The sequence below is a fragment of the Notolepis coatsorum genome (genome assembly GCF_963971535.1).
Source record: "Notolepis coatsorum genome assembly, chromosome: 14".
In the NCBI taxonomy this organism is placed as follows: domain Eukaryota; kingdom Metazoa; phylum Chordata; class Actinopteri; order Aulopiformes; family Paralepididae; genus Notolepis; species Notolepis coatsorum.
Window position 1 is genome coordinate 96,036,207 of NC_140178.1, and position 72,089 is coordinate 96,108,295.

At 42.9% G+C, this 72,089-nt stretch overlaps 1 protein-coding gene across 1 annotated transcript; it reads right to left on the minus strand.

Moving 5' to 3' along the window:
* Nucleotides 1-5,698: 5,698 nt before the first annotated feature.
* LOC311240975 (uncharacterized protein) lies at nucleotides 5,699-42,795 on the minus strand. Its single transcript, XM_084329613.1, has 9 exons — nucleotides 42,744-42,795; nucleotides 23,535-23,743; nucleotides 21,191-21,373; nucleotides 20,928-21,101; nucleotides 20,549-20,701; nucleotides 19,568-19,759; nucleotides 15,451-15,586; nucleotides 12,941-13,086; nucleotides 5,699-7,555 (listed from the first exon to the last, which is right to left on the minus strand). The coding sequence occupies exons 2-9, from the start codon at nucleotides 23,739-23,741 to the stop codon at nucleotides 6,542-6,544; spliced, it is 2,205 nt and encodes a 734-aa protein (XP_084185739.1). The 5' UTR covers nucleotides 23,742-23,743; nucleotides 42,744-42,795; the 3' UTR covers nucleotides 5,699-6,541.
* Between the last annotated feature and the right edge of the window lie 29,294 nt (nucleotides 42,796-72,089).

Consider the following 72,089-nt stretch of genomic DNA (forward strand, 5'->3'; position numbering starts at 1 on the left):
ATTGTTCATGCAAAACCCCAACAACACATTGCCGCATATACTCAAGTTGATAGAAAACTTTGGTGATTTATCGGGATTTAAAATAAATTGGCCTAAGTCGGCGTTTCTTCCTCTTAACACCAGTGCAAAAAAAGACAACCCTCCCAGGTGCGATACCCATGGTCAAACATTTCAGATGCTTGGGTGTGGAAATATTTCCCACCATAAGACAAACTGTGAAGCACAATTACACAAAAATACAGAACAAAATCAAAGACGACCTGGACAGGTGGGCAAAACTTAAAAACTCAGTACAGGCAAGGGTATCAATAGTTAAGATGGATGTATTACCAAGAATCAATTTCTTCAGCTCAATGCTTCCGTTACCTCCTCCAGAGGGCTACTGGAAAAGATTACAAACCTCCACATACAAATTTATTTGGAATAACAAACCACCTCGCATAAAAAGATCCACCGCACAGAGAAATAAAGCAGACGGTGGCATGGCAGTCCCAGATTTTTTACAATATTTTAAGGCCTTCACTTTAAGACCAGTGAAGATATGGTTTGACCCCCAGGCTTTGGTATCTTGGAGAGAATTAGAAGAAAACATGGTAGCCCCACAGAGACTGGAAGACATAGCACACACTAAACTTTCAATCAAGCATTGTGAGCGAGAATTTGGCCCAATAATTACCCATGCAATCAGAACATGGCGGGAAACACAAAAGAAATATCCTAACCCTCAAGAATGGCATAATCACACTCCCATATTCAATAACAATGCACTCTTAATGGGAAAACGACCTATAAGATTCCCTATATGGGAAGAGAAAGGCATACACTCATTAGGGGATATTTTTAATAACAAGGGCCTCTGTAGTTATGTCGAAATATGCATAAAGTTTAACCTCACCGAGTCCACATGGCTTTTTTACATACAGTTACGACTTTGTATGAGATCTCACGGTGTTCCATTACTCGTACCAATTGAACACCACAGATACCACAAATTTTTCTATGAAAGAGATACATTGGGAGGTTTTGTATCAAGTTTTTATTATCAATTACTAACGTCCTCGTATGAAACCCTTCAAATAGACACTGTCTGGAGGAGGGATATACCAGACCTGGAATATGACTTTGATTGGCAAGGAGCCTGGGCAAATGTCCGACTTACATCAAGGAACCCGGATCATCAACAAATCAATCTGAACTATATTCACAGGACATACTTGACTCCTATAAGGCTGTGCAAAATGGGGCTTATACAAGACTCCAAATGCTCCCAATGTACAAATGGGGACGAAGGAACATTTATGCACATGTATTGGGACTGCCCACCAGTTAAGGCATTCTGGAAAGATGTGTCCCAACAATTATCAACACTCGTATTTTGGAATATACCTGTACACCCCGCGGTATTACTATTGAATGATGTTTTTGAGTTTGCAGTGAATCCACAACTAAAAAGATTGGTTTTATCGGGTATCACAGTAGCTAAAAAACTGATCGCATCACGTTGGTTTCAACCGGAAAAAATTTGCCGAAAAGTGTGGTTTCTTACATATCTTGATGTGATATATCAAGAAATATCTACAGCAAGAATTCTGGGGCTCAATGAATCCAAAATGTCAATGTGGTTAGAAGTGGTGGAGAGAATAAAAGCTAGCTTATAATGGTGGTGTCTGGTTAGGAGTGAGGGATAATGGAGGTACTATCCAAGAGGGGGTCTGGGAGGGGGGGGTTTGAGCTGGAGCATATGTGTGTAGGGTTTTAGAAAATAGGTATTAGGGGTATATTATATACTAACATTTATATAATTGTAATTTCGCTGGATATACACTGTATATGGCTAAAATGTTATTATAGACTATTTTTGTTTTATCCTGTTTCTGTACTTGCATATATTATAACCACCTTTACTGAAAGTTTCATTATGCATTGTGTGTTGAGTACTGACTTTTAATAATTTTTTGTTTTGCAATAATAAAAAAAACATAAAAAAAAAAAAAACAAGTGTGTATTGAGCCGTACTGTATTGTACCCATTCTGCAATCTGTTAATAAAATGTTCAATCAATCAACCCTCCCTCTTGAAACCAGCCATTCAGAATTCCAGCCACGATCGCTGTGGTTAATGATGTGCGTGTGCAGATATTTTGATAAAATGCTTATGTACAAGCAGGGGAGGAAACTAACTTTTTGGCTTACCAGCCAACTGGTGAGTAGCTGATTTTTTTTACCAGCCAAACAGATTTTTTACCAGCCAAAAAAAAATCGCTAATTGTGATAATTACTTCTTTGTATGTCTTCGTCTAAATTGATTTTCAATCATAGTAATAATCACACCGTGTCTCTACTCTTTAAAATATTTATTAGCATAAAACATTAATAACAGTGTCTCTACTCTTCACAATATTAGCATAAAACATTAACATGAAAGAGGGATCTATTCTGGACTGGGTTGGGCTGAACTGGGCAGTGAAAGATGCTGGGTTGGACTGGGTTGGGCAGTGAAAAAAAAAAAAAAAGTATGTTGTGAAGTGTATAGATAGATGTGAAATGTATAGATGTAGCAGTACTGTCTAATCTATCTGTATGTTGTGTATGTCATATGTTATGATGAATTGAAAGTGGGGGACCCTGATGTAAACAAGATGAAAGTCTTTCTCTGGTCTGCATCCCCTTAACAATTGTGTGTATTGAGCCATACTGTATTGTACCCATTCTGCAATCTGTTAATAAAGTTTTCAATCAATCAATCAAGTTAACTTTGAACCTCGGTTGTCAAGCCGCGTCAATGTTGTGTATGCATCTGGGTAGGCATCACAACGGTGTTCACTGTGCCTTTAAGACGGCATGGTGGTCTTACGACAGGGCTGTGAAATACTGTCAAGTGTTGTGGTATCGTCAGTTGGGCTGGTGTGCTGTTGTGCACTGGTTGAGCATGCAATAAAACGTCTAACGTTACGTCGTAGTCCTGTGCGTTTTTGGAAATATTAGTCAATATGACAGATACACATAGGATGGGGCTGGCTGCTTTGAGCAAACGCGCACACAGGGCTAAAGTTAGCTAGCAAGCAGCTATAGCTAAAACGCTAATTAGAAGCTAACCACTGTATAAAGTTCCAATAGACTAACATTACAGCAGTTCCCCGTTGGTCAGTCTGTCCGTTTTCCATCTTCTGCTGTGTTTAATGTTATCTGTTTGTGAGTGCTCCCTTGACCGATGGCCAGTATCGCAGGAACTTTTATTAAACATTCTATTATGTCCGCGGGTTGGCCAGTACTGCGGGAACTTTTATTAAACATTTATGTCCGCGGGTCTTGTGCAGTGCTCTCGTGGCACTGTCAACTAAAGTGAGCACTGAGAAGACGTGCACCGTTTCAGTGACCGTGATTGCAGAATGTTTTTTTTTGTTTTGTTTAGTCGCCAGACTGGCGAGTGGTCTTCATGAATCACTCGCCAAACATAAAAAACTCAAATGGCCTAATTTCCTCCCCTGTGTACAAGATACATAAATCTTCTATTTTCATTTAACCTGACAACATTTGTAATGACAGGATTGCTATGCTATTGCTGGATCTGGAGTCATATTTGATCTGCAGTCTAGTCTGAAAGTTGGATCTGAATTCCATTTTGACGGTACAGGGTCACGCACCACTGCTAGATGTATGATCATTTGTACAATAAAAGCAGCTCGCTCGTTACAGGCACAGAAATAGCCCATTGAGAACAGGACTGAAACAGAGGGATATATGCTGCTAGAATGCTTTTTCTTCAGCAAAATACCTCTTTCTTCACCTCAAAGAACTACGTACAGTATATTAACTTGTTGAAAAGGAATAAAATATGTCCCCTTTGAATAAAACAAGTCTCTCATCTTCTAATCATAATCTTTTAATCACTGTAGAAAGGGGCTTTTTGTTAAACCCAGACACAAACAAATAAACACAAACACCGATTGTATTGCATTAGAATACTGAATGTGACGTATCCTTACCTGTCCAATCACATAATAAGTAGGGGTGGGGGAAAAAATCTATACGTAGTAGTATCGCGATACTTTGCGTGGCGATACTGTATCGATACAGGGATGCCAAGTATCGATATTTAATTATTCATAATTATTTTATTTTTTTATAAGGAAGTTGCATTGTTCATTCCAATACCTGTAATAGTACAGTAGTCCAGTGGTTCCCAAAGTCGGGGTCGCGACCCAACGGTGGGCTGCGAGCAGCCACGGGAGGGCCGCGAGATGATTAAAAAAATTAATAAAAATAAAAATAATTTTTCTTTTTTTTTTCAGGCCACTGAACTTAGAAGCAGGCCAGGACAGTGTTTCTAGTTTTATTCTAAAATTCTATTCTATTGTATTCTAAAATGTGACTATATGGTTTTATATTAACTTAATAAATAAACAAAAACGAAAAATCTACTTATTTCAACGAACATTTCAAACTAAATAACAGATTATGCACATAAAACGCTGAAAACAACCGAAGCAACAATAGTATTTTAATGAGGCTATTATTATTATTATCATTATTATTTTGCAACAAGTTAGCACTCTCATAAATAGCACATATAAATGAATAACTAACTTGAACTAACTTAAAGGGGAACTATCTTATAAATGGCCTTTTTCAGTGTTTAGCATTGTTTCCTAGCTATGTGGACTTATATTAATATGATCTATGTCTCTAATTCTCATATTGGCGCATTCTTCCAATTCTCCTCTCACAATATTCACCCTCACTGAACTGAGTCATCTGAAAATGTGATGATTTGTGATGTCAGAGAGACACCGCTGCATGATAATGTTCAGGCGCCGGCGCCGTGGCGCAGTGGTTTAGGAGCCCAGGCTCAAAACGGCTCGAGATCTTGAGGTAGAAAAATGCTGTTTTTGAGTACTTGATTAGAAATACAAAACAATGAATTAAAAAAAAATATATAATTACAGGTGTTCCATAAACTCACAGGAATTGTGTAAAAGTGCCCAAATAGTGAAAGAAATAGTAAAATAGTTCCCCTTTAATAGGATTTAAGTGATATTTGGCTAAAAAAATCGGTCACATGGCACAAAAAAAAAAAAAAAAAAAAAAAAAAAAACTGACGATGTGCATTGGGCCGCGGCTCTCTGACGCCTTATTTTCTGGGTCCCGGCCTGAAAAGTTTGGGAACCCCTGCAGTAGTCCACACACACATGTGCATTCAGTTAAGTTGGAATATGACTAATACAAACAGTTCAGTTTGTCAGGTACATGCAACACAGATTACAGTGTTTACATCTGTCTGCTTGAGAAAATACCATGTTCTGCAATAAAAATGATTGAAGTGAGATGAACAGACTGCTTTATTTTATTAGATAAAACATGTTGACAAACTTTTACTTTGCAGTTGAAAAAAGGTAATCAATTAAAATGGGATAGAAAAAATCTTTAAAAAGAAAAGAATAATTTTTCGCAATACTCAGCGTATCACGATATATTTAGTATCGCGATACTATCGCATCGTGACGCAAGTATCGCAATCGTATCGTGAGGTCTCTGGCGATTCCCACCCCTAATACTAAGGGTCCCAATTAAGGGAGAAAATATATCAAATTATGGACAATCTGGGCCTCACAGTCCATCACATCTCCCAGATAGTGAAACTGCTTCACCTCCTCCAGCACCTCCCCTCCCACCACTAGACCACCATCTCCAACCCCCTATTCCCTCTCACATGTGAGGCATCTAAAATCCCTCACTCCCCTCAGATTTTCCAAACCTGAACATCTTTGGTGACACCATTTGTCACATTCTCTACACTGACTGAATTATCTCTCCTTCACTCCCTGTTATCATCACATTTGTCTTGTCGATATTTATCTTCATTCCCCTCTTCTGTAGGGGAATTAACAGAATACTTTCTCTCAACCTTGAGATGAATGGAACAAGTCTGGACGTGGAGGGGCCTTTTCTGGAGGGCTTAGACAAGCCTTCTCTTGAAGAGGCCAAGCCTTCTCTTGAAGATGGAAAACCATCTCTTGAAGAGGCCAAGCCTTCTCTGGAGTTTGATGGGCCTTTTCTGAACTCTGACAAACGTTTTCTAGAAGAGCACAAGTCTTTGCCAGACACTGGAGTCATCAGAGCTGTCCTCAGTTTGTATTTCAGACGAGAGGCTGGCTTGTTGAGACTGCTCAGTTGCATGCCTCTTATGTGAAGTAACAGAGTCTCCCTCTGGTGCAGTGTAGGTCAGTTTCCTCTTACGCGTGTTCTCACTGTACTGCTCAGGTTCTGAGTCAGATGGAAAACCTTCTCTTGAAGAGGCCAAGCCTTCTCTTGAAGAGGTCAAGCTTTCTCTTGAAGAGGCCAAGCCTTCTCTTGAAGAGGTCAAGCTTTCTCTTGAAGAGGTCAAACCTTCTCTGGAAGATGGGCCTTTTCTGAACTCTGACAAACGTTTTCTAGAAGAGCACAAGTCTTTGCCAGACACTGTGGAGTCATCAGAGCCGTCCTCAGTTTCTATTTCAGACGAGAGGCTGGCTTGTTGAGGAGACTGCTCAGTTGCATGCCTCTTATGTGAAGTAACAGAGTCTCCCTCTGGTGAAGACAGTGTAGGTCAGTTTCCTTTTACGTGTGTTCTCACTGTACTGCTCAGGTCCTGAGTCAGATTCAGCAGTCACCATGCGTTTGCCACTTGAAGTTGTTGGTGACCTGCGCTGAATGGCAGTTTTTGTTATCATACAATCGGACTCATCAGAGAAGTCCTCGCTTTTGGTTGTGGTTGGAAGTCTCCTCTCTTGCCACTTGCGTACATTCTTTGAAAAATCACCCTGGTCACTCTCCGAGTCAGACTCGGGTAGCGGATGACTCTGCGATGCGTCTGACGTGTCCTTGCCTTCTTCATCCTTACAATCGGACTTGGAGGGAGCTTTTCGGAAGCTTTTCGGAAGCTTTTTGGAAAACCTTTTGGACACTGTTAAATAGTTATATTTTGGTGAAGATGTTGAGTAATCAGAACTGTGTTCAGTTTCAGAGGTACTTAGCTCCCCATCACATTCAGGCTCAGATTCACATGAAGGTGTCATCTGTGGCCTCGGGTTCTGATCCCTGGTCTGAATGTCTTTGTCCTCCTCTGGGGCCGAAAAAATGGGACAGTGTGCATAATTGATGTTCTTCGCCTTTAGGAATCCGTCTAAAGAGTCGAAGACCTCCATGTCAGAGGAGGGCGACGCCACTGCTAGTTTTGAGGTGGAGTCTTGCGCCTCACAAAGAGGAAGAATGACTACATCGTCTTCTTGGTTTTTTCCATTTCCAACATCCTGTGGCAGAACAGGGTCTCCATCTGTGGGTTCAAATGTAAGGTCCGACACGACCACACACATAACCATCCAGTCGTCATCCTTCTCCTCCGTCTCAGATATATATTGTAAGTCTTTGTCTTGCGTCACAGATGTCTCCTCACTTTGTGGAGATTCCTCCACCGTCAGTTCCCTGTGGTCTAGATCTATGGATTGTTCACGTTGAAAATCTTCATGTTTCAACCCTTGCTCTTTAAGTGAAGCTTCAGTCTTGACCGCACTTTCACACTGTGAAGAGTTAAAGATTGCAAGTTTAGTATGTTATAGGATCATTACTCTGATTCATAGGTCACATGCATACTGATATGGATACACAGATACTGATGCCGGTACTGAAGGTGATACCAGGCTAAAATAATGCAGGTACTGGGTGTCATACCAGGCTAAAATACTGGAGGTACTGAAGGTGATACCAGGCTAAAATACTGCAGGTACTGAAGGTGATACCAGGCTAAAATACTGCAGGTACTGGGTGTGATACGTTTGTATATTTACAGTTGTGAAGTTAATCTAACCTCACTTGGACTCAAACTCTCTCTCTCTATATATATATACACTAGAGCAGTGGTCACCAAACTTTTTAAGCCCAAGATCACTTTTTTTTTTTTGGTGAAGGCAAGATCTACCTATTGAAGCGTTGAAAGAAAAAGACAGCCAAGATTGTACTTTAAACTAAATTACTTTTATTTGCCTGTATTCTAATTACATGCAATGCTTTGGTCCAACATTAAAACGTCAAAGTAGAACTATTATGTACTTTCTCAGTCAGTGCTAAGTGCAGTCATCTTATGCAGCATCACTTTTCACATCAAAACAAAAGTAGAACTGTAATGTGGACTTTCTCATATTATTAACATTGACAAACATATTTACAATTAGCATTTTATAAAGTAGAACTGTAATGTGTACTTTCTCAGTCAGTGCTAAGTGCAGTCAGTGCTAAGTGCAGCATCAGTTTTCACATCAGAACAAAAGTAGAACTGTAATGTGGACTTTCTCATATTATTAACATTGACAAACATATTTACAATTAGCATTTTATAAAGTAGAACTGTAATGTGTACTTTCTCAGTCAGTGCTAAGTGCAGCATCACTTTTCACATCAAAACAAAAGTAGAACTGTAATGTTTACTTTCTCAGTCAGTGCTAAGTGCAGCATCACTTTTGACATCAAAACAAAAGTAGAACTGTAATGTGGACTCTCAGGGTAAGATAAAAAAAAAAAAAAAAAAAAAAAAAAAAAAAAATTTAATTTTCATGGAAAGATCTACAGGGACAGTCTCAAAGATCGACCAGTAGATCAAGATCGACGGGTTGGTGACCACTGCACTAGAGAATAGACCACTGCACTTCCGCGTTACATTGAAATCACGGAGGAGAATGCGGCGGGAGCAAATGAATGAATGTGGATGAGAGCCTTGATGCAAGTGGTTGCAGCTACGGCTGTGTGGGTGCTAGAGACATGATCGAATAGACTTTTATGCGCCCGAGTCTTCTGAACACGGCGCAACCAATTCCAAATCGATTGGAACTAAATCGGCCGAGCTATAGTCCCCTTTTCAGCACCTACTCCCCATATGCATGCGCAGATTGCCAACGGATTCTGAAGGCGCGTGATTTAACTTCAGTTAGTAAATATAGAGAAGTCCGATTTAACTTAATTTAGTTAATATATAGAATAGCTACTGATGTCTATATGATATGGACCTATGACTCCTACAATGTGATTGCAAGGAGGAAAATGTATTCACACTACCTTACATGAACATATTCTGTACACTGTTCTCAGTTGCTCTATAGCCATACATGGACTCCTGTCTCTGCACAGTATCTGCTTCTGACACTATAATGTAAACGGCCTATGATATATAATCAGCGATGGGAGATGTACCTTATGGATTAATATGGACATAATCGAGACACAGTATATGCATCATGAGAACTTACATGTCAGAATTTACATGTTAAATTTGCATCAAGTAATATGACTCTTTGTCTTGATATATAAAGATGTCCATGTTGTACACCATTACTGTGTTACTGTCTCTTCTATCCTACTCTTTGCCTCCATTCTTCCCCACTCCATTACTAATGAAAGACTGGATTAGGAATTGTTTCCTAATCATTCAGATATTAATATCAATATTAGTATTAAGATTTATATTCTTAATACCTCGGACCACGGATCTTGATTTACATCAAAACTAGAGCTGCCGCGGTATTGATTATTTCCTTACCGCACAAATTTGCAAAATATTTCCTACCGCCGCGGTTATTACCGCATGCACACAAAAAATTAAAAAAAAAAGTTTGAATGCATTTTTTTTTTAGTAGTAGTCTACTCTTTATAGCATATAGCCTGCCTCTAGTCTAAATGTCTATTTTTAGAGGATGACTTTGCAGCATGAATATTGTTTGGGATTCGGCAAGCACGCATTAGTTATTGAAAGTGAAACACGGATTCGAAGTTTACCCTCTGGTCGTGCGCCGTTCACTCGGTGTCGCGGGCAGGGGTGGTTACCCCCCCGACCCTTTCTTATTATTATTACTATAGAGTTACTACTTTATAATAAAGGCATTCGTTTTGTGGCATTAACATTATATAGTTATACGTTCAATAACATCAGCGTATTTACCGGACAATAGCAAGGCAAGCAATACTCTATTCATATCTCAGTTCCTTTCTTTGCTCAGAGCGTGCTGAGTTGTCCCATTCTGCGGTCTGTTAATAAAGTTTTCAATCAGACAAGTGTATAGAACGAAGGGCTTTTATTATAACATTCGTTGCAGACAGTAAAATCATTATGTCTCGTTTAGTACTCCTTAGGAGCGATCGTAGTCCACTCCGGCGGAGAGTTAAAGCTAACGTTATTAGCCGTGTTGTGATGATCTGACATTCAGGAAGTAAAAACCTAATACGCGCTTGCCGATTGGTGGTAACACACTGCATGACGCTACAACGTGTGACGCGTCTCTCTTCTGACCAATCAGTGGTCTGCAATGTTTCACGTGACTTTTCTGGTACCCAATAGGGTCGCTTGGAACCTCGATAGATGAGTAGGGTATATCTGCAGAGCCGCAAGCCCAACGAGAGGAGGGTACTTTATTATTATTATTATAAAAAACAGCGGTGACGCGGTATTCAGCCTACTCTGCGGTGGCCGTGATGTAACAGCGATACCGCGGTAATGCGGTAATCGCGGCAGCTCTAATCAAAACACATCATTACAGTGATATAACCACCTGCATAAACAGTGGCTCAGGAGGTAGAGCGGTCGTCTGGTAATCAGAAGGTTCCCGGTTCGATTCCAGCTCCTCCCAGGCAGTGTGTTGAAGTGTCCTTGAGCAAGACACATAACTCCTAACTGCTCCCGATAAGCAGGTTGGCACCTTGCATGGTTGCCTCCGCCGTCTGTGGTGTTGTTTAAGTTCCATCTTTGTCTTGAAGCTCTTCCCACACTGGTCACAGCAGTACGGGTTCTCTCTTGTGTACCATGTTGTGTTTTTTTTTTGGTCTGCATTTCTCTTGAAGCTCTTCCCACACTGGTCACAGCTGTAAGGTTTCTCGCCTGTGTGTACCATGTTGTGTTTATTTAGATCTAGCGTTCTCTTGAAGCTCTTCCCACACTGGTCACACCAGTAAAGGCGCTCCCATAGTCCAGCAGACTGTACACAGAGCAGACTCCGCGGAGGTCCGCGCGGACTCTTTGAGCCTTCATAGTCGAGCGGACCTCCGTGGACCAATTTCCTAGATGTCACGCGCCAGTTTACACAATTGTCCCCCACGCTGTTCAACTTCTGTCATGTCGTCGTCATCCGATGTCAAAATAAAGAGTATGTTATCTCCGTTTCCAATATTTCGATAATAAAACGGGCAGTTTTACGCACTTGAATAACAGGTATATAGGCAGCGAGATGCAATGTACCGTATAGGCTTGAGGTGGACAGCGCGTGGTGCTGAAAAGACACGCATTGCATGAAATAAAAGCACCAGTTTTATTTCAAAATATTCTATATTATATAACGTTATAATGTTATATATATAATATATAACATTCTATGTTATCTCCGTTTCCAATATTTCGAAATAAAACTGGCAATTTTACACACTTCATTTAGAAAAGCCATTCAAACATCTCTTGGCACGGAGCGAGTGTTCAGAGTAAAATGCAGATCGGCGTCACATTAAATGCAGTTCGATGTCAACCAAAACGCCGAGCAGCGTTTTGTGTGACACCAAGTCAGCGGCGCGGATGTCCGCGCCTCAGAAAATATGAGCTTCGCACCTGTGGGTCTGCTGTCCGCTGAGATCAAAGCTCAAGAGTCCGCGCGGACCTCCGCGGAGTCTGCTCTGTGTACAGTCTGCTCGACTATGGGAGCGCCTTAAGGTTTCTCTCCTGTGTGTACCACGTGGTGTAGTTTAAATGATGCCATTGCCTTGAAGCTCTTCCCACACTGGTCACAGCAGTAAGTTTTCTCTACTGTGTGTACCATGTAGAGATGTTCCGATACCATTTTTTCCTTCCCGATCCGATACCTAAGCTTTGGGTATCGGCCGATACCTAAGCTTTGGGTATCGGCCGATACCGATACTGATCTGATACCAGTATAAATTATACCTTTTCTTTTTTTATACAGATACTGTTTTATATATACTGTTTTTTAGTAATAACTAGAAAGTAATGCTATTTATTCAACAACAGGTGATTGTATAGATTAGTATTAGTATTATTAATCAATGAGTATGGGGCTGCGGCACTGCAGATATACCCTACTCCAATGATCCGCACGGACTTTAGACGGTGTTGCACTCGCTACCCAGTCTGTTAGTAGCAGAGGCTCTGGCTAGTATTAACGTTCATGTTGTGATTTCCGATGCAAAATAAATATTCAACATTCTCTTTTGAGACTCCGGCTCAGACTCTTATCCTTTGGCACTTGGAACTTGCTGTACTTTGCTTGCCGGTCTGCAGCCATTATTGCTGGATTATGAATAGCACCAACCTTAGCCACGGTACCGTTATCATGCTAAGCTAGCTGATCTAGCTTGTCTTCCCCGCATTGCCATTTGATAACGTTAGTCAGCTAACGCTAGTCAGTAGCTACTTGACTTAAATACGATTCACTGTGGGTGCATTATTGTTGATAGACGGACAGTGTCAGGTCCTGGAGAAAGGACAGGCGATCATCTGATTTGATGTAACGTTAAAGCGGATGTTGTTCCAACTAGCTAGCTTTTCAGCTAATGCTATCATAACACCAGCAAGAAAAACACATCCCGTCCGAGCTCCCCGTCACACCGCACTGTCGGGGACAATGGAATTTAAGAAAGTGTATCTGCTGTTAAAATGACAAACAGCATCACACTTTAAAACACGTTCATTCTATAATCCTCACTCTCCGCAGGAGATAAATTACGTCATGGGATCGGAGGCTAGAATTTACGTGTACTCGCCGATACCAGCATTTTAGGCAGTATCGGCGGCATTTCCGATACCGGTATCGGAACAACTCTAGTACCATGTGGTGTAGTTTAAGTTCCACCTTTCTCTTGTAGCTCTTCCCACACTGGTCACAGCAGTAGGGTTTCTCTCCTGTAAGATATTTCCTTGCCTTGAAGCTCTTCCCACACTGGTCACAGCAGTAAGGTTTCTCTTCCTTGTGTACCATGTTGTGTTTATTTAGATTTGCCTTTCTCTTGTAGCTCTTCTGACACTGGTCACAGAGACATGGACCAGCGGCCAGGACAGTATTTGGATCTGGGGAACAGAGAGAGAAAGAAACATTCCAATGAAAATATAGGTTTGTAAACTTGCAGTCTAAGGTAGGCATGTATAGATCTATGCTTTAATACCTTCTGAGGAACAGTGCCTTACAGTGAAATTACAGAGGTGACTGTTCATTCCCAAGTAGACACATATCTTGAGGTGACTTCATTCTCCACTAGACACATAGCATGAGGTGACTGTTCACCACATTGATTAGTTAGAATGAACCCCTTAAGCCCGGCAGGCCCGATACAGGGCAGATATTCATATCATGCCATAAATCGATCAATACAGAAAGTATTAATTAATGTTGCATTTCTTTTTCAAATGTAGCCAAGAGTAAAGACCTTAAGTGAGTTTGTGAGATATGATCCCGAAAAAAATTAGAAAAGGGTCACGCTAGAAGTCAGATGATTGACAGGGGCTGGCGTGAGCTGGGAAGTGTAGTTTTTTTAATCGAAAGCCCATCGAAGGCCCTGGGTTTCTTCTCTCAAAAGACTACAAGTTAGGTTGCGCCAAATCCTCACGTCTATGAGCGCCTTTTTCCGACTCGATGCCCTGAGATTTCTATGAACTCATATTTTACTAATAACTAGGGATGCACCGAACATTCGGCCACCGAAAATTATCGGCCGAAAATGGTTAAAAAGGCTCTTTCGGCCGAAAGGGTTTTAGCACCGAAAATATATCACCGGATGTCAAAGAACAGGGATACGTAACGTTTGTAACCGAAAGTGTTGTTGTGATGACGTAATCAAAACGCGCAACGTGTAACGTGAGCAGCTTGGCAGCTCTTCCCTGCGTTCTGCAGCCTGTGATAACTAACTCCTCTTGGGAGTCGCGCTGTTTCTATGTATAAACTCCGCGAGCAACGCATCCAATAAATGCGTCTTTAACATGCTTTATATCCTCGCCATTACTATATGCCCGTCGCGGTTTAAACATTTTGAACTAACGTTAGAGTTAAGCTAGCTAACGATTCCATTCCCCTTTGACCCGTCTCTCGTAAGCTACGTCATCCCCCGCTAAGAGTCATGGGAGATGTAGTAAATACAACAGTCCTGTGTGTGTCTTTATGCAGATCGTTATGCAGTTTTAAAGCACCTTGGCTTTGTTCTGAATGCACTTTGTTGTAGTTATCCTACAGAGAAAAGAAAATGCACTTGACTTTAATGCACATTTTGTTGTATGCAAAGAGAAAATGTTTAAATTGTACAATCTTTCAGCAGTCAGTCTGAAATTAATGTATGCATTCAAAAGTGCTGAATAAATGTTTTATGGGCCATAATAGTGATTATTAATATGATTTAAGTTAAGTTTAGCCATAATCATGTATTTTGCCATAATCCGGTAGAAAAAAAAAAAAAAACACATAATATATTTATATTAATCATTTTCGGCCTTTCGGCATTCGGTTTTCGGCCAACTGTTTCCTATTTTCGGTATCTGTTTCGGCCAAGAATTTCCCATTTGGTGCATCCCTAGTAGAGACAGTGATGGAGGGTAGAGACAGTGATGGAGGGTAGAGACAGTGATGGAGGGTAGAGACAGTGATGGAGGGTAGGGACAGTGATGGAGGGTAGGGACAGTGATGGACGGTAGGGACAGTGATGGACGGTAGGGACAGTGATGGAGGACTTCCATTGAGCTACACTATCAAGGGACTTCAAGCCATTTTAACAGTGCAAGTGGAACAGTTCCACAGTTTAGCCATTCTGATTTTGGCCATTAAGCCTACTTAGTTATATACTTGAATTAATTATGTAGCATAGCAGCAAGCAAGAGTTCAGACATCAACGGATGAGTGTGGTAGATACTATCTTCCTGTCATGTTACTTTTCAATTGCAAATGCATCAAGGACAGAAACATCAGCCGAGCAGCCAAAATCCTTAACCAGTTACACAGACAGCACTGAGCCCTTAACTCCACAACACTTTCAAATGCAAATCGATCATGGTGGAGAGGGAGTGAAATCTACTATACAACTTGCAAGGTGTTTGTTAACGTTGCAGTCAAAAAGGAAATTGATTCACACTAGTAGGTGGATTTGGTTTCTTTCTCTCTGGGTTGCCAGGTTGCACAAAACATATTCAGCGTTGTGTATGAAGGTTATTTGTTGGTTTCACACTCTATGGCAACACAATTCTCACACAGAAAATCCATGTGTTGCATCAAACCTATAAGACATCATCTTCTTCTTCTACTGGTTATTTAAATAGACTCCTCGTGTTCTTCAGGAACTCCAATATGCAAGGTCTGTCCATATGTAATTTCTGTAACACTGATTTTAGTTTGACCCACTCAATAAGAGTTAGGACATTGTATCATTGCATATACAGGTGTGTGTGTAATACCTGTTGGTAGGGCCTTGCCCTCTCCCCTCAGCTGCCCCCCCACCACCACTGTTGGCCCCATGGAGGCAGGTGGTGGGCCCTCCATGATGGAGAGAGGAGGCTCTGGTTCCCCCGGCCCGCAAGCAGACTCGGGAACCTGGAACCAGACAGAAGCTCTGTCATGTGGAATGGACCTATTATCAAGCTCCGTCTTCTTTTCTTAATACTAATCACGACTGTCGCTTTCTTCTGGAAACCTCCTAATACAAGCTTTGCTCTTCTCAGTCTAGCTAAGAGAGGGTGGAGCTTGAGATAGTCAAAGTCAACTTTATTGTCATTTCCCATAATGTGCAAGACATACAGAGAAATGAAATTGCGTTCCCCCCTTCCCACGGTGTGATATAATATAAATATAAAGTAACATATAGGACACAATGTCGGCTCCAACGGATCACCACCTTAACGCGGTGGGGCAGTTTGTGCGTCTCAATGACCCCTAGAGCTATGTCGGCAGGAGTCTTGTACTCCTAGCAGGGTCACCCAAGCCGAACAGGTCGAAGGAGAGAGACCAGACGAAGAGTGATCCAACTGGTCCTCCAGATTGGGGGTTGGGCTGAGGGCCGATAACACGCTCCCGGAAAAACACTTTATTACAGAAACCAGAAACAGAGCAAATTCACACAATCTTCGAGACGCCATAGCCAGTCCTTCTTGCAACAGGAGAGACACCATGACACCCAAGGGCCAAAGCCGAGAGGACGCCTTTGGGCCGAATAGGCCACTAGCAGGGTGGAGCTCATGGCCTGAAGCAAGAACAACGGCAGCTGACCGGGAGAAGGGGAAACGCTCTGTGAAGGCCTTATGTGCCACTAGGCACAAAGTGGATAGGTAACAGGTAACATAGGACACAATGTACACACACAATATACAGGACTATATACAATATAAACAGTAGCTATGAAATGAATGAGTGAAATAAATAGAGGTAAAAGAGAACTTAGTGCAAATCTTCTAGCAGCAGTGGTACATAGTAAATAAAATAATGGCAGTAAAGTTAACTTAACAAGCGGGCAGAAAAGTGGCAATTTTTGAACTTGAACTTGAGGACTGCATGCTTTTTTTGCAAACCAAAACAACATACTTTATACTTATAGCACATGCATCAGCCTGGTCTATTTTGAAAGATGACATTCTGAAGTTTCTGATCCCAAAAAGAAATTTCACTTTTACTGCTAAAGTAATCCTAAAAAGAAATTTCACTTTTACTGCTAGAGTTACATAGGTCTGAACTTGAGTTGTAAACAAAACTTGTTACTCAAGTTTTTCTGTAGTAGTTAGTAGTCCAGAGGTAGTATTTCCCCAGAAGGTGGCTTACAAATCCAGGCGGAGCTATAGCCTGAAGCCTTATGTAGTACATATCCAAATTTCATAAAGATCCATTCAGAAATGAGTGATTATGAGTGATTTTGGTCAACTGTGTAAAAAGAAAAACTCAGTTTTCTCATAGACTTCATAGGCTGTTTTGCTCTTCCTGTTCGTGTTTTTAGTTTTTTTTATTTAGATCCCCATGTGGGGTATCATTGGAAAGCCACACTCATTGGTTACAACGATCCACAATCATTTTCGAGATCGGATCTAGATTGACGGAACTACTGCAGCCTGAGTCGGGAGTGGTATTTTGCGCAATACCGTGTACTTTGCACAAGCCTCAAATACCGGCATGTAACTCGAGAACCGCTTAACGGATTTTGTCGCTATCGACAGGCAACAAATAAGCCTTCAATTCGATATATATATTGTATTACAAAATATGCACACCCGAGCCACTAGGGGTCGCCAAAGTGCCGGTTGCAAAAAATCCGAAAAACTTCCCATATGAGGGATGTTGCAGCTTAAGAGGCTAGGTCAATTGTGTTGCTAGGGAACAGCTTGGACTGCAGCTGATTTCCTGTTGCAATGTGCAATGCGAATATCAAAAACTCAGAGGAAATAAAACAGTCCGTTTAGAGTTTATGTTGTCAAGTTGAAACCATCTCTACCTGCTAGCCTAAAGAATGTTTATGTTGTAAAGTTGAAACCATCTCTACCTGCTAGCCTAAAGAATGTTTTATGTTGTCAAGTTGAAACCATCTCTACCTGCTAGCCTAAAGAATGTCTATGATATCAAGTTGAAACCATCTCTACTCACTAGTCTAAACAGATTACCATTAAAGGTAAGATAGAATTTGATTCTACGAAGTATACATTCTGAAACATAAAAATGAAAAGCAGCATCTATTGTTTTTTTTGTATCTACTTTTTTCTGTGATTTTTCTCCCCATCCCAATTTTACCTCTCGTGCCAATTCTCCCTCCCCTGTCCCGATCGTTGCTCGCATATGCCCCCAACTGGCCGGTTGTAGGGAGGATAGAAGCCCCTCCGATACATGTGGAGGCAGCCTGTCACATCTTTTCAACTGCCAGTGCGGACTCTCATTTGGCGAGGAGTAACATGTAGGAGGCTCACACTTTTTTGTGTGTTAATTTAAAGGTGCTATAAATAAATGTTTTATGTAGAGTAATCATTAAAATATTATAATACGTCCACAGAGCTTTTAGACAGGTGCAGAATAAAATTATGAGCTTCATTGCTTATTGAGTAATGAATTATCATTTAAAAATGTGTGCAGGTCCAAAAGTAATGTTGTTGTTTACATGTTGCATGTATCCCCTCCCTACTTCCCCACCTGGAATGAACCGGATTGGATAAATGACATGTTGGTGCTCAATCTAGTGGCTGAATGTTATCTATAGCAGGGGTTCCCAAAGGGGGGGGTCGCCAGATGATTAAAAATAATAATAATAATAATAATAAAGTTTTTTTTATGCAGTCAGGCAGAATGAAGGAAAAAAAATTCCTGGTGGGGGACCCCCTGCTTAAAAAGTGGCCTGACTGGGGCTATATTCTACACTATATTTCCTGGCCTGAATGATTTCCCCAGTCCGGCCCTGGTTAAAAGCCTCCAATGCTTATTAGTGTGTGTGTGTTTGAACGTTTGCATGTTTCAACCATACATTTCCATTTATTAAAAATTTATTAAATTAAAAATATATATTATAATTATTTAAAATGTTTTACCTGCTATAATAGTGGGGGTCGCGGCTCTCCGACACCGTTATTTGGGGGTCGCAGCCTGAAAAGTTTGGGAACCCCTGATCTATAGCACCTTTAACTATGATGCTTCTATGATTGTAGAACAGGTACAAACACTAAGATTAACTGTTTCTGCGCCAAGAATGAGTTTACTCGTTATTTCCTTTATTTGCCATTGCCATTCATAATTCATCCAGCAAGGCTCCGGGAGACTCTGGACTCTGTCTGATTTTGCAACGGCTCAATACCGCCGCCAGGTGGATTTGGGGCGATGTTGCACTCACTCTAAACCGGATGGTGCGTTCTGTGCATCGGTGAAAATGTTCCGGGCAGAGCTCTCTTGTTATGTGGATCCAGACAAACACTCTAGTGCATTGGATCGCTTTCGGCGTTTATTGCGTCGTACAAATGGAAATGGAAATCAAATAATTGGAATATTTCTTCTCCAGACTCATCGGCCACAGGTAAGAGGAATCTAACGTTAATTCCAGCTCGATTGTCCATTTATTTCATTGCAATCCATCTGATCAACGTATGATGTCGTACTAAAGAAAGCCGTTACTGACAATCAAGGAATCATAAACGACCCCCCCCCCCCTTTCCTTCACGCATGATGGAGCATAATGTATACCGATCATATGCATTTGAATTTTTTAATATAGCGTGTATAGGAACGAAACGCCAATTGATTATGTATAATATGCATCGGGGCCTATAACTCGCGTTCTAGGAATTACTGCAGACAACTCTAAAAACACTTATATTCACGATGGTATTAACACGACAATGTATGAATGGAAAAATATAACGTTCCCACATCCGGAACGATAGATACCCGATGTTGAATGGGCCATAGTAATGTCGTATAGCTATAATATTTAAAAAGTTATAGCCCTGCAAAGAAGGTGAGCGACTCCATAGGCTTACAGCGCTGGCAGTGAGAAGTATAAGATGGTCAAACTGCGTGGCAGACATTGTGTTAAATGACAACAACAACAACTCTAACCTCCTCCACTCGTTTCTCCTCTTCCTCCGACGGCAGGTTCTCCTCCTTCAGAACAGGAGGCGGCGAGGTGGCAGGAGGAGGCGCAACAGAAAGAGGAGCCACTGGAGCTTGTTGAGGAGGAGGGTTTATGACCACAAACACCACCCTGCACTCCCCCTGTGGGCCTGCAGGAGTCACTACCGCCCCCCCCACCTGACAGACAGACAGACAGACAGAGAGAGAGAGAGAGAGAGAGAGAGAGAGAGAGGGAAAAGAGAAAAAGAGAGAGAGAGAAAGAGAGAAGAGATGGACAGAGGTGGGAGAGAGAAGAGAGATAGACAGAGTAGAGAGAGAGGGAGAAGAGCGAGATAGACAGAGAGAGAGATAAGAGAAATAGACAAAGACAAAGATGAGAACGTTTTATAGTTCTACTGGATCTTCATAGTTCTACTGGATCTTTAGTTTTACATTTTAATGGATCTTTATTGGTTTATTGGATCTTTATAGTTTTACTTGATTTTTTTTGTTTGACTGGATCTGTATAGTTTTATACAGATGTATAAAGTTCTGTCTTCATGTGTGTTCGTTAGTGTGAGCTCTTCCCCATAGTTTAAATTATATGCTTTCTGCTCTATGTAAATGTAATGTAAAATAAACCCTTTGTTTGGTTTCACTCGTCATCATGATGAATACTATTTTCTGCTGTGGATTGTGTTGACTAAAGCATCTATACATTTAGAACACTGAGATTTTAATCCTCATCAAGGAAAAACACTATCTCGTTTGTCTGATCTGACTCGCAGTATTGCATTTGTCACACAGTTGATTAGAGAGAGAGAGGAGAGAAAGAGAGAGATACCATTCTGCTGTGGTTGAGTTACATTAACTAGTGAGGGACCATGAACAGAATGAAGAAGCCCTGTCCCTGATAAAAATACAGCACAGCGTGAAGCTGTATGTAGGGATGGTGTTAGTGTTAAAGTCAGTATGGCGTCTCCAGACCTGTGTTTGAGAGGAGTTGTTGGCTGGTATCTGGGGGCTGAGTGCCGGCGTGCCACAGGGTGACGGGTGAGTCACTATCACCTGAAGACCACTCTCCACAGTGCCCCCTGCAGAGTGGGTGGGCTTACCATCTGACGACAGCACACAACACACCTGTATCCAGGATATTAATGTAGTATAAACACACTCATTAGAACACAACGCCTTTACAGAATCCCTGCATAATATAACAACATGAACAACATGATACATGAATGATACAGAATTAAGGTTATGGAGACTACAATGATAGTCAGAAATAGTAGCAATATTTTGAAGGTACACACACACAGTACAGTAGCAGTTTACTACAGTGTGAAAGTAATCACCTCCCCCTCACCTCTCTAGGAGTCCTATCAAGTTTAATGGCAGGCTCTTGTGTCAGCAGCAGCTCTGTTTTGATTGGCCGAGGGGCAGACTGGGGCTGCAGTGATTTGATGGTGAAGGTGGAGTAGAGGCCGGACTTCTTGTAGTCATTATGGGAGCTCTTCTGAGAGTTGCAAGGCGGCGAACACTGTCAGTAAAAAAAGAAAAGTTATATTTGCAAACCTGATACAGTGTATGAAAAATAAATACATCAACAATGATGAGTAGAAATTGCACCTGCGGTAAGTTATTTGATGGACAGGTATTAGCCACGCCTCCCATTGCTTTTGATTGGCTGTTTGGGTCTGCGTGGTCCCACCTCTGCCCCTCCTCTCCATTGCGGACCCCGTCAGGCAGCAAGGGGTCTGGGTGGCTGACGAACTTATACACAAACTTCTGCCCACTCACTTTCTTTATGTTCTACAACACAGAGACAGTATTCATCTTTATGTTCTACGACAGACAGTATTCATCTTTATGTTCTACGACAGAGACAGTATTCATCTTTATGACATTCTACGACAGAGACAGTATTTATCTTTATGTTCTACGACAGACACAATTCATCTTCATGATGTTCTATGGCACAGAGAAAGACACCATTCATCTTTATGATGTTCTATGACAGAGAGACACCATTCATCTTTATGATGTTCTATGACAGAGAGACAACATTCATCGTTATGTTCTACAACAGACAACATTCATCTTTATGATGTTCTATGACAGAGACACCAATCATCTTTATGTTCTACGACAGACACCATTTATCTTTATTATGTTCTACGACAGACATTCATCTTCTTGATGTTCTACGACAGAGACACCATTCATCTTTACCATGTTCTGTGACTCAGAGACACCATTCATCTTGATGATGTTCTGTGACTCAGAGAGACACCAGTCATCTTTATGATGTTTTACGACTCAGACACCATTCATCGTATATCTGTAACAGTACTGTATATCTGTATGTCGTGTATGTCATAAATGTTATGATGAATTGAAAATGGGGGACCCTGATGTAAACAAGACGAAAGTCTTTCTCTGGTCTGCATCCCCTTAACAATTGTGTGTATTAAGCCGTACTGTATTGTACCCATTCTACAATGTGTTAATAAAAATTTCAATCAATCATTATGTTTTATGACAAAGACACCATTTAACTGTATGTTTTTTTTCTTTCTTTGAGAACAGTCTACCGCAACTGTCAAACACGAAAAGTAACTCACAACAGCCTCCAAGAATCTAAATCTAATGGAATAGTGTTTGTCATAGTAGTAATAGTATCACTATCAGTAATAGTATCAGTAATAGTATTTGTATCAGTAATAGTAGGGCTGACCTTCAAAGCTTTTTTTGGCAATCGAAGCTTCGGGCAGAGCTTCGATTTTAATTCGAAGCCTAAAAAATAAATAAAAAAGAAAATAAAAAAAAATATTTTCTTTTAATATTTTTTTTTTATTATCTTATGTTGTGGGACTTGTACAGCACTTTCGTAAACGTTGTTGTTTTTAAATGTGCTCTATAAATAAAGTGGGTTGGATTAATTAATTAAGTAGCCCCTTTCGTGACTGACGCATCCAACAAGGTTTCACTCGGCTGTGTGATTTAATTCAAGGTGGATCGCTGTTGTCGTTTGAACAACTTCAGATTTCATGGGAACTACCAATCCCCCAAATCAAGAATGTTTAAGATGAATGAAGTAAGATTTTGATTATTTGAAATATGGCCTGTGTAGACTAAACTATGCACAGAATTATGTCAGTCTACAAGGTCCGGATTCTACATGGTCCGGCAATGTAGACCTTGTAGACTCCACTACAGACCAATTATCAGTGAATGTTCATGCATTTTTAAGAAGGGCAACTTCCACAAAAAAACAAAGAACTCACCAAAACATCTCAGTAGCACCTTATCTAAATGTTATATTTCATATATGGAGATTCATATTTATTTATGTATTGCATGCATTTCTACATTTTATTTCCTATTTTGTTTATTCATCCCAGTATCTTTCTTTCTTATGTGTGGAATTCTACAAGGTGCGCGCACACACACACACACCTACACCCACACACACACACACACTTACATTTAGTCATTTAGCTGACGCTTTTATCCAAGTTCTGTACGACAAGACAGCAAGAAGGGTACAACTCTATCAGCTGAGTAACAATGTTCATCAAAGTGTTGCGTGTTACAGTGTAGGTTAGTTTATTAGGACAAGTACATGACAGTAAGGTTAGTCACGGTTAGATTTTTTTTTTTTTATCATTTCAGATAATGGTTGAAGAAGTGAGTCTTTAGTCGACGGCGAAAGATTGGACGGGATTCGGCTGTCCTAACTGGGATGGGTAGTTCACACACACACACACACACCTACACACACACACACAAATCGAAGTAAAAAAAAAAAAGTGAAAAAAAAATTGAATTTTTTTTTTAATCTTTTTTAAACTTCGATTATTTTTTTAATGTTTGAAGCTTGTGCCATCGAATCGAACGTTCGAAGCTTCGAAGCATTTAAGACAGCCCTAAGTAATAGTATCAGGATTAGTATCAATAATAGTATCAGTACCTTATCATAGTAGTATCTGAGAGCCCGGCTGAGTTTGTCGTAGTTCATGTTGTGTTTATTCTTGCGCAGGCCCCACAGTCTGGCCACCTCCTCAGCATCCTTCAGTTTAAACTCCCCATCCTCTCCTGTCCACAAGATCAGGTGACGCTGTCTCTCGTCCTCCAGCAGGTGAAGCAGAAACTGCCACAGCGTAATGGACGGGTCCATGGCTAGAGACAGAGAGACAGAGAGACAGAGAGACAGACAGACAGACAGACAGACAGACAGACAGACAGACAGACAGACAGACAGACAGACAGACAGACAGACAGACAGACAGACAGACAGAGAGAGAGAGAGAGAGAGAGAGAGAGAGAGAGGAGAAAGAGATGGGAGGGAGAGTGAGAGGGGGGAGACACAGAGGAGACAGACAGAGTGATGGGAGAGAGAGGGACGAGAAGAGTGTAGTAATTATTCGAATATGAAAATAAAATTCGATTATAAAAGAAAATAAAAAAATAAAAACGTATGAATATTTTTTTCTTTTCTTTTTGCGAAATCAACTCTGCCTCTCTTTGTTAACTACAACAAGCAATGCTGTTTGTTATTTAAGATGAGGTCGGACTCGGCACTGACAGATGTTCAGTGTTCATTGTGCTGCTTTTATAAAGCCTCAAATGACGGCTTACAATATTTCATGAAAGCAAAGTGTTTTGTTTGTCTAAGATTTAAAAATGTTAAAACTTTACAGCACTGACAAAGTTGAAGAAAGTGCTGTACAAGTCCCACAACATAAAACAATTAATAAAAAAAAAAAAAAAATTTATAAATATTATTAAAAAGAAAATATAAATTTCGAAGCTTCGAATTAAAATCGAATCTCGGCCCCGAAGCTTCGAATTCCAAAAAAGAATTCGAAGGTCAGCCCTAGTAATTATCAGTGAATAATCACAGCTTCAGTAGACTAATCAGTGATTAATCAAAGCTTCAGTAGTAATCATCAGTGAATAATTCATTCTTCCTGTGCGGTAGTTGTATTATTTCTAGAAGCTGTTTCTAATGATGATGTATTATTATTTCTAGAAGCCGTTTCTAATGATGTATTATTATTTCTAGAAGCTGTTTATTATTATTAGTTCTGGAATATGTTTATAATGCTGATGTATTATTATTTCTAGAAGCAGTTTCTTATGCTGATGTGTTATTTCTAGAAGTTGTTTCTTATGCTGATGTATTATTAGTTAAAAAAATGTTTATTATGCCGATTTATTATTATTTCTAGAAGCTGTTTCTAATGCTGATGTATTATTATTTCTATATAAGCTGTTTCTAATGATGTATTATTATTTCTAGAAGCTGTTTCTAATGCTGATGTATTATTATTTCTAGAAGCTGTTTCTAATGTTGATGTATTATTATTTTTATAGAAGTCGTTTCTAATGCTGATGTATTATTATTAGTTATACAAGATGTTTCTTATGCCGATGTATTGTGATTAGTTCTAGAAGATGTTTCTTATGCTGATGTCGGCACATTTCTGGAGGAACACAATAGTGCTTACCACACAGTACCTGAAGCTTCAAAGTAGTTCCCATCCACAAGACGAACTCTATTTAATTCCAAACCTTTATTTAAACTCGAAAGGCAACGGAGGTTTCCCTCATTTAAAAAAAAAAGAAAAGGATATAAAATCACACCGCATATAAAATCATAACAATAAGACGAGGCAAAGAGCAACTTAAGAATAACAAATCAATTAAAACACGTACAACTTGATTGGCAAAGGTTGGAGATCAAGGTTTTAAACTGCAACAGAGGGGATAATCTCAAGCTTTAAGGACTGTTGGAGTTCATTCCATGAGATAGGGGCATGATAGTGAAATGCAGATTTTCCCTGTTCCGAGCAAACTCGGGGGACCTTATGGACCACGCAGCCAGTCACTAGAACAGGTTCCATAGATTCCAAAATTCCAATAAGATGTTAAGGAGGTAGCTTACCAGTGAGGGCCTTAAAAATTTACAAATACCAATGGGTCTCATTCTCGAACGAAGTTACGACAAAATATTTCGTCTTAGCCAGATTTCGGCCTATTTAAGACATATTAGGGCTGGGAGTGGGAGTCTTCAAATTTTCCTGAGATCTTATTTGAGAGCAGATCTAAGAGTGCTGAGGAGCACACTTAAATATGCTCTCAGCCCACGATCAAATCTCATGATTGATTGACTCATTTAAAATGTTATTATAACTTGACAGACTGTGTTCTCATAGTGATTCCTTCACGTCAACGCTACAGGCCTCCTTGGAATTAATTACTTAATCATAATTAAAATAAATATGACAATATTTGTACGATAAGAAATTACGCATTTGATGTCGGAAAAATAAATAATATGGATTAATCTGATCACAGGGCAGCTGGATTAACCATATCTGAACCAGCTATTTTGGACAAATAATTACTCAGATATTCAAACACAATTATGCAATTATTGTGAAATGATTGAAAATAATAATTTAATGCCTTCTGTGGAATTTGTATTTCTTATTTGTTACACATCTGTTTTAATGATTAATTATATACATTTGAAAGAATGCAGGTCAACATGCAATGTATCCCATTGATTGGTATACAATGGGACAGACCTTTGTTTGATTGATTGATAACTTTATTAACAGATTGCAGAATGGGTACAGTACAGTACAGCTCAATTACATAAGGGGATGCAGACCAGAGAAAGAATTTCGTCTTGTTTACATCAGGGTCCCCCATTTTCAATTCATCATAACATATATGACACACATGACACAGATAGACAGTACTGCTACATCTATACATTTATGACATACCAGATTTGCAAATACAGTACTGTTTGTGATACAAAAAGAGTCCAGAAAAGAGAGTACATTTGACGTAGAAACTGTTGGAGGAGGTTGGGTAGGGATGGGTGGGGGATAGACTTACACTGTACAAGAAAAACTGTACATTGGAATATTGACAAAACCATACTTGGTCATTTACTGTACATTGGAGAGGGTTGATATAGCTATAAACCTGCATTCCTTCGAATATATCATTAATCAATTAAACTTATATTGAAATACACTATATAGCCTATACACCAACACTGAAATGACAGTGGATAAATAAATAAGAACTAAAGCTAATCGGTGGAAATAGACTGCATTAATATTCCATAACAAGTCTTGTGTGCGCCTACGAATGAACAGTAGCCTATAGGCTTATGGAATAATAAGCCATATGCGTTCATTCATTACGCCCGCCGTAGGCTATATATATTATATGTCATTCATTCATTCATATACAGTACTGCGCGCGCGCGCACGCGCGCGTGTGTGCGCTGCGGCAGGTGTGTACCGCGAGCTGTATATGATGCCAATACATTAATCTAATCTAGTTTTGATGGGCGCAAGCGTGATTACGAAACCTAGCCACATTTCTCGGAGACGCTCTCTGATTGGCACTGACTGACGCTAGGTTTCGTAATCACGCGGCTCGCAAAGCACTTCCGCCATTCCATTTCTCACAGCTGCGTCACCAGTTGCCTTATAAGGAACTATGGAGGCTGTGTTTTGTATGCAAATGAGCTAAACGGGAACGCGCTTTGGAGTTTACGACAGAATGCCATTCTCCAAGCAGATATCAGATCATATAATTTCTGCGACCGTTTCAGCCACTTAAGACATATCTCCAGCACGTTCAGGACTCAGAGTGTACTTGTCATAGATTATGTCTCAGTGGTTCCAAGATAAGTCTTCCAGAATATATCTTTGGAAAATTTTCGGGAATGAGACCCAATGTTTGTTGCACCTCTCCATCAGAGAGTGTCGTATCTGTCATTAGTGATAAATCTGAGGCAGAGTCCAGGGATTCAAAGATTGAGGCCGCATCATGCCTATAAATTACATCATCGGGGTGGGCATCGTTTGGATTTGAACAATTCCGATTCTCCATTCCAATTCTTTGAGGTGCAGGTCAAAACAGGTCAGTTTGTTTCACAGGAGAAAATATTTATTTGAAAAATCCTTTATTTTTTTCATACTATTCACATTATCAGTTGACTTGATACAGTTTAATTTGGTTGCTGTACTGTAACTAGGGTATTAACTCAGCTCGCTCAGCGCCAATCACGAGTATAGTCAGGTTTTGGTCGTTATTTCTTTTATTAGCTATATCCATTCATTTTCAACCATCCAGCCTGATGTTATCATTGGGAATGGGTCTGAGCTCGCAAAAGGGCAAATACCGCCGCCTACGCCTTCCAGCTGGTATTGCACTCCATTAGAAATGGTGTAGTTTATTTTGTGGGACGATCCGAGCCATGCGGGCGGGGTTTAAATACTCAGGCGAGGTAGGCCTTTACAACGATGGCATGGAACAGTAACCCCGCCCGCCCGTTCATGTGTAACGCTCGGTAATGTGGGACGGACCTCCACAAGCAGTATTTGGAATGGCGATCAGATAATTGGATTTTTTTTTTTTTTTTATCCACTTTTTCTCCCATTTTCTATATTTTCTCCCATCCCAATTTCGTATCTTCCAATTCAACCCTCCCCTGTCACGGACGCTGTTTCTTGCCTCCCACAAGCCGGCTGCAATGTGGACTAAGTCATACATAGCACAAGTCCCCTCCGGTACTTGAGGTAACAGCAGTCGCATCTTTTCACCTGCGCAGCTCGATCTCTCAGTGGCGAGGAGTAACGCGTGGGAGGCTCACGCTGCCCCCGACACTTCCTGATTCTACTGCGCAGGCGCACCAACCGACCTGTAGGAGTCGCTGTCCACAACGCCCGATCCCCACCCATCAGTTTCCCACCCCCTAATACGGCCAATGTGTATTAGTATGGACGACCAGCTAAACTGAAAGCAAATGTGGAGCGCTGGGCTCGAACTGTCGAGCCCAGCGTCTCCAGCATTTCGTGGCGAGCGCCTTGCCCACTACGCCACGTAGCCGCTCCTATAATTGGATTATTTCTTTTGCATTACATCAGATACCAGGTATTGGTAAGGACTCTATATATAAAATTATATACAACTTGTAGTTGTATTATCTGCGAGACATCGCCACCACGCAACAAGTCAAAATGCTCGCTATCTGCAAACAGCTCCACTGTCTGTGTGTATATTCTGCTTTGGTCAGGTTAGTTGTAACGTTAGTTTAGCTTTGTTTTAACGTTAGATAATGTACAAAATAAACGTCTTTCCAGTGTTTTATTTTGAAACCACCTGACCGGAAGTATTTATGATGCTTCGCTATCTGCTTGTGTATTCCGGTTCTGTGTTTGTTCAGTTGGTGTCTGTAGAATAGATTGTTGGTGAACAACTAACTAACTTTAGGTTAGTTTTAACGTTAGCTAGCAGCAGGGATAGACGCCGTTGTGCAAATGCAGGCAGCTACAGGCACTTGAGGAAAAGCTTCTGAATTTAATCGGCAGGAGAGAGAGAGCTCGTCAAAGCCGGATATATCCCTGTGGCTGTGGTGTGGTCGTATAGGCACGAAAGTGCAGCTCGAACTACCTCTTGTTGTATTAAATTAATTGATTGCTGTTTAACTTGTCCGTGTCCAGTCCTTTCGATTAGCCCCACCGTTCATTGTAAACAATGATGCATGTAGGGATGGGAATCGAAAACCGGTTCCCGTTGGGAACCGGTTCCTAATTGGCCGATGCCTGGAACTGTGTGGCTCCCGTGACTTTCGATTCCCTTATCGCTGCCAGGTTTTTCCTTACAGGTTTTGGTAATGCTCCCGAAATTCTCCCGCTGTTTGGCTACTTCTATGTGCAGTGAAAACTACTTGAATGCTTTAGAACCTAGTCATTGATTTAGTTAAGGGTGAGCTAAGATTAGCCGCGGAGCTAACGCTAGTTAGCGTGAGCTAACGCTAGCTAATCAAGCTCAGTAGCTCACAGAGAGAGATAAACAGCTGACAGCGGATAGTACAGGACGATACAAATACAATAAAAAGGCGGGTGGGGGCTGTTGTGTAAACCTTGTACTCTTTAGTTCACATATAATAAGAGACGGATTATTTGCTAGCTCCACCAGTGCACCACTCCACAACAACACACACCAACTCTCGTCACAACGCTTTACGGTATTTTCACAGCACTGTCGCAACATTACCGTAAAACGTGAACACCGTTGTGACCCACTCGTGTGTGCACTACACTCAAAACTGTTTCACTGTAATAGAAGCTGAAGCGCATCTGTGATTTTGACGGTGACGGACGGTATTGATTTTCAATACCGTCGGTATTTCTAAATACCCCGGTATATCGTAATACCGTCATACCGCCCAAGCCTACGCCCGACCCAAAATGGTTCTCTCCTCTCTGTACACCCCTGTCCCCACAAGTACCCTGCCAGGGAACCCATGGACACGACAACAGCAGCAGCCATAAGGTAGGGCTGGGCTATAAAACTATAACGATAACTATCGCGATAAATTATTTCCTCGAAATAAACATGAAACGTGGTCGCAAAGTTTCGATATATCGATTTTCCAAGCTTGGATATGAGCACACGCACTAACAACCAATCAGTGAAGGAGATGGCCGAGAGCGAAGGAGACCCGCGCTGCACCTCTGGGTAGAGAGGTAGTCAACAAGGCTGGCTAGGATAATTAGCTTGCACGGCGCTATTTTATAGTTTACGTGCCGAGTGTGTGTGTGGCGTGAATTCTGATGCCACGGTTATAGTAGTGTGTGGTATACGGTAGGGATGGGAATCACCAGTTTCATCATGATACGATATCGATTCTTTGGACAACGATACGATATTTGCCGATATCACAAAGTCTCTCACGATACAATACGATACGATTAGATTCAGGTGCCTGCGATCGATATGAGATGATATCATATGCCCATTTAACACAATCAGTTATGAGACTCGCCACAGGATTTTCAAAATAAGAGTATCGATATGAATCGATCTTATTACATCGCATCGATCCGATTCGATCGTTGATAATTACATCGATGTATCGATCAGGATCGATGTATCGTCCCACCCCTAGTATACGGTGGACGTCGTTGCAATGTATTGGGGCGGAACAGAGTATTTTAGGGATATTTAGTACATAGGAAACATGGCTGGCTAGGATAATTAGCTTGCCTTGCACGGCGCAATTTTATAGCTTGGCTGGCTAGGATAATTAGCTTGCACGGCGCTATTTTATAAGTTTACGTGCCGAGTGTGTGTGTGGCGTGAATTCTGATGCCACGGTTATAGTAGTGTGTGGTATACGGTGGACGTCATTGCAATGTATTGGGGCGGAACAGAGTATTTTAGGGATATTTAGTACATTGGAAACATGGCTGGCTAGGATAATTAGCTTGCACGGCGCTATTTTATAAGTTTACGTGCCGAGTGTGTGTGGCGTGAATTCTGATGCCACGGTTATAGTAGTGTGTGGTATACAGTGGAGGTCGTTGCAATGTATTGGGGCGGAACAGAGTATTTTAGGGATATATAGTACATTCTCATGGGATACACTGCTTGCTCTGGCTAACTGCTAACGTGCGCGGACTGATGACGACATCAACTCGAGACATTTGCAGCAGCAAAACAAGTCTATTAATAGCCCGTCCATCGGCGCCGGGCATAAGAAGTTAATTAAACTTGACAGACATTATATCGACGATAATTATCGATAACGAGTTATATGAAAATAATTTTATAATTCTATCGCGATAACATTTTTGGCCATATCGCCCAGCCCTAACATAAGGTGCTCGAGCCCGTAACGCTAGTGGTACACGATAGCTATGAGCTAACTAACGCTACAAGCTCAAACACCCTACAACCACCACTATTGTCGCGTCCACAAGCTCCCCGGCAGAACACCCGCGAGGACAAAGGCACACAAAGAGGAGAGAACCACCCCAAATCGGGCACTCATGCCGGCCAACAAGCCAGACGCCGCAGCACGTTGTTAGCACAATAGTAGCCCACTCGGCAGGGTTATAAATTAACATTTTTTTTCAAGGGCTTTTTTTGCCCCCCTTAATTGATTTTCGGGGGCTTTTTTTGTATTTCGGGGGCACAACATTTTTATAATGAAAATTAACATAAAGATTATAAAACATTGTTGAAATTTTTTTTTACAGTCTTCGTCCCTATGTTTGATAACGTAATGTTAATGTCTCCATATATAGGGCTCTACGCTAACCTTTTTCCCAAGGAGCATGTGCTCCTAAATAAAATGTTAATAAATAAAATCTAAATACAAATTTAGGAGCACACAGAAATTTAGGAGCAGAGTGACAATTGTTCAAGTAACACACACATTGATTGATTGATTGATTGAAAAGTTTATTAACAGATTGCAGAATGGGTACAGTACAGTACAGCTCAATACATACAATTGTTAAGGGGATGCAGACCAGAGAAAGACTTTCGTCTCGTTTACATCAGGGTCCCCCATTTTCAATTCATCATAACATATATGACATACATGACATACAGATAGACAGTACTGCTACATCTATACATTTATGACATATCAGATTTGCACACACACACACACGATGTGTGACATGGCTTGGTTTCATGTTTTGAGGTACCTTCAATTATCTGTAAATAATACATACATACTCTATCTAAATAGATTAAATATGATTGTCCCTGAGGGCAAGTTGTGTTGTTGTCAGATCGATCAATGAAATACGTTGCGCGCTCAGCGCTGTGGAATGAAGGAAATGCGCATCGGGATCATTTGGATGTTATTCTTTGGAGTTGTGTTACAAATGGAAATGGTCTTTCCCTGCCGAACACAAGTTACTTAACGTTACACAGGTCGCGCTATGCAGATGCTTAGCTTGCTAACGTTAAGATAGCAGTGTAACTTAATGTTACACAGCACTATGCATGCTTGCTGAAAAGCAGAGCTCTCTGTCTGTCTGTCTGTGTTCGCACCTCAAGCACCCTTAACACGCAGCGGGCCCCGCCTCCCTCCCTCCCTCTTTGCATTCCACCCAAAAACTGAATTTCAGTCCAGTTTCTTAACTATTAACAGCGGCGCCGTTTTGTAATCTTCACTCTGCAAGTAAATGATTTTTCCGGTTCGCACACACACATATTATTAGGGGCAAATACGGGGGAAATGCTCGCACTGTAGAGCATATATATAATTATATATATAATTAGTAAACTGTTGGGGGCTTTTATTGCCCCCCTTAACTGATTTTCGAGGGCATTTGGTCAATTTTCGAGGGCATTTTGCCCCAAGCCCCCGTTAATTTCGAACCCTGCCACTCGGTGCATCATAGTCACTGACTGTGATGCACCGAGTGGGCCACCATTGATCAACATGCAGCGACGTGTAGCATTACCGCGGTATCGCTGTTACATCACGGCCACCGCAGAGTAGGCTGAATACCGCGTCACCGCTGTTTTTTATAATAATAATAATAAATTACCCTCCTCTCGTTGGGCTTGCGGCTCTGCAGATATACCCTACTCCTCTATCGAGGTTCCAAGCGACCCTATTGGGTACCAGAAAAGTCACGTGAAACATTGCAGACCACTGATTGGTCAGAAGAGAGACGCGTCACACGTTGTAGCGTCATGCAGTGTGTTACCACCAATCGGCAAGCGCGTATTAGTTTTTTACGTCCTGAATGTCAGCTCATCACAACACGGCTAATAACGTTAGCTTTAACTCTCCGCCGGAGTGGACTACCATCGCTCCTCAGGAGTACTAAACGAGACATAATGATTTTACTGTCTGCAACGAATGTTATAATAAAAGCCCTTCGTTCTATACACTTGTCTGATTGAAAACTTTATTAACAGACAGCAGAATGGGACAACTCAGCACGCTCTGAGCAAAGAAAGGAACTGAGATATGAATAGAGTATTGCTTGCCTTGCTATGGTCCGGTAAATACGCTGATGTTATTGAACGTATAACTATATAATGTTAATAATGCCACAAAACGAATGCCTTTATTATAAAGTAGTAACTTTATAGTAATAATAATAAGAAAGGGTCGGGGGGGTTAGGGGTAACCACCCCTGCCCGCGATACCGAGTGAACTGCGCACGACCAGAGGGGAAACTTCGAATCCGTGTTTCACTTTCAATAACTAATGCGTGCTTGCCGAATCCCAAACAATATTCATGCTGCAAAGTCATCCTCTAAAGATAGACATTTAGACTAGAGGCAGGCTATATGCTATAAAGAGTAGACTACTACTAAAAAAAAAATGCATTCAAACTTTATTTTTTTATTTTTTGTGTGCGTGCGGTAATAACCGCGGCGGTAGGAAATATTTTGCAAATTTGTGCGGTAAGGAAAACATTAATACCGCGGCAGCTCTAAATTAGAGCAGTTCATAGTTTGATGGTATCATCTGGTAATACTCTCTGAAATTATTAGCCCATGATAGAAGGTGATAGACAGATTCATCCAATCACCTTGTAACATGCGTTACTTTAAGAAGAAGATGTCAATGTGTTGATAAATGAAGTGTGGGCCCAATATGTTAAGATATGCCAATGTCAGCATATATGTGTCACGTCACGTGACCTTTAAGATTCCAGGTATGGGTGTGCTTAGGGGCGGTCCAAACCATCAGGGGGCCATCTTGGATTGGAATCTAATAGGGGTGCACGATATTGATTTTTTGAACCCGATACCGATAACTTTATGCTCCTCAAGCCAAGTTCAAGTTCAAGTTCTTTAATAGTTGTCATACAGAAGTACAGAATACTTTCATACAAAATGCTTCTTACTGTTACGCTCCAGAGACTGTGCTAGACAAGATAGTATCAAATAACATAATAACATAATATAGCATGAATTTAGAAGAAGAAAAATGAGGTCACAGTGTTCGGTATAGACATATGTACAATGTTCTGAGTTACCATATAATATACAATACACAATACTATGCAGTGTACTAATGTACAGTACTATCTAGTGCAAAGCAGAAATGGGATGAGGTACAATTTTAGGTACAATTTACATTAAGGTGTACGAGTTGTAGTGCAATCCTTCATCCATAAATATAAAGTGTGGGGAGTGGGTGCTACAGTGTGTTTGTTTAAAGTGGGTGTGTGCTATAAAGTGTGTGGAGTGGGTGCTACAGTGTGTTTGTTTAAAGTGAGTGTGTGCGTGTGGATGTGTGTGCTATGTGCGTTTGGTGGTTGTTGTTGTGTAGTGTTCATTCATTGTTCGTTTAGCAGCCTGATGGCCTGGGGATAGAAGCTTCTTCTGAGTCTTTCTGTGCTCGCCTTGAGACTCCGGTATCGCTTGCCTGACCGCAGCAGTTCAAAGAGGCAGTTGTTCGGGTGACTGGAGTCTTTAATGATTCTCTTAGCCTTGCCCTTGCAACGCTTGTTGTAAATGTTCTGGAGGGTGGGGAGCCCCCCTCCAATTGTGCGTTCGGCTGAACGTGTCACTCTTTGTAGTCTGCTTCGGTCTTGTGCAGTGCTATTCCCAAACCAGGAGGTGATGTTGCCGGTCAAGATGCTCTCTATTGTACATGAGTAGAAGTTCTTAAGGATCTTCTGGCTGACTTGGAACTTCCTTAGGTATATTCCAAGCCGATATTTATTGTATTATACAATTTTTTTTTAAATGTATATTCCTGTAGTTTTGACCTAACCAGATTTATCATGACATGAGCGTTACTACTATGAACAAAACAAAGCCAAGACAACAGTTTTGACTGATAAAGTGACCATATTTATTTTTCCAAATGAAAATTCACAATCGTCAATTACTTATAATACATCCAACCTAACAAGTCACCTGCAACATCACCACCGCTACGATGGTGTGTTAAAAGCCTACGACGGCGCGAGCAGCTAAAGCTGCTGTGAATCCAAAGCCAGCTACAAAAGGAACCCGCGACGCTTGTACCTATTGACGAGGTGTTTGCTAAATTAAAGAAGTTTGACAGAAATGACCCAAGGGCTCAAGCCGATAGCTTTTAAGCAGTGCTTGGGGGAGCAAATTAACCTGGCTACTACGGAGCAATAAGTTGCATCACAGTCATGAAAGAGGCTAGATTTGAAACAGCTTTAGCTGCTCGCGCGTCGTCGTAGGCTTTTAACACAATAACACACCATCGTAGCGGTGGTGATGTTGCAGGTGACTTGTTAGGTTGGATGTATTATAAGTTGTTGCCCTTTTCCCTCCTCGTGGAACTTCTGCATTGCATTTGTTACAAATAGCAAGCCGTAATGTCCGTAATATAGTCCGTAATGACAGAAACCAGTATGGAGGTGGTGTTTGTATGTACATACATAAGGACACCAAATTCATTACCCGTACTGACCTTCATCATGAGACAATTGAAACCGTATGGGTGGAAATTTTATTTGAAAGGGCAAAATCTGTTCTAGTCGGCACAATATACAGACCGCCAGATCAAACTGGCTTTTATGATACTATGGATGTGTGCTTAGCTGGAGCTGAGGATGCGGAAAAAATTCTTATTGGGGATTGGAACACGGATATGCAACAAAAAGATGCACCCGTCTTCAAATCCTTCAATAGGTTTTGTGATCTGCACGGCAGCGTTTCCGTTAGCCGGTAATTACCGGTATTTGACTGGCAAAATCTGTTGAAGTCCGACAAATTTAATCTCTCCGGTCATAGTGTCCGGTGAAAATAGTTCCCTCTGGGCACAGTTTGATTATTTGAATTGTATTTGGATGGGCTGGAGTTGGGTGGCCTATGCGATGAACGAAACAATCATTGCGTTTGTTGTCGTTGCTTCGCTCAGCGAGAGCTTGCTGCTGGATTTGCGGAAGGCATGCAGCTGCAGACCCACAGAACCCACCAGCTTTGCTGGCACAGTGCGGTCCCCAGACCTGGAAAGCTGCTCTGCGGGTCTGCAGCTGGATGCTTCTTGCAAACTAACTGCGGCGCTCGCGCTGATATTGTTGGACCGGCTGCTTGGTGGAGCAACGATGAAACGAATGTAATGAATCGTTCGTCGCATGGGCTATTTAATTTTGGCCTGTTTTGGTACGGTTCGGGTGGTCAAGTTGTGCTTGGAGGGAGTTGTTTTCACCGGACATTATGACCAGCACCAAGTCGTTGGGACTAGGTGGAGATATACATCACGCAAACCCACGATAATGTTGCCGTCTCTCTGCCAAATTTCTCAGTTCTTCGCTTGATATAATTAATACAAATGTCCAATATAACGGAATTCGTTAGCTCATAAATGTGATTATAACAGACTGCTGTTTATTAATGTCGGGCCGACTGCCCACAGACACAGGTCTATTTGATTTAAAGTCGGCAGCAGCACGGAGTCTCTGGACTTATTTTATTTGGAATATAATGACTGTATACGCAAAAGTAGCCTAGCTTTAAGTTAAAATATTATAAATCTACATGCCTTGAGGATGTCATTCTTTATATAGCCTGTTGTTTTTAAGCTCAATAAACTCTGACCGGAATTTCTCTCATTTGACCCGTAGATAAAAATCTACCGGACCCTGAGACCGGCAACAATTTTTTCTAACGGAAACCCTGCTGCACGGCCTCAGCCAACTAATCACCCAACCCACAAGGATATGTGAATCAACTCAGACTACCATTGACCTCATACTGACCTCTGACAAGTCCAAGATATCCAATAAAGGGGTTATAGCATGCGGGTTAAGTGATCATTATATGATATTCTGTACCCGCAAAAAGCTAAAACTAAAGGCTGGCTGTCACAAAACAGTCACATCTAGAGACCTCAAAACCTACTCTAGCGAGGCCTTTAACCTTGAACTGGAGAGTCTGGACTGGTCAGATGAACTCAATGGTACACTGGTTGAAGAAACTTGGCTTGGCTTCAAAACCAAATTTTCATCAATACTAAACAACATGGCCCCCCTAAGAACCACCAGGGTAAAAAATCGCGCTGAGCCATGGATGCACACTGAAATACTGACCGCTATGAAAGCCAGAGACAAAAAATGCTCTGAGTTTCGTAAAAGTCAGTCAAAGCTTACCAAAAGCACGAGCAGTGAACTCCAAGACCACGTGACTGAACTCAAACTAGAAAGAAACAGACTAAGAAATGACGTAAACTCCATGATCAAAACTGCTAAAAAAAAATTCATCAATGACAAAACCGAGGAAAACAAAAATAAACCACGTGAACTTTGGAAATTACTCAACAATCAACTAGGCTGCAGTAAAAAACTCAAAACCAGGTTCTCAAACATAAACATAAAGACGGACAACACGCTCATCACAGACAAGCTGGATGTAGCCAATTACTTAAACACTTTCTTCACAAACATAGCCACAACACTGGTAAACAAACTACCCTCCCACTCAGGGCAGTATGGGGTAGAACACATAGTAGCATACTACAAGAACCTAGGCGTCCACAAAGACGACTTCAAACTGGAAATAGTAACTACAGATGAGGTACTCAAAAAACTGAGCGCCCTCCAACCAAACAAGGCCACTGGCCATGACAACATCCCCTCCAAATTCCTCAGAGACTCAGCAGCAGCCATCACCCCAGTCATCACACACATAATAAACCTCTCCATAAAACAGGGACACGTCCCCAAGGACTTCAAAATTGCGAGAGTAACACCCCTGCACAAAAAGGGCAGCAAATTAGACCCGGGTAACTACCGCCCTGTTTCTATCCTTACATCCATCTCGAAAGTCATGGAAAAAATAGTATACGAACAGATCGAAAAGTACCTCGCGGAAAAAAATCTAATCTACGAATTCCAATCTGGCTTCAGAACATCCCACTCCACTGACACATGCCTTCTCTACTTGAACGACCACATCAAACAAGAGGTGGACGCGGGCAAATACTGCGGCATGGTCATGCTGGACCTACAAAAGGCCTTCGACACTGTCAATCACACCATTCTGATTGACAAGCTAAAAGCAATTGGTTTTGATAGTTTATCAGTGAGCTGGATACAATCCTACCTGGAGGGGAGGGAACAGATGGTGGAAGTAAACGGTACACTATCCCCCCCCCTCACAGTGAGCTGTGGTGTTCCACAAGGAAGCATACTAGGACCGCTACTATTCCTAATTTATGCAAATGACATGTCGTCAGCTTGTGACTGCAACTTGTTCCTGTTTGCGGACGACTCAGCCCTGCTGGTCTCTGACAAGAACAAGTTACAGGTTGAAAAAGCCCTCAGCTCGGAACTAGGCAAAATCTGCATATGGCTCGCCGACAACAAACTATCATTACACATGGGCAAAACAGAGTCCATTCTCTTCGGTTCAAATAACAAACTCAGCAAGACCGACGGCTTCTCGGTTACAGTGGGTGACAATATTATCACAAGGAAAGATGAAATTACCTACCTGGGTTCCATCCTAGAGGCTAATCTTTCCTGTGACAAAATGGCATCCAATGTAATAAAAAAAGTCAACCAACGAACGCGATTCTTGTACCGGATCTCCTCTCTGGTAAACAAGAATACCCTGAAGACTCTAGCAGGAGCACTCATTCAAGGGTACTACGACTATGCTTGCACCTCATGGTACCAAAGCACCTCAAAGGCACTAAAAAACAAATTACAAACATCTCAAAACAAGCTAGTCAGACTACTACTTGACCTGACTCCTAGAACCCACCTCACCCCTGCCCACTTTGACAACCTAGGATGGCTTAGAGTAGACGACAGAGTACAGCAACTTGCAATGGGCCTGGTCTACAAGATACACTACGCGACCAAGGTACCCATGTACATGTCAAAATACTTCCCAAAGGTCAGTGAATACCACGATCACAACACCAGAGGGAGCTCCACAAATCATGTAAAACCCAGATTCGGATCAAACAAGGGACTAAACACGTTTCGCAATTATGCCACATCAATGTGGAACGCCCTGCCTAAAGCTGTAAAGGAATGTGAATCACTACCCACCTTCAAAAACACTCTCAAAAAACACCTACGTGAGACTGCAATTCGAAACTGGCCCCTACAAATGTCCTAACCTAGTTGTACAGTAAATGACCAAGTAAGGCTTTGTCAATATTCAAATGTACAGTGTAAAATGTGTGTGTGTCCCCTTCCCAACCCCCCCCCCCCCCCCCCCCCCCCACCTCCAATGTACAGCCCTCACCCAACCCACCCAACCCCACCCCACCCAACCAACCTCCTCCAATGTACAGTTTCTATGCCAAATGTATATACACTCCTTTTCTGGACACTTTTGTATCACAAACAGTACTGTATTTGCAAATCTGATATGTCATAAATGTATAGATGTAGCAGTACTGTCTATCTGTATGTCATGTATGTCATATATGTTATGATGAATTGAAAATGGGGGACCCTGATGTAAACAAGTCGAAAGTCTTTCTCTGGTCTGCATCCCCTTAACAATTGTATGTATTGAGCTGTACTGTACTGTACCCATTCTGCAATCTGTTAATAAACTTTTCAATCAATCAATCAAAGCAAACTTTTTTCCTCTGAAACTATTCCCACACTACCGACGCCATCTTTGTTTACATCCGCGCTGCTTCAGAAACTTACGTGGCTACGTCACAGCCAAGAAAGGGAGCGCTGGATTTGTGTAAAACGCCCTCTTCCTAAACCACACGCTATCAGTCGTACCACAGTACTGGCAAAACGGGAGGAGCCTACAGAAAAAACAAACGCCCTTCATCCCAATTCACCCACACCGCATTTTCTTTTTACCAAAAAATATATATTATATTATCGGAGCTATTAATAACGTTATCGGGATGACGTCATAATTGCTGATATCGGCCCGATAATTATCGTGCATCCCTAGAATCTATGCCTCATGAAGTTTTGTTTGCTTGCTGCTATGGTGAGAGGAAGGAGGGATTTTTCAGGCCTCCTAAGAGAATCTCCAAAAACCAAGGACAGGTCAGCTGCAGTCTGTGCTTCCCAGTGGATTACTTTTGTTATTTTCCTTTTTGAAGATGTGGATCAACCCATGATTTATCACCTTTTGGACACTCAAAGGTTTGAGTGTTGTTGGACACTACTGGCTCTAAAATGCAAGGCTGCATGGTCTGGTAGGCCTGCACATTTATGTTGGTGCTAATGGACTGTAAAGCTGACAGGACTGTTCTTATTGGTTTGATATGATTTTGTTGTACAGTTTCTATGTGATGCCCCATTTAGTTTGATCCTCTTTTTGTTTAATACAACACTTTGAATTTAACACTGTTCCAGTACTCTCATTATTTATTGCTGAACAGGTTTGTTTTATTATTTCAAGCTTGTTACAACCTGTCAAGTATTTTTGAAAGTCCCTGCCCTTTTCCAATGGAGCTTTTCTAGATGGTTGTGAAAAAAAACATCTGGCGGTATTCAGGTTAGTAATGCTCCATCACATGTTTTAAAACCATTACAAGATTAATATTAAACTGAAGCTTAACGTTAAAGCAACCCAACAGACATGTTATGCAAGTATAATTTAATGCAAGCCACATGTCAGAGGATCTGACATGGTCAACACACAGACACTGTCGTAAAAAAGGCAAAGCAGCACCTCTACCACCTGAGACCGTTAAGGAAGTTCAGAGTATCTGGGAAGATACTCCAGTCCTTCTACTCCGGAGCTGTAGAGCATCTTGACTGGAAACATCACTGCCTGGTATGGAAACAGCACGGCACAGGACAAGAAGGCCCTACAGAGAGTGGTGCGCTCAGCCGAGCGTACCACGGGTATTGCACTACCACCCCTGCAGGTCCTATATAACAAGAGGTGCAAATCCAGAGCCTGCAGACTAATGAAAGACCATCACCACCCCAATAACAGCCTGTTCCAGCTGCTGAGGTCAGGCAGACGCCTGCGAACCCCAGCTACTAGGACAGAGAGGCTTCGGCTCAGCTTCTTCCCCCAGGCCATCAGAGCCTTGAACACTGAGTGCCACAGAACACTGAACTCTCCACACACAAGCACACATGAGCACACACACGACACGCACGCTGTACACGCTCGCACACTAGCAGCCACTTTAACATGAGCAAGCACACACTCATGCTGCACACGCCCACACGTATGGCCACAAAGGAAAGGTCACTTTAAAAAATAGTATAGTAACAGTAACAGTGTATATGCACTACCAAAGGACCTAGCATGTCCTCCATGCTCTGTAAATAACTTATGTACAAATACCGAGATGTCCCACTATGTTACCCGTTTATTGCACAATGTTGTTTTATTGGATTCTATATGTTGTACTACTGTATTGCACATCGTTGCGGGCAAGACCACCCGCATTTCATTGTATACTTCAATACTTGTATGCCTTGACAAATAAAACTCTTGACTTGATGTTACAATAAACCTCTGTTGGGCTGCTTCAAAAAACGCAAATTAAATCACAATCGCAATATCTGTCAGAATAATAGCAATTCGATTTCCCAAAATCGTGCAGCCCTAATTGCCACTGGTAGGGGGTAGGTGTGGAAAAGTGACCATAGCTCAGCGTAGGAAGGTCTGATCGAGGTCCATATCTGAGGAGGTGCCAGGCTGTTGTGGCTGTGTAAAGTATGGTTCTTCCACACACTACTGAGGCTTCTGACTGTTTATTCAATTATTAAATTGTAAAATAGCCAATATGTCTCGTTTCTTCCTTGTTACCGATAGACTTCAATCATCCAATCCAAACAAGAGCCAATAGCAACAGTAGAATAAGCTGCTTGAATAAGATTTGTCATTTTTCATTGTGACAATACATTTTTCACATACCCAGCTGTGCTGCTCATCTGCATCCCACAAATGCATGTTCCTTACAAATGGGGCACCATTTAAAAAGGTAAATAAACAGGCTTTCCAACTGTATAAAAAGGTATTGCCAGGAAGCATCGTTACAACAGAGAAATAATCTACCCAACACAAATGTCCAAACTTTGTTTTATGTTTATATACCGGTAGCTTTTCTTCCCACCGTAGTATTCACCAAATAACCACAAATATGACGGCTTCCCTTTCAACAATGTCCTTGAAGGGACTGTTTTTATCCATAGAACAAATGATCTTTGCATTTACATCAAAGAAAACAATAAACTACTCGTGTGAACTGGTCACTTGATGCCTGTATGCTCGCTAGCTAACACCGATCGGCTAACTGTTGATATGCTATCCAAACAGGCGACTCGCTTTTACATTGAAATGAGCATTTCATTAGCACTTCCACAAACACTGCAACATGTACTACAAAGCAATAACAGTAGCAACCAAACGAAACCCCAATTGTCTACATTCTTACCTGCATAGGGGGGAAGTGAAGAATCAATCAAACAGGACACGCTGTTGCTCTCGACTCGTTCACGACGTCGAATGAGATATGAGAAGCAGGAAGCACAGCCGCAGACTCGGAGAGGACCCCACTCCAATAGCATAATCTGCAGAGCCACAGAGGAGTAGGGGGTATCTGCAGAGCCGCAGAGCCAGGCTGGATGGGTATAAGTGGTCTGGACAAGTAGTTGCGAATGGGGGGGGGGCGGGGTTCGTCTCGTTTACATAGGTACATTATACATAGACAGTAATGTTACATCTAGACATGTAATAATAGAGTCAGTGTGTCAACAGTTGGAGGATGTGTGTTTAGTTGTCACTTTGTTCCCTCAAAGATGCTGCTGCCAGCAGCTGGAGAACTAATGGCTGCACGACTATTAGGAATGTCTGACTGCTAACTGTGTCTGACTCTTAACCACCAAAACCTGCAGCACCTATAATGTATATCATGCCAGTTAGGGTACAGACCCTCGCCTGAATAATACTGTTTATTTTTCTCATATTTTTTATATTCAGATGACATTTTATTGCCTGTATTTATGTCTTTCTACTATTACCCTGTCCATACCTGTACCCCCCCCCCCCCCCCCATGACACCTACATTTCTCCTTTAACTCACCTGCATGTACATGGGTGGACACACACACACACACACACACACACACACACACACACACACACTCCAGGGTGTTCTCTGACTATAGCTGTTAGTCATCCCGCCTAAATGGTTTAGTCTCTGACCACCTAAAGGACAACTTCTTAATTTTCAGGATTTGTAATCATACTAAATATGTTGTCATCTACGCCGGACGCGTATCGCTGGAAAGAAACTCCGGAGACTGTCTCATGCTTTCCTCCGACGCATGTGCGGCCAGCCTGGCAGCGCAGATTCTCACTGGGAGAGTAACGTGTGGAAGGTCGCACTACCTCTCTCATTGTACTGTACTTGTCTAATAGCCCTTCAAGAGCAACGGGTACAGGGTCGATATGACCCTGATGTAAACGAGACACTAATCTCTCTACCCCGCGCTCGGTTGCTAACTTGCTATTGTTTTTTTACAGTCTGCCGTGAACATGGGAAATAATTGCGACAGCTCTGCTGTACACTGGGAACCTTGGTTGCTATGCCCACACAAAACCGCAAAACTTCACCCTGGACTCCGGTTTTCAAAGACCGGGGTTGCAGCAGTAGCGGCCGCTGGGTACTTCGCCACTAGGGGCGCTATACCAAATATTTTGTACAGTACAGTACAGTACCACGCAACACTCATGGCAAGACGTGAGCGATTCGACTCACGCTCACTGCAATGAATCGGCTCTTATGAACGAGTCGCTCAGCTGTTACTACAACAACACACAACCAGTCAAATAAAGTATAGTCTAGACTCTAATTCACAACTTGAAACACAATATATAAATAGAAAAGTTAGAAACAAAACTCGCCCGTCTACAAACACAGGCAGATCTCTCCCTCTCTCCTTCTCTCTCTCACACACAGCGCGACGTGGAATCGATTCGTTACACAATCAGACCTATTATATACCAAGAATAACTTCAGTATGAGTACAGGGCTGTACACATATTTTGCATATTGTTAAACGAGCCAAGGCTAGCTATTAAACTATCGATATGAATCGAAAATCTGGGACCCTGATGTAAACAAGACAAACGTCTTTCTCTGGTCTGCATCCCCTTAACAATTGTGTGTATTGAGCCGTACTGTATTGTACCCATTCTGCAATCTGTTAATAAAGTTCTCATTCATTCATTCAAACATAGACGATATTGAACAAGCCATAATCCACGTATTTTCAATCCGAGAGAGCTGCAGTAGTTAAATCAATGAGCCATCGATAAATAAACAATCAGCAATGTCTCGCTTCATGAATGGCCAGCAGTAGTACTGCTCCTAAAAAAACTATTTACAAACGTTAACGTTAAGCAGAGAGAGAGAGAGAGAGAGAGAGAGAGAGAGAGAGAGATTTCTTCAACCTCGAACCTAAATTCCTTAGCAACCCGTGTTACCAAGTAAACAAATCACGGAACGATAGCCTAGTACTACTAACGTTAGCTCCCAGAACGATAGCCAGTTAGCCCGCACCAGCCTAGTACTAGTACTAACGTTAGCTGCCAGAACGATAGCCAGTTAGCCCGCACCAGCCTAGTACTAGTACTAACGTTAGCTCCCAGAACGATAGCCAGTTAGCCCGCACCAGCCTAGTACTAGTACTAACGTTAGAGAGAGAGAGAGAGAGAGAGAGAGAGAGACTCACTGTTTAGTTGAAACGTCAGGGCAGGAGAGCTTGATATCCGCCATATAGCTTGTTAGCCAAGTGTTAGCTCAGCTGAGCTCGTCGACGTTAGCACAACACTCAACAAGTACATTCCTTTGTCCATTTCCGCTCGAACAGACTGCAAACTACCTGGCGTTCTATCGCCATGCTCTAAGACAAACTCTAACCTTAACCAACTTTGAAAGAGTGCCTTTGAAAGAGCTTAACAGTCTAAAGAAAGAACTTGCAGTCACGGCACGGCACGCTCTAAGACAAACAACAGTCCTAGTACCAGGAACCAAGCTAGAAGCTAGAATTGGAACATTAGAAATTGGATTCGGCCAATCAGAGATCGTCTCTGTGAAATTCTGCCATGGAAAAAAATACTGGCGTCGGCCAATCAGAGAGCGTCTCCGCGAAATGCGGCTATGGAAATTCTCACGGAAGTTCACGCTGCTTTCTAGACCGCTTCAAATCGCGCTCGGATTCCAACATAATAGTCATATTTCAACGCACAACGCCGTATGCACTGATTGGCTGTGACGGAGACAGCGATCAAACTGTGACGCGCACTCAGAGCGCTATCGCGTATAGCCCGGGCCGAGAAGAAAAAAAAAAAAAAAAAAAAAAAAAAACGTGATGTCCTGCTCTGGAAAACGATGTTTTTTTTATTTAGATAATAACGTTATATTGTGCATTGGAAATACAAACATACTTAAAATGAGTAAATATTATTAATTTTAAACATGTTTATATTATTTATAGGGCTATAAAACACAAAAACGAAAAAGTTTTATTGTCTTCTTCTCTGATTTAACAGCAGCTGGCCAGCAGGTGGGTCGGCGCCCTAGCGCCCCTAGTGGTAGAGCCGCCACTGGGTTGCAGTGTAGCAAATCCCCGGTTGTGTGTGGCCGAACAGTGCAACTGCGCACATACAATCATGGTTATATTAAATCCAGCGCTCGTGTGGACTGGGCAACTTGCCTGCCATTACGTTTCGTTCTGAAAAGCGAAACTGACCCTGAAAACGAAACGAAAATGGCCCTGTGTGTAACTGCAGCCGTCTCTGTGCTAACAGTCACGTTTTCAGTACGAGAAGACAAGACAAAACTTCTTTCTCTGGTCTGCATCCCCTTAACAATTGTGTGTATTGAGCCGTACTGTATTGTACCCATTCTGCAATCTTGTTGCAATAAAGTTTTCATTCACACTCAAAATCTGTGTTCATTTTTTATTTTGCATACTAATGTTCTGTGTCTTGAGTCGTACTTGTATTGAAAAACTGATTTTATGTCTGAGGAGAAGACCGGTACTCATCATCTTCGTCTCCACAAAAAGAAAAATGACATGTGAAGTATGTTGTGTGCCAGGTTCAAACAGTGCTGTATATGTACAGTTTATTCCTACTCCTATCCAAGCTCCGGGAGGGTCATCAAAGAGAAGTCGGGTCATCAAAGAGAAGTCGCCTATTCTTAGTCCTTGCCCCACAATGGTGGAATTGTCCTAATAAACTAACCTACACTGTAGCACTCAACACTTTATGAACATTGTTACTGAGACGAAAGTTAAGTTTACTCTATTATTACTAGATCTGGTATGTCTAGATGTAACACTGTATGGGTACAAGTTTACTCTATTATTACATGTCTAGATGTAACATTACTGTCTATGTATAATGTACCTGTAAGGTTTGGTTCTTTCCCCACCACGGGCTTCTTGAAGTACAGTGATGATTGGTCCGCTGCTCACCCACTCGCTCTGTTCCTTTAAGCCTACTCGCTCTGTTCCTTTAGTTTTCTGTTAATCAATTGCATTCCCCTATTCACACACTTCTTCCCGTAGACGCCGTTTGATTGGTGCTCCCCCAACCTCACGCTTGTCAATCTCATCCCGCAGCTGTCACAGCTTGTCAATTAAGCATTCCTCTGATTATTTATACCCCGTTTCCCCATTCAAGTTTTGTTGGATCGTTTTGATATTTCAGTAGCATTCGCCGTTCCTGCCTTGCCTGCTGTTTTTCCCTGTGCTTTGCCTCCAGGATATTCAAGAAGTATTCCGCTTGGACACCCGTTTCCCGTGGCGACGCGTTCGCCCCGTTTTGATCCTACTCTCTTTACGCACAGCGCCTGGGTGAGTTTTTATGACTGTCTTTGATCCTATTCGTTTTCGTGTGTTTAAATGACACTGAAGATATCCTGCTTTTTGTCAGACAGTCACTCACCCAGCGTTCAGCTTTTTTTGGATTGTTCATTGGGATAATATTTGGCCTTAACATCGCTCACTGTGTGTTCACACACCGAAGATATAATCACTTGGATTTGTATTTGGGACTTCGCTCACAGTGTTTATTTGCACCGAAGATTTCTATCACGTGGATTTGTGTTTGGGACGTTACTCACAGTGTGTATATACACCGAAGATTCAGTCACTTGGATTACTCTGTTTTTTGGTACAAGTCACCTCCCCTGTCACCTGCTCTGTTCCCTACTGTACTCTGAGCTAACCCGCTCCCTCTCTCCCTCTCGGTCCCGTTACCACCTCGGAGATCTGCCGAGAGAAGTCTGCAGAGCGGCTCTGACGTCATCGTCTGCTTCCCCAGACTAACCATCCCGGGAGAAGCTGCAGAGCAGCAACATTCATCTATGCTTGTATCCCAGTCTTTGTCTGTTCTCTACCAAGTCTATGCTGTTTATTTAGTGTAAATAAACAAGCCCTTGTTTTTGGCAACTCTGAATCTACTCTCTTGTGTCGTTGCGTTTGGGGTCGGTGTCAAACCATAACAGTACCTATGTAAACGAGACGAACCCCCCCCCCCCCCCCCCCCATTCGCAACTACTTGTCCAGACCACTTATACTTGTCCAGACCACTTATACCCGTCCAGCCTGGCTCTGCGGCTCTGCAGATACCCCCTATTGCCACAGAGCCCAACGTCTGGGCGGGGCTTCGTGGCGTGGACGTGGCTTGAGGCGGGGCTTCGTGGCGTGGACTAGCCTTGTGGCATGGACCTGGCTTTGCACTACTGCGCATGCGGGTGAGGGGGGGGGGGGCTGAATGAATGAAAACTTTATTTAACCGATTGCAGAATGGCTCAATACACACAATTGTTAAGGGGATGCAGACCTGAAAAAGACGTTTGTCTTGTTTCCATCAGGCTCCAATGTACAGTTTCTATGCCAAATGTATATACACTCCTTTTCTGGACACTTTTGTATCACAAACAGTACTGTATTTGCAAATCTGATATGTCATAAATGTATAGATGTAGCAGTACTGTCTATCTGTATGTCATGTATGTCATATATGTTATGATGAATTGAAAATGGGGGACCCTGATGTAAACAAGACGAAAGTCATTCTCTGGTCTGCATCCCCTTAACAATTGTATGTATTGAGCTGTACTGTACCCATTCTGCAATCTGTTAATAAACTTTTCAATCAATCAATCAAAGTCCCTCATTTTCAATTCATAGACATTTATGACATACACAACATACATGACATTTATGGCATAGGGACATATAGGTATTTAGTACGGATACATTTGTGACATAAACGGTATTCAAATATATAGTACTGTTACCCCTAGATCCTGACAGAGTATATACATATGATGGGGAGGGGACTGTACATTAGGAGGGGGTGGGTGGGTGGGAGAGAAATATACATACAGCGGGGAGGGAATATATACATGCGGTGGGGAGGAGACTGTCTATTAGGAGGTGGTGGGGGTTTTGGGCATTTACGGTGGCCAGTTTCGAATTGCAGCCTCCCGTAGGTGCTCTTTAAGAGCGGTTTTGAATGTGGGTAGGGATTCACATTCCTTTACAGCTTTGGGTAGGGCGTTCCACATTGAACAGGTCGAAAAGTACCTAGCGGAAAAAAATCTAATCTACGAATTCCAATCTGGCTTCAGAACATCCCACTCCACTGACACATGCCTTCTCTATTTGAATGACCACATCAAACAAGAGGTGGACGCAGGCAAATACTGCGGCATGGTCATGCTGGACCTACAAAAGGCCTTTGACACGGTCAATCACTCCATTCTGATTGACAAGCTAAAAGCAATTGGTTTTGATAGTCTATCAGTGAGCTGGATGCAATCCTACCTTGAGGGGAGGGAACAGATGGTGGAGGTAAACGGTACCCTATCCCCCCCCCTCACAGTGAGCTGTGGTGTTCCACAAGGAAGCATACTAGGACCGCTACTGTTCCTAATTTATGCAAATGACATGTCGTCAGCTTGTGACTGCAACTTGTTCCTGTTTGCGGACGACTCAGCCCTGCTGGTCTCTGACAAGAACAAGTTACAGGTTGAAAAAACCCTCAGCTCGGAACTAGGCAGAATCTGCATATGGCTCGCTGATAACAAACTATCATTACACATGGGCAAAACAGAGTCCATTCTCTTCGGTTCAAATAACAAACTCAGCAAGACCGACGGCTTCTCAGTTACAGTGGGTGACAATATTGTCACAAGGAAAGATGAAATTACCTACCTGGGGTCCATCCTAGAGGCTAATCTCTCCTGTGACAAAATGGCATCCAATGTAATAAAAAAAGTCAACCAACGAACTCGATTCTTGTACCGGATCTCCTCTCTGGTAAACAAGAACACCCTGAAGACTCTGGCAGGAGCACTCATTCAGGGGTACTACGACTATGCTTGCACCTCATGGTACCAAAGCACCTCAAAGGCGCTAAAAACAAAATTACAAACATCTCAAAACAAACTGGTCAGACTACTGCTTGACCTTACTCCTAGAACCCACCTCACCCCTGCCCACTTCGACAACCTAGGATGGCTTAGAGTAGACGACAGAGTACAACAACTTGCAATGGGCCTGGTCTACAAGATACACTACACGACCAAGGTACCCATGTACATGTCAAAATACTTCCCAAAGGTCAGTGAATACCACGATCACAACACCAGAGGGAGCTCCACAAATCATGTCAAACCCAGATTCGGCTCAAATAAGGGACTAAACACGTTTCGCAATTATGCCACATCAATGTGGAACGCCCTACCCAAAGCTGTAAAGGAATGTGGATCACTACCCACTTTCAAAACCTCTCTCAAGGGACACCTACGGGAGACTGCAATTCAACACTGGCCCCTGTAAATATCCTAACCCAATCATTCCAACCCCCTCCAATGTACAGTCATTTAACTAGTATGGTTTTGTCAATAGTTCAATGTACAATTGTGTTTGTTTGTACAGTGTCTCCTCCCCCCCCCCCTCAATGTACAGTGTTACTTGTTTATACAGTATGCCCCCCGCCCCCCCCCCCCCCCCCAACCACCTCCAATGTAAATTACCCAGTATGGTTGTCAATATCCCAATGTACCCAACCCCCCCCACCCAACCTCCAATGTACAGTTTCTACGTCAAATGTATATACTCCCTTTTCTTGACTCCTTCTGTATCACAAACAGTACTGTATTTGCAAATCTGGTATGTCATAAATGTATAGATGTAGCAGTACTGACAATCTGTATGTCATGTATGTCATATATGTCTATATGAATTGAAAATGGGGGACCCTGATGGAAACAAGACAAACGTCTTTCTCAGGTCTGCATCCCCTTAACAATTGTATGTATTGAGCCGTACTGTATTGTACCCATTCTGCAATCTGTTAAATAAAGTTTTCATTCATTCATTCATTCATGTGGCATAATTGCGAAACGTGTTTAGTCCCTTGTTTGAGCCGAATCTGGGTTTAACATGATTTGTTGAGCTTCCTCTGGTGTAGTGGTTGTGGTATTCACTGACCTTTGGGAAGTATTTTGACATGTACATGGGTACCTTAGTCGTATAGTGTATCTTGTAGACCAGGCCCATTGCAAGTTGCTGTACTCTGTCGTCTACTCTAAGCCATCCTAGGTTGTCAAAGTGGGCAGGGGTTAGGTGGGTTCTGGGGGTAAGGTCAAGTAGTAGTCTGACCAGTTTGTTTTGTGATGTTTGTAATTTTGTTTTAAGCGCCTTTGAGGTGCTTTGGTACCATGAGGTGCACGCATAGTCGTAGTACCCTTGAATGAGTGCTCCTGCCAGAGTCTTCAGGGTATTCTTGTTTACCAGAGAGGAGATCCGGTACAAGAATCTAGTTCGTTGGTTGACTTTTTTTATTACATTGGATGCCATTTTGTCACAGGAAAGATTTGCCTCTAGGATGGAACCCAGGTAGGTAATTTCATCTTTCCTTGTGACAATAATGTCACCCACTGCAACTGAGAAGCCGTCTGTCTTGCTGAGTTTGTTATTTGAACCGAAGAGAATGGACTCTGTTTTGCCCATGTGTAATGATAGTTTGTTATCCGCGAGCCATATGCAGATTTTGCCTAGTTCCGAGCTGAGGGTTTTTTCAACCTGCAACTTGTTCTTGTCAGAGACCAGCAGGGCTGAGTCGTCCGCAAACAGGAACAAGTTGCAGTCACAGGCTGACGACATGTCTCTCGCTCTCTTCTCTCTCGTTTACGACATACACAACTTTCGTCTTGTTTACATCAGGGTCCCCCATTTTCAATTCATCATAACATGACATACAGTCAGATAGACAGTACTGTTACATCTAGACATTTATGACCAGATCTACAAATATACTAGACATTTATGACATACCAGATCTACAAATATACAGCACTGTTTGTGATACAAAAATAGTCTAAAAAGAGAGTATATACATTTGAGGGGGAATAAACTGTACATTGGAAGAGGTTGGGTAGGTGGGGAAAACTACATTGGAGGGGGTTGGGTGGGGGGGATTGTGCATTGGAGGATTGGAAGAGGTTGGGTAGGTGCCTTTCTCAGCCTTTCCTGAGCTAGACATTATCAAACAGATCTATAAGCAGATGTATGTGTAGCAGCCTGAAGTATTGCTTATTATTCAGAGCTGTTGACTTGCCTTTTTGTCTCCCCTTTCTGCATTTTAATTAGTTTCATTGAGATTCGCACGAACAATGATACAAGCGCCTCCTTCTCTTTCGTTGGAATATGGATTATAATCACTGGACTCTATTCCCCATCCTTCCCTTGTGTGACTGGCAGGCGGGACCAGCAGGGGGCAGTAGCAGGCAGAGAGAGATGCGAGGAGATATATGGAAGTGAGAGCCGGAAGGAGAGCCTCTGCTGCATGGGTTGTTGTTGTGAACAGTCGCAGCTAAAACGGGAGGTGCCGTGGGAGCCCCGTGAAGGAACCATCAGAGAGCCCCACCGGAGCAACGGTGGGTTAGCATAGGAGTACTCGAGTTATAGTAGTTACAGTGAGCGGTATAGGTAGCGTGCGGCTAATAATATATCTGAGTTCACAGTAGTCGGGTTATAGCAGTTACTGTGCCGGTATAGAGTGCGAGCCAGATACGGGCGTGGACCTACAAACAGTCTGCTCCGGCCGTCAGCAGCTGTCTTCACCGGCGTCCTGCATCAGCTCTACACCTGGCTGCCTGCAGCATGGGAGTGCGCGCCGACCAACAGAGGTCGGCATCGCCCAGCACACGCTCTCAGCCAACACTGCCTCCCTGCTCCAGCCCCGCCTGCTAGCACCTGCAACGAGAGCGTTCGACGGCATCTTGCCACCCGGACGGTGGTGGAGCGGCGCGGCCGCCATTTTGGTAGAGTAACATTAGGGCTTCGGTGCCCAGGATCTATTGCACGTTACACAGTGTGGTGCGGCCTGCGGGCGAAGTTAACAGTGCTAACTACAGACCCCAAACATTACATGCCGGCATTAGCATAGGGCTTTTGTTTTGGTAATTGTGGGCTCACATTTTGTTTTCTTTCCTTTCCTTTGAGCGTGATAATATGTGTGTTTCCTAATATTTCCCATTCAGTGAACCCTTCTATTTCCTCCTTTATGTTCCCCCTTCTTTCCCCATATTACAGACCTGGAGCAGTATATGTAAACCCTTAGGGAAGGTGTTGATACTGTGTCTAGCCCAGACGTGGGCAGCACTTAGTCTGTGTACAGTGAGAGCACTTGGTGCCTAGGCGTAATTATATAATTACCAGACTGTAATCATTGTGTGATGATACCCATGGTGCAATAATCACCAGACCGTACCTATGGTGTAATGAGAACAATGGTGCAATAACAACCACACTGAAAGGGAGCACGGTGTGTGTGTCTTTTATTGAGCCCAACCTCAACTCTCTTGATGCGGGTAACATGTATATTATTAACCCCTTCTTATTTAACCTTCCCTTTCCTACTGTAAGGTTTCTGGTGTTACTGAGGGAGGGTACTGCTTGCGGGGGGAACCAAGTTATTTAATTACCATCCAGTCATTAGGTGTGGGGGGGTGCTAAGGGGACAATTGGGGAGAGTGAGGGTGTGTTGGGGAGTACTGCTGACTGCCCAAGAGAGAGGGAGGAAGACCAGAGTACCGGACCAGGTTTGTAAATCCTGGGCCTCATACACTCCCACTGCCAGCCTCCAGTTGACGCTCCTGACCCCAAAGACGGAGGTGCAGCTAGCCAGAGTTCTACTGTGTCTCGCTACCTAGTGACCGTGTACCACAGTTCCCACGAAGCAGGGATAATCCACCCTGCTACATATGGATGTCTGGCATCTTTGTCATCGCAGCTAAAGCTTCTTTCGGTTTAGCGTCTGTGGCTGTGCAGGGATTCATGGAGAGAGCCCCCCCCCCCCCCCTCATCCGCATGCGCAGTAGTGCAAAGCCAGGTCCATGCCATAAGGCTAGTCCACGCCACGAAGCCCCGCCTCAAGCCTAGTCCACGCCACGAAGCCCCGCCCAGACGTTGGGCTCTGTGGCTCTGCAGATATACCCTACTCCCCCGCTGTGAAGGCCGCTCAGCGCCTATACAAATACAATTTATTATTATTATTATTAGTATTATTATTATTAGTATTATTATTATTAGTATATTGAAACATAGCAGCAAATAACTCAGTAGTGCAATACTGACGGTATCCTCTCATGTTCCCATTAGAGTCTCTTGGTCCACCTACTAGAGCACTTACTCCATCAGGTGGCAAAACTCAATATGTCAGGCAGCATCCTAGACATGGTCCAGGCAAAATGGAAAAACAGAAGAACAATATATAGGGATGTGTTTATTTATTTAGTGTGTGTAATAGATAATAACATGCACTTATAGTGTAGCACTCAATGTATTTGATTAATGTTCTAGCACTTTGCTGATCGATATCTGTGTGTCGATCAGCAAACACACAACACACAACACACAAGATACAACAAGATACAAATAAAAACTCTTGTATCTTGTTGTATCTTGTGTGTTGTGTGTTTGTGCCCCCGGCGGGAGTTGAACCAGGGACCTGGAGGACACCGGGATGACGCTCTGGCTACCGGGCCACGAAAACGTTTGCGTGTTACTTATTATGTATCCAAAAACATACCGGACTACAACGTAACGTTAGACGAGCCTGGTTGGATGATCTGGGTAACCTGGGTGCTAAGTAAGGGGTGATAAGCTCTGTGATGTATAGCGGTGCTGCACCCGATAGTGCCTTTAAGGTCAGGATGAGGATTTTGAAATCTATTCTAAGTGGGACTGGGAACCAATGTAGGGAGGCTAGAACTGGTGAAATGTGTTCTCTTTTTGGTGCAGGTGTAGCCGGTGTGATCTTAACTGCGTTGTGTATTTCGTTCGACCCCTGTTAAGGGATCGCCCTGAGTGGGAATTGAACCCTGGTCTCTCTGTACCGGGGCCGACAGCACAGACCACTGTACCAAGAGGTGAATCCACCTCTTGCTTCTGGGTCTGGATGCCTCTGGGGAGTGAGTTTAACTTGCAGTACCGCTTACTAACTGCGGTACCTCGGTTACACAGGTAAGGAACCTAGCTGCCGAGTGTTGTACCATTTGGAGGCAGGACATGGCTGCCTGACTAATTATGATAATAATAATAATAATAATAATAATAATAATAATAATAATAATAATAATAATAATAATAATAATAATAATAATAATAATAATAATAATAATAATAATAATAATAATAATAATAATAATAATAATAATAATAATATAAAACGTTAAACTCCACACACAACTGCTAAGCTTTTGGCACCTCACCTCTCTCTGAATATACCTGCATATAATCCTATATGCCTACTTATACACCTGCATATAACTCTGTATGATAGCATGTACAAGAATGTTGTTTATACAGTATATATATTTATTCTTACCGTATATATATATATATATATATATATATATATATATATATATATATATATATATATATATATCCACATCTGTCTGTACATACCTGCATATAATGTTTACATACCTGTAGATACTATATCTGTACATATTGGTTACCTACTCTTACTGGTTACCCTGCTTGCCAGTATGACTTACTACCAGTGTCTTTATACATGTATCACTGTACATATTGATACAACTCTGTACATATACAGTATCTGCTTAGCAATATTAGTCAGTAGTACTTATTTGTATATTTTATAGTGAGTTTAATCTCCTGTACATTGTATATTACTATTGCATTTAACTGTTGTATTTGGACTCGAGTTTAATGCCTTCTTTACATTGTACTGGACTTGCGTTGTATGATGTCAATAGATTTGAATATAATCTATTACTTAAAAAGTGTTGTAAGAATAATCTTGATTAATTACAATATTGTTTTTCACATGTTCAGGTTGCTGTGTTCTCTACCATGTGGTCATACTAAGCTCAATCACTATACAGATGCCATGAATTATAAGTAGACCCACAGATGTATATATGTAATACTTATTGTATGAATGAAAATGAATTATTTTCTAAAAATTGCATCTAAACTTGTTGATAGATAGTAGATACATATATTGTATATCTGTATAGTGTATAGTATACTTTATTCGTCTTGTTGTACTTACTTTTTATTTTACTGTATGAAGCACATTCCCAGGGGCTCATAAGCATTTCACTGTAATGTATACTTTATACATGACAAATAAAAGCAATCTTGAACTACTTGTAGGAACCGCAAATCTAAAGGGCACTATTTCAGTACCAGACCACACTGACGAAACCATTTTGGAAACCGGGAAAGCATGCAGGCTCAACCTAAATGGACCCAAGAAAAGACTGTGGAGAACTTAATGGGATAGTTTGGATTGTATTTATTTGTAACCATGAGTGATGAGCTACGATGGTGGTGAAGTGAACATGACACATCACCAACTTCATCCATGTGGTATCAGAACATAGTTCAAATAAGGAAACGGGGCTCATTCATGATTATTTAGGTGGCTCTTAAAATATAATTTTTTTTTAAACTGGTATAAAGAGATCAATCTAAGCTTCCTCTCTCCACGGATGCGGCGGGCCAGCTGGATGTCATTGGGCATGATGGTCACCCGCTTGGTGTGGATGGCGCACAGGATGGTCTCCTCAAACAGGCCGACCAGGTAAGCCTCACTGGCCTCCTGAGGAGCCATGACAGCAGAGCTCTGGAAGCGCAGGTCGGTCTTGAAGTCCTGGGCGATTTCTCTGACCAGGCGCTGGAAAGGCAACTTGCGGATCAGCAACTCGGTGGACTTCTGGTAACGACGGATCTCCCTCACCGCCACGGTACCGGGCTTGTAACGATGTGGCTTCTTAACTGACTTAACTTATGACTGGCAAACCACCTCCTCTGAATAGTCTTATTCTGAAGTTATGTTATTGTCCCATAAAGAATAATTATATGGAGAAAAGTTTAGCTTCTACATTAATTACCTTGTTTGACTCCTTAGTATAGATCCTGTTGACATTAAGTCATTGAGAGTGTTCCCCTGGGCCCCCACAGAGCCAAATTAGTGTTTTAACTTTACTACTTTACATCAGATTAGATTACATTGTTGTTCATTCATTGTTGTTATACAGCACAAGTACAGTACAAAGAAAATAAATTGGCATCTAACCAACAAATGAGTACTAGTGAGTAATAATGTTACAGGTATAAAGACACTGGTAGTAAGTCATACTGGCCAGCAGGCCATGTGAGCGGATCGGAGCGTGAGCGGCGCGGGGCGCGGAGCGGGCGGTTTTGACGTGAGCGAGGAGTGGGTTTTAAAATGGGTCGGCGCGACGTCCGGAGCGAGAGTTCTCCTCCGCTCCAATCCACTCCAGGTCGCTCACAGTGGTTTAACACTGTTGATGTAATATACATGCAGTACAATGCCAAAGCAACAGATGGCGATGTACAAACATGAAGGCCATTTTCAACCAATGAGAAGGGTGAACCTGTGATATCCGGTTCAGGCTTTGTCACTGTAGAGACGCCCACACTCACTCCTGTTAGAAAACGTATCGACGCCATTGTTGTTGACGTTAGCTTACATGCTAACGTTAATGGCAGCGACCATAGCATTGTGGCTCGGCTAGCCTATCATCGCTTAATATAGCTAGTGAATGGATAAACAACGTTATTTAACATTGCAGAATGGGTACAATTACAATGCGGCTCAATACAAACAATTGTTAAGGGGCCCAGGGGGTGTAGACTGTTGTAGTTTGAGCTAATTTACACCATGCTCCAAAAAAAAATAAAAAATCTGCCGAGCAATCTGGCGCGGGGCTCGATTCAAGGTGAGCGGGGAGCGAGCGGAGAGCGACTTGGGGGCGGGGTCAACATGATCGATTAGCGGAGCGGACCAAGCTTTAAAGAGCGAAGAGCGGATTTCTCGGCCGCGCCGATCCGCTCACGTGGCCTGCTGGCCAGTGGTTTTGATTGAATTGATTGAAAACTTTATTAACAGATTGCAGAATGGGTACAATACAGTACAGCTTAATACACACAATTGTTAAGGGGATGCAGACCAGAGAAAGACTTTCGTCTTGTGTACATCAGGGTCCCCCATTTTCAATTCATCAGGACATATATGACATACATGACATACAGATAGACAGTACTGCTACATCTATACATTTATGACATACTAGATTTGCAAATACAGTACTGTTTGTGATACAAAAAGAGTCCAGAAAAGGGAGTATATACATTTGACGTAAAAACTGTACATTGGAGGAGGTTGGGTGGGGTTGTGTGTGTGGGGGGGGGGGGGGGGGGGGGAAACACTGTACAACTGTACAAGCAAAACTGTACATTGGGATATTGACAACCATATTAGGTAATTTACATTGGAGGGGGTTGGGGGGGGGGGGGACACTGTACAATGTAGCACTTTGTTTTAGCATGTAATGTTGTCTAATAATTATGTGTGTTATTGTTTTAATAATAAAGTGTTTTAATACTGTTGTGTTTGTTTCCCGGCAGAGCACCAGTGGTCCAGCTGCTCTTGTCGTGAAACATGTTTTTAGTTATTGTTTGGTAGTTATGATTATGTCTAATCCGCCCGGGCCAGTGGGCCGGTAGACGGGCAAAAAGAATTGGGTCTTGCCCTTGGGGCGGATTAGTTTGTTTGTTTATTTGTGTGTCCGTTTCCCCCCCCCACCATAACACCAACCCATGTATCAGGTACCTCTCTCAGACGTGAATATGGGCAGGCCTAGTGTGCCATTATTATATGGATGCCGTGGTTATGCACACGTGTGCCAATGTTTGATAAAGTTGAATCACCGAGTGGTATGATATCCGTTTACTTCATTGTGAGAAGTTTGATATCTCTTTTTATACAGTTCTTGAAGTGGTATTTATTGATGTGTGATAAAGTTTCCTTCATTGTGTGAAGTGCTATTTATTGACATTTGATATCGTTCTCCTTCATTGTGTGAAGTATCACCAGGTTGCCGTGAATCAAACCCTGCCCGGTCAAGGCTGATTGGGGTTCCTGACATGAGGTTGAAGTGGGCTTATAGTATTTTTGTCCACCCCTTTTTATATAATAAATACTATTATTAAATTAACCTACACTCTTGTGTCTTTCTTAAAGCTAGGAACTTAGCGGGTGTAACACAAGCAAAACTGTACATTGGAATATTGACAAAACCATACTAGGTAAATTACTGTACATTGGAGGGGGTTGGGTTATGACATTTACAGGGGCCAGTTTCGAATTTTGCAGTCTCCCGTAGGTGTTCCTTGAGAGTGGTTTTGAAAGTGGGTAGTGATTCACATTCCTTTACAGCTTTGGGTAAGCTGGTCCTTATATATGGACTCAATACCTTGTTGCTATTGGTCCAAAAACAGTGATGTCACTTCTACCATCCAATCAACACATAATTCAGCAAGGATGAACTCCCCCCCCCCCCTTCTAGTTGCTACAGCAACCGGGGAAGCAACGGGTCACGTGTTTTGGGAAAAACCCTCGGTCTGTTATCTGTTTCTAGCTGGAGCAAAGGCCCCAAGGTCTCTACACATTCTTCTGGGGTCAAGTCAGTATTGAGCAAATGCAAGCAAATGCAAATGCAAGCATTTGCAAGCAAATGCCCTGTGTACAATACATGACATACACTTCTTGCATGAATAGTCTAACACGCCTATATATACATATACAGATATATATACATAATCATTTATATCATAATCATAATAATACATCATACATGTGGTTTTTAAAGTGTTATGATGGCACTCTCTTCCTCCTCTCTCTTCAAGACAGGCAAGGGTTAATTTTGCAGGCTGCTCAGTGCTCACCTCCCTACACATTCTTGTTCAGCCCAGAACTCTAACGGAGACTGGAGCACCCCCCTGCCTCTGTTTCCATTCTGACTGTAACATAACATTAACATTTAACTGTAGTATAGTTTTAAAAGTGTATAAGTGTATTACACAAGTGGGAGGAAGAATATACAGACATTCCTCTTAATCATATATAATAAACATAAGAACAGGATGTCATTATACAAAGTGTCACTCGTTGACTTGTGGCACTTAACACCCCCTCTGTCATCTTGTTCTGTCATTTTCCACTGTCCTAATAGCGTCTGTACGGGGGGACGAGATGGCGATTGCAGGGTCACGTGGCTGTGACTCTCCACACCCCCTCTGTCATCTTGGTACCTCGGTACCCTGGTAGCCGGCGGGAAGACTTGCATCTGTTGTTCCCTGGCTGGACGGCTCGATAGGATAGGGGCCATGTCGTTGCTTGGTATCCGGCGGGAAGACTTGCATCTGCTGTTCCCAGCCAATGCACCCCCAGTTGTTGTCGTCTGAAGAACACAATGTCATGGTTCTTATGGTCACCCCCTCTGACCTCTTGGATCTCTCCCGTAGTTTGAGGTAGGTCGAATTGTCACTTCTCGGGCGACCCCACGGGTCCCTGAGAATTGTAGCAGCAGTCCTCGATCGAAGTGTGGTTGGCTTGGTCGTGTGACCCTGCCCATAGGCCACGCAGGACATCACAGATATAGTCCACAGAGGACTAATTTATTTTCTCTCTTTCAGGTCCATTCAGGGCTCTCGTCGCCCTGTAACCTGGGTCCAGGCCGATGTCTCTCTGTCTCCATGTCACAGGATATGCGGGCATAATATCCCCTGTGTCATCGCCTGCCCATTCTCCTCCAATCCTGAGCTCCAGGAGAGCTTTCAGAGGAGGCCCCTTGCTGATAGGTCTCAGTTCGGCCTGCTTAGCTCTCTTGTTCGGTCTAGGAGGTTCGTCCCTTGGGTACCGAACTCTCTCCCTAGATCTTGATCTAGATGAGGACCTTGAGGATGCTCTGGAGCTTGACCTATCCCGGTCTTCCTCCATTTCTGAGTTCTGATCTGGGTCAGTATATTCCTTTTTGCTATTCGCTGCGTCGTCCACTGACTCCGGGGGACAGCCCCCCCCGTCTAAGAATGCTCCTGGCCCGAGATAGGGCAGGTTCTAATCCTTCCGGTCCGAACTGTACTGTCGGTCTCCTTGGTGTATCCTAAGGAGGGAGGTCGGTTCATTCCAGGATCGCAACATATTCACTTTGATCATCTGATCCTTTATAGAGCGTATAGCTCTCTCTGCCACCCCGTTCGTATTGGGCTGGTAGGGTACAGAGAATTGGGCCATTACACCTGCTTCCTCCAGTAGTTTCAGTCCTGCTTTCAGATACTGCTATTCTTCCCGGTGGCACTGGTTCAGGTTTTGTCCCCCTTACCATCGCACATTGTTCACAGGCCTTTCGGACTGTTCTCGCTCTTTGTTTGGCTTTAGGTATGAGAATGTTGTTAGTTCTCAGGTATACCAACATCCTCTTACTTCCGACATGTCCAAGGTTATCATGTACCTGTCTGATCATGTGAGTAGCCTCGTCCTCCGGTACTCTCACCGTGCCTTTGTCTTCCCAGGCCGTGGGCATGACTAAGGCCAGTCTTTTGAGGTGTAGCCCTCCGACCTTAAGTAGTTTTTGGGCCAGGGTATCCCCTTCCTCTATGGGGATGTTCCTATTCCTAGGGTTTTTTCCCTCGAGAGCTTTGCCTTTCAGTTTGGACGTCATCGATGTATATGGTGACATCCAGACCTTTCAGAATGTCCTCTATGACTCCTTGGAACACATTCGGAGAGTTCTTATACCCTTGTGGTAATACTGTCCATCCATAAGACAGCTCGTTCCAGGTGAACGCCGTCTTTTGGGTGGATAGGGGGTCGATAGGTACTGACCAGAATCCATTAGCCAAATCAATGCTAGACTTCCAACGTTTGTTGGGCAGATTCCTGGTTGTTTGTGCTATGTTTATCATTGTCCTGGTATCTGAGCAAGTTCTTGCATTCAGGGCAATTAGGTTGTGCACTAATCTCCTTGATCCATCGGGTTTGGGGACTCCCATCACAGGGGTATTTGTTAGAGCAGAGTCCAACATAGTCAATACGCCCATTTGTTCCAATTCCGTGATTGTTTCCGTCCACTTCCTTCTTGCACAGGGGGTCAACCCTGTGTTGTGCTTGTCTCGGTCCAGACTGGGTAGTTAGTGACTGTTATGTCTGGTGTTAGCTCTGGCTAGTTAGCCTGCTGTAGACTCAGGCTAGGTAGCCTCTTGTAGATTCAGGCTATGTAGCCTCTTGTAGATTCAGGCTATGTAGCCTCTTGTAGACTCAGCTCCTGCTGATAACACCAGCCTGTATGATTACGCTGGTTCCACTTCCGTCACAGTAGCAGGACGTATTCTGACTTTAAGTAAACATTAGGTTACTTCTAGTTCAGGTGACCTGTTACCTGTTTTCTACTTAAGTTCTGACTCTAAGTAAGCATTATATTACTTCAAGTTTAAGTGACTTTAAGGCTCCCTAGTCCTTTAACTTTTAAGGCTCCCTTGGCCAGCTAGTGGCAAGTCGTTTTCAGTTTTGACTCCAAGTAAGCATTATGTTACTCCAAGTTCAAGTGACTGTAAGGCTCCCTCGGCCTGCTAAACTCTAAGTAAGCATTATGTTACTTCAAGTTTAAGTGACTTTAAGGCTCCCTAGTCCTTTAACTTTAAGGCTCCCTTGGCCAGCTAGTCGCAAGTCGTTTTCAGTTTTGACTCCAAGTAAGCATTATGTTACTCCAAGTTCAAGTGACTGTAAGGCTCCCTCGGCCTGCTAAACTCTAAGTAAGCATTATGTTACTTCAAGTTTAGGTGACTCTAAGGCTCCCTTGGCCTTTGTCTCTAAGGCTCCCTTGGCCTGTTAGTCGCAAGTATAATTTTCTACTTAGGTTTCGACTGTAAGTAAACATTACGTTACCCTTTAGTCGTGAGTAAACGCTACTTCAAGCTGTTATTTATCAACCCTCTCTTGTTCCTGATAGATTTTTTACCCCTTAGGCTGTCTGCTGCGCTTTGCAGACCTCTACGTCACTTATTGTTCCAGATCTCGAGCATTAGGAAGAGTCTTGGTTGGAGAGGTTCTGCTGATAAGATCAATCTTGAGTAAGGTTGACTCAAATCTGTAACTAATTTTACTCCAGAGGCACCTGACAGCAGTTATTTCAGTTCATATTCTTTCGGCTGTTAACCGAAAGGTTGGTGGTTCATGCCCACCCAGGGACGCCATGATATATGCCACGCTAGATCTCAGGTCAGATTGATAACCCCAAAATGTTGTTGTTGTTTATCAAATTACAACTGACCGACAGAAATAGCGAATGCACGTTCCGACCCCCTCCGTCATTGACCAGGTCAAGTGATAGAAGTTGCGAAATCTCTATTTTGTTTGATCACCGGGAAGTTTTTATCTGACAAGTATGACCCTGTCGTTAATCAGATGATTTCCATTTCCCTAATCCGTCACACGGCAACTAGAGAGAGTTACTCGATGAAGCCTCAATGCAACGCTTACTATCTAGAGTCATTATTCTATATCATTTGAATAAGACTAGATTATCTACCTCTTTTTTTTTTTACTTCTCTGTAGTGAGAAGAAAGACATCTAAGTAATCAAGTAATTCATAAGAATACAATGCCCCCCTGACTGGAGCTCCCTCTTCATGGCCTTGCATTCCAGCCGGTCACTCCCTTACTGCATGGGGGCCTCACTCACTGACTCACTCTAACAGTAAGAGAAACAGGCAGAACAGTAAGAGAATGCAGGCAGAACAGTAAGAGAATGCAGGCAGGACAGGCAAGGGTTATGATACCCAAGCATATCATTCTTTTTAAGCAGAGAATTATGAAACATAATTAATATAGCATTATATATATATAATATATAACTTTAGCTGAAAAGCATTAACCAGCCATTGATTCAATCTGTATAGTCACCTCCAGGAATTGTGCAGGGCGCGGCCGGTCTCTTGGCCCATTGCTGGCAGAAAGCAGTGCTCGAACTCAATGGATTATAAAAAGTCATCTTCATTTCAAGTTACAAAAAAAGACTGTATTGGAAATGTCCAATACAGTTTAAAAGATTATATAAACAAAACATCTCAAAAACTCTAAGATAGCAATAGCCTAACACGGCTGGTGTCTGCAAGCAAAATCCTGCATCTCAAAAACTCTGTAAAATCTGATCTGGGATCCAGCGAGCTGGTCCTTATATACGGACTCAATACCTTGTTGCTATTGGTCCAAAAACAGTGATGTCACTTCTGCCATCCAATCAACACATAATTCAGCAAGGATGAACTCCCCCCCCCTTCTAGTTGCTACAGCAACCGGGGAAGCAACGGGTCACGTGTTTTGGGAAAAACCCTCGGTCTGTTATCTGTTTCTAGCTGGAGCAAAGGCCCCAAGGTCTCTACACATTCTTCTGGGGTCCAGTCAGTATTGAGCAAATGCAAGCAAATGCAAATGCAAGCATTTGCAAGCAAATGCCCTGTGTACAATACATGACATACACTTCTTGCATGAATAGTCTAACATGCCTATATATACATTATACAGATATATATACATAATCATTTATATCATAATCATAATAATACATCATACATGTGGTTTTTAAAGTGTTATGATGGCACTCTCTTCCTCCTCTCTCTTCAAGACAGGCAAGGGTTAATTTTGCAGGCTGCTCAGTGCTCACCTCCCTACACATTCTTGTTCAGCCCAGAACTCTAACGGAGACTGGAGCACCCCCCTGCCTCTGTTTCCATTCTGACTGTAACATAACATTAACATTTAACTGTAGTATAGTTTTAAAAGTGTATAAGTGTATTACACAAGTGGGAGGAAGAATATACAGACATGACCCAAGATGGCGCCGCTATGCCCGGTCGCCTGTCTGTTCGCTCCGTCGAGATTGTGCTTACTTTTGTTAATATTTATAGTTTTAAGAGTTTTGTCTGTACCAACAGTAGGTGCATTTAATGTGTATGACCGTCAGTCACTTATAGACATCGGATTACGGGAAACTTACCGATTGGATTACTCCCTGAATCAGCTTTCCGAACCGCAGCAATGGCCTGTTGAGATCCTGAGAACACCAGGACCAGGTCTTGACCCCAGGAACAAAGGAATCATCAGGCGGAGAGGGAAGAGAGCTGGGATCCGTAACAGGCTGAGATCCAGACGACACCGAATGCCACTACCCAGTATATTGCTAGCCAATGTACAATCAATTGACAATAAACTGGATGACATCCGAGCAAGGATTCAATACCAAAGAGACGTTAGAGACTGTAACGTTCTCTGCTTCACCGAGACGTGGTTGACGCCGGACGTCCCAGACCACGCCATACAACCGGCCGACCACTTCTTCATCCACCGCAAGGACAGATCAGCATTGTCCGGCAAACAACGTGGAGGAGGTATTGCCTTCATGTTTAACAACAATTGGAGCGATCCAGCTAACGTGAAGGAATTATCGAACCACTGCTGCCCAGACCTGGAATATATAACCATCAAGTGTCGTCCTTTCTTCCTCCCGAGGGAGTTAACGGCGATCATCCTTGTAGGAGTGTACATTCCACCGCAAGCCAGCAATAGTGCCACGCTCTCCAGGCTCCACGACGAGGTAAACAAACTCCAGGCAGCGAACGTTAACGCCGCCATCATAGTGGTGGGTGATTTCAATAGCGCCAATCTGAGAAAGGTATTACCTGACTTCTATCAGCATGTGACTTGTAACACCAGAGGCGGTAACATCCTAGATCACTGTTACACGCAATTCAAGGGTGGATACAAGGCTCATTCTGCTAGTGGCTTTGGTAAGTCAGATCACGCGTCCATTTTCCTTTCACCAAAGTACAAACAGAGAATCAAAAGCACTCCCGTAGTCTCGCGAGAGGTGCAGAAATGGGATTTGACGTCAGAGGAGACGCTCCAGGCTGCGTTTGACTGCACAGACTGGAGCGTGTTCCGCAACACAGATAACATTCATGTCTACATGGAGACAGTGCTGGACTATGTTCGTACTTTGGTGGAAGAAACAATCCCCACTACCACAATGAGAGTTTACCCAAATCAAAAACCCTGGGTAGACAAATCCGTCCGTGAAGCTCTGAGAGCGCGCACCAAAGCATACAACGACGGCCTAGTGGCAGGCAACATGAATGACCACAAGGTGGCGCGATACAACGTAAGGAGGACAGTGACAGAGGCCAAACGGCGCTACAAGGATAAAATTGAACTCCAGTTTGAACAGGCTGACTCTAGAGCTATGTGGCAGGGGCTCAAAACGATGACAGACTACAAAGGCGCCTCCCTCAAACTGAACAGTGACATCTCCTTAGCAAATGACCTCAATACCTTCTATGCGAGGTTTGATGCTGGTAATAACAACACCAGCCCACAAGCCACGGCAATGGGGGGGGGGGGGGGGGTCTGCTGCTGATGGAGACTCAGTGTTCAGGGTAACAGAGCATGAGGTGAGGCGGACCTTTAAAAAAGTGAATATCAGGAAGGCAGCAGGTCCGGACGGCATCCCCGGCCGCGTCCTAAAAGTCTGTGCCGACCAACTGGCCCCGGTATTCACTGACATATTTAACCTGTCCTTAGAACAGGCTGTCATCCCCACCTGCCTGAAGAAGTCCACTATTATCCCTGTACCCAAAAAAATCCAAGCCTGCTTGCCTCAACGACTACCGCCCTGTAGCTCTCACCTCCATAGCCATGAAGTGCTTTGAGAAGCTAGTAAAGGGCTACATCTGCTCCTCCCTCCCCATCAACATGGACCCCCTGCAATTTGCATACCGCCCCAACAGGTCCACGGAGGACGCCATAGCCCATGTGCTGCACACAGCAACATCACACCTGGACAAGAGGCAGGGGAACTATGTGAGAATGCTATTCATCGACTACAGCTCGGCATTCAATACCATAGTCCCCTCCATACTCATAGCCAAGCTCAGGGACCTGGGCTTGAACTATGACCTCTGCCAGTGGGTCTTGGACTTCCTGACAGGCAGACCCCAGGTGGTGAGAGCAGGCAACTGCACCTCCTCATCCATCACCCTCAACATAGGGGCCCCCCAGGGCTGTGTTCTGAGTCCCCTCCTCTACTCCCTGTACACACACGACTGTGTGGCTCAGCGGAGTAGCAATACAATCATCAAATTTGCTGACGACACAGTGGTGGTGGGCCTGATCTCTGCCAACGACGAGAGGGCCTACCTGGAAGAGGTCAAGGTCCTGGCGGGATGGTGCCAGGAAAACAGCCTCTCCCTGAACGTCAGCAAAACAAAGGAGATGATTGTGGACTTCAGGAGGTCGGGGGTCAAGGACTACAGCCCCCTCAGCATCGACGGGGCACCGGTTGAGAGAGTCAACAGCTTTAAGTACCTCGGAGCCTACATATCCGAGGACTTGACATGGACCACACACATTGACAGTGTTGTGAAGAAGGCACGACAACGCCTCTACTTCCTCAGGCGACTAAGGAAGTTCCAAGTCAGTCAGAAGATCCTTAAGAACTTCTACTCATGTACAATAGAGAGCATCTTGACTGGCAACATCACCTCCTGGTTTGGGAATAGCACGGCACAAGACCGAAGCAGACTACAAAGAGTGACACGTTCAGCCGAACGCACAATTGGAGGGGGGCTCCCCACCCTCCAGAACATTTACAACAAGCGTTGCAGGGGCAAGGCTAAGAGAATCATTAAAGACTCCAGTCACCCGAACAACTGCCTCTTTGAACTGCTGCGGTCAGGCAAGCGATACCGGAGTCTCAAGGCGAGCACAGAAAGACTCAGAAGAAGCTTCTATCCCCATGCCATCAGGCTGCTAAACGAACAATGAACACTACACAACAACAACCATCAAACGCACATAGCACACACATCCACACGCACACACTCACTTTAAACAAACACACTGTAGCACCCACTCCACACACTTTATAGCACACACCCACTTTAAACAAACACACTGTAGCACCCACTCCCCACACTTTATATTTATTGATGAAGGATTGCACTACAACTCGTACACCTTACTGTAAATTGTACCTAAATTGTACCTCATCCCATTTCTGCTTTGCACTATATAGTACTGTACATTAGTACACTGCATAGTATTGTATATTATATGGTAACTCAGTTACGTCTATTCTGCATCGAACATTGTACATATGTCTATACTGAACACTGTGACCTCATTTTCTACTTCTAAATTACATGCTATACTATGTTATTTGATACTATCTTGTCTAGCACAGTCTCTGGAGCGTAACAGTAAGAAGCATTTTGTATGAAAGTATTCTGTACTTCTGTATGACAACTATTAAAGAAACTTGAAACTTCCTCTTAATCATATATAATAAACATAAGAACAGGATGTCATTATACAAAGTGTCACTCGTTGACTTGTGGCACTTAACACTATCACACAAGAGTTACATGGTTAGAATATATATTTTGAGGTCGGCAGTGTAAAGCAGTAGTATAGGCAACAGAGTTCAGAGTTTGAACAGTATGGATAACATATCCTCCTAGAGCAGGGGTGTCAAACTCATTTTCACAGAGGGCCACATCAGCATTATGGTTGCCCTCAAAGGGCCAAAGACCGTATAAATGTTAATGTAATGTAAAATCAATGTAGCTACTCATTTACATATTGTTAACATGTTGTTTCTGTATTTATTACTTATTCAAGTTATACATATTGCATATGCATTTGCATAGATGTAAAAATATATGTTAGCTTATGTTATTTTAACAAATAATTTTAGTTTATCAGAACCCCATATTACTCCATTAATCAATGATCAAACTATTCAAGTAAATAACAAAGAAGAAGATCATCAAATACAAGCTATGACATTAAGTTTGTTCAAAACCTTTTTGTCACAGTCAAGAGGGGCAGAACTAACAACTGAGCTGCAAAGAACACGTGGGACAGATGTAGCAGATGTTACAAAAACAAATGGCTGCACACAACCTTGCAGAGGCCATACATCCAACTAATGGAAGATAGTTTAATTAACTTTAATTAACAGATTGCAGAATGGGTACAGTACAGCTCAATACACACAATTGTTAAGGGGATGCAGACCAGAGAAAGACTTTCGACTTGTTTACATCAGGGTCCACCATTTTCAATTCGTAATGAAATTGCTATTATGTGTCTGCATGAACACACAACTGTAACTGTACTCAAAAATAACAAAATAAGGGTTGTCTCAGTTCACAACTATATTTGTCAAGTTTTGGGTGGGACTTGTTTGCGTCCCTACAGCTTCTTATTCAATTGAGCGAGATGCTCGGTTATGTCACACAGCCAGTTTGCATCTGACAGTTCAGACGATATATCTTCAACCCTTTGTTACCTATTCCGCCTGGATCTTTTTTGTATTTTGGGCTGTAAAATTGTCAAAGAATGTCTGAGGAGTAAGTGCTTTTGGCTTTTTATAGTTACTTTATAGTTACTTCATAAATACCTCAGATGTTCAACATACATGTATGTGTAAGAATGTGTAATAACTAAGGCTGTCAAAGTTAAAGCTTTATTAATGCATTAACCCACAATTATTTTAACGCAGCTATTTTTTAACCCAAGATTAATGTTTATAAAAAAAGAAAAGAAAAAAATCTTTTTTTTACCAGAGCTCTTGCGGGCCACATCAAATGACGTGGCGGGCCACATTTGGCCCGCGGGCCATGAGTTTGACACCTATGTCCTAGAGAGTATAGGATATTAACTATTAATTTAACTGACTAGAAGTTAGCCAATATGAAGTACAAATATGTATAAGAATGACGTACACATTCTCCATGGTTATTTTTTTTGCCGATTTTGCTCGGTTTTTGGGCGAAAATGGGCAGATTTTGTAACTATTTTATTTTTAACTTTATTTCGGTTTTAGGGTTAGGGTTAACCGGTTAGATGCATCCATCTGTATGGAGAATGGGAGGGGTTTGTCTGATGTTAAGGCCTTGAGATCATCACCCACTGCCTTTGGAGCAAGGACTAGAGCCTCTGCCTTTGTTCTTCCTAAAGTCATTTTCTTCACTATTTTGGAATCATGTAGAATCTTTTGATCGAGCTTGTTTTTTTTTAAAGAAAAAATGTATCATTTAGATGCCTTTATTTCATATTCGACGCAGACAGTAGGCCTATATATAGCACATTTTGTTTGGTTTTCAGTTTTCAATCCATAATAAGTTAACAGAAAAAATAAGTACACAACCACATTATCTCAACCTAATAAAACTATGTTTATTGTCATTGTTTTAAGAACACAAGGTGACTTGGTAATACTCACATTTTGAGTAAAAAGAATCCCACTGGTCACAATGGTGACCGTAATAATGTTTTTGTTATAAGGCTCTTATAATAATAATATAATTATAATAATGTTACTGAATGATATATGTGGCAACCCCAAGCCACCCCTGGGCTTGGTGATTGATGGGCGCTATGTGGCGACCCAATGGCTGGGCGCTGCCCATGTTTGGGCGTCCGCTTCCGGACGCACCTGTCACTAAAGACCCATCAGAGTGATTACGTGATTAGCGAATCACGGCGCGGTGCGCCTGTTGGGGAGGGGGGACTTAATGGAGCCGAGGAGCCTCCTCTCAGTCCCCCGTAGCAGCGCAAGGCAAAAGGCCACAGAGCGGAGACGCCGCCCGGCCGACAGATCACCGCCAGCAAACCGTTATTATTTGACTAGAAAATAAAGAGCATGATTTTGGGAACTGCAACCTGTCTGTGTGTTGTTTATTCTGCCACCCCTACACCTGGAATTGCCACAGTGGTGGAGAATGCGGGCATAGTCTACTGGCAATCAGGGGTGCGGAATAAACAACAATAGACTTTATCGAAGTAGAATAAAAGAAATTAAAAAAAAGAAGAAAAAATATATATATTTAATATCGGAAAAAGCATGGACGCGCTGGTGCAGCAGCTCGTACAGGTGAGCATGGAACAACAGACCCGGCACGAAGAGGCCCTGCAAGAACAGAGGAAACAGACGGGGATGATCCACGCGGAGCTCCAGCGGATGGCCTCTCACCGGCGGGAGGAAGGGGCCGCCGGGACGCGGCCTAACCCCGGGCGCTTCATCCCCAAGCTGACGGAGCAGGAGGATATAGAAGCCTATCTCCTAGCGTTTGAGCGCACCGCCGGCCGGGAGGGCTGGCCAGAAGACGACTGGGGGGGACTGCTGGCCCCCTTCCTGTCGGGTAATGCGCAAAAGGCCTACCAGGACCTGCCACCGGAGCAAGCCGAGAACTACACTCGGCTAAAGCAGGACATTTTGTCCCGTTACGGCCATAGTCTGCAGTCCCGTGCGCAGCGGTTCCATGACTGGGTGTATGACGCACAGGCCTCCCCGCGCTCCCAGATGCACGACCTGGTCCGCATAAGCCGAGCCTGGCTAATGACTGACCCCGGAGGGCCCACGGTCTTGGAACGGATTGTTATGGACCGCTTTGTCAGAGCCCTCCCCTATGACACGAAGAAGCAGGCGAGTCAAGCGGACCCCCGCTCCGTGGAGCAGCTGGTGAATATTGTGGAGGCCCACCAGGTAACGCGGGAGTTACTCAAAGGGGGGCGAGGGGAAAAGCCAGAGCGGCCGAGAACAAGGAGGGGTCCCGACGAGCCCAGCCCAAGGGGCCGGGTAGGGAACGCAGGTGATCCCGAACTACCCCGAAGAAGACCGCTGTTCGACCAGGACCAAAGACGCTGCTATGACTGCGGCGAGCCCGGGCATCTCTCATGGAACTGCCCAGGCCGGGATGTGTCCATGCCATCGGCGGCAGCTTCAGACCCCCGCGGAAAGACGTGCAATTATGGCGCAGCCTGTTGGGCCCATAAGGAAACATCGGCGACACTTTTACCCGTGCGCGTCAACGACAAAGATGCCGTAGCGCTCCTGGACTCGGGTAGTGTCATAACGCTGGTTCAGCCCCATTTGGCACACTGCGACGCAGAGGCTCCGCAAGTGTCAGTGTCCTGTGTGCACGGGGACACAAAGTTGTATCCTACAGCGCAGATCACCTTGACAACCACCAAGGGGGTCTGCTCGATGACAGCCGGCGTCATACCTAACCTGCCGGTAGCGCTGCTGATTGGTCGAGACTGCCCCCTGTATCGCCAGCTGTGCTCAGCCGTCATCTCCCCGCGCACCCCACCCTCTGCGGGTAAACCGAGGAAGAAGAAAGGGTTACGTCAGCCGAAGGTGTGTGCTCTGAACGTAACGGGGAGTGAGACTGAGACGGCATCAGGTGTGGGTGACGACGCGCCGGCGCCCCAAGCGGGCCCCGAGACGGATAGCAGTGACGAGGACCCATTTGCGGAGTTCCCCCAGGCGGACGAGGTGGGGAGGGACC

What these genes read in the sequence shown, in the direction of transcription:
- LOC311240975 (XM_084329613.1), bottom strand. Translation starts at nt 23,741, where the DNA reads ATGGACCCGTCCATTACGCTGTGGCAGTTTCTGCTTCACCTGCTGGAG. An exon ending in CATCAAATAACTTACCGCAG is followed by an intron (nt 21,102 to 21,190) that starts GTGCAATTTCTA and finishes TTTTACTGACAG; the next exon opens with TGTTCGCCGCCTTGCAACTC. An exon ending in AGTGTGGGAAGAGCTTCAAG is followed by an intron (nt 7,556 to 12,940) that starts GCAAGGAAATAT and finishes AACTCTTCACAG; the next exon opens with TGTGAAAGTGCGGTCAAGAC.